Below are 72089 nucleotides of genomic sequence, written 5' to 3' on the forward strand. Positions count from 1 at the left end.
TCGCTTCGTGAAGTTCCGTTACGCGTAAGGTCCGCGAACCGGGGCGCTGCCTGGTCCGCGCTTACAGATATATATCTTTTTTTAAACGTTAATTTCTCAAAATCCACTGGAGCACATATATTGAGACCTAGAAAAGGCACATCGGGCTACCAGTCCCTACAATTTTGCCAAGTTTCGTGCAAATCCATTCAGCCGTTCGGGCTAAAAGTGAGGCTAACCGCCCTATGGAAAACTCAATGTTAAAAACACGTTTTGGGACCCCCCTTTTTTCTCGGCCCCCCCTGGACCAACTCCCCCCAAATTTCCAGGGGCTGCTCAGAAACAAAATGTTCCATTTTGCTGAAAATTCCAGCCAATTCCGTCCACAAACGCCAAAGTTATTAGACATAGAATTTTCAAAAATCCCATAGGGAAAAAATCCTAACTATATATACCTACTGGCGACCGCCAGTAGGTAATTCACTGAAAAAACCATAGGTTATAGACCATATATAGTTAGGAATTAGCATTTAGAAAACCTTATTTTACTCACACAAAACCATTGAAATTCCATATATAGTTAGTTGCACTAACTATATATCGCGCACCCGCAATCCACTGCTGATGATGTCACATATTACATCATTCATGACATGGTCAGTGACATCACTGATGACATCACTGATGACATCTCAAATGACATCACTGATGACAACATCCAGTGATTATGTGTTTCTGTAAAGTTTAAATATGTTTTACATATTGAAGAATGAGTGGATGTATAAGTGTCTGAATGAAGGTTTTAGTAGGTGCGTGATTGACTGTATGAGTGAGTGATTAAATGCGTCTTACTAAATGCACGGGTTAGTGACTAAACTGTCTGAAAGTGTGCATCAGCATGTCTGTTGTTGTGCAAGCTGCTGCATGTGTTGATCAGTAGCTATATAAGTAGCTATATGGGTTATTGATTGGTTGCACAAGTATTTGTATGGGAGACTGAGTGTGTGTATGGCTGGCTGGGAGGTGTGTGACTCTGTGCAGATCAATGTGTACTTGTATCAGTGATTCTATAAGAGAGTAAGTATGTGTTAGTATATGTTTGAAAATGTAAGGTACTCTATGTTTAACTGTGTAGATTAGAAAATGGAACTGTGATTGATTCTTTACAGGACTGACTAGGTGTGTGAGTAACTCCATGGATGAGTGGCAGAGTGTGAGTGTCTGTATAGGTGTATGAGTGCATATGATAGTGTTGTAAAGATGAGTGATTGTATGTATGAATGATTGTATGGGTGAATGAGTGAATGTGTGTGTAGACGTAGGAATCAGTGAGTGCGTATGTAGTAACTAGTATTGGTGTGTCAATGGTTTCAAAAATTATACTCTGTATTTAACACTGGGTGTAACAGAGGTTATATTAAAGTGTGAGGAGATGCATTGTATTGTCACATTAATGATATCATCATTGATGTGACCATTGATGTCAAATGAGATATCATCAGTGATGTCATTTGAGATGTCATCAGTGATGTCATCAGTGATGTCACTGACCATGTCATGAATGATGTAATATGTGACATCATCAGCAGTGGATTGCGGGTGCGCGATATATAGTTAGTGCAACTAACTATATATGGAATTTCAATGGTTTTGTGTGAGTAAAATAAGGTTTTCTAAATGCTAATTCCTAACTATATATGGTCTATAACCTATGGTTTTTTCAGTGAATTTTCAAGGTTTTGTAAATGCTAATTCCTAACTATATATGGTCTATAACCTATGGTTTTTTCTGTGAATTTCATTGGTTTTTTAACAGCTAATATCTGTAGCTGTAAAATGTATTCTTCTTTAAATCCAAAAATATATTTTATATGTTTATGAATAATTTTTTTTTAATATTTTTTTTTCTACGTTCCCGCTTCGCGAATCGGGAAGCTTCCCGTTAGCTGACCTTGATGCCGCGAAATAGACCGCGAGCCGGTAAACGTTTCTTTACCGCAAGTGCCGCGTTAGAAAACAACATCGTGACGCCTCCCGTCCGCATGACGTTCCACGTTGTCGCGTGATACGTCATATGACGTGCTACGTTAGCGAACTGGTACGTGAAGCGAGTCGCAAAGCGCAGGTTTCTGGAAGCAAACCGTGAGGCCCTGCAAAGCGCTTAACGTAAACACAGCAAGTCATGTGACTTGGTAATAACACTTTTCATTGGTTCATTTCACTTTTGGTTTCCTAATGATGTAAGACTAGGTCATATAATCTAAAATGAACACTTTTGATTGGTTGAGAACTCTTGTTTTTCCCAAATGATGAAAATCCCTCCTTCTTTCCTCACTCTGACTTTCATCATTGTGAGAGAAAGACCCTTTGTGATCACTGAGCAATGGCTTCTTTAGTAGCTTCAGCTGGTGCTTCCCCACCACCTCCACCACATCCAAGGAAGAGTGGACCACCTGCTCAAGTTATAATTCAACAAGAAGAGGAAGAAGAGGAACAGGACGACGAGCACGAAGAGAGGCAGTTTTTGCCTGAGCAGCCCAAGACGTCTCACCGGAAAGAAAACTTCATTTGGCAATTTTTTAAAATTCCCAAAGGTCAGAAAAAAGTAAATGCAAGATACGTAACTTGCCTTATATGTCAAGATAGACTGTCCAGAGGAACCGAGAAAAAATACAGTTTCGGAAACTACACAATGCATCGCCATATGACTAGGTGGCATCCTAACAACTACAGTGCTGCACAGTTTTGGAACGACCTTGATAATCTCCCTATTATGGCCAGAAGATCTGTTGTACCGGAAGTAACGGGACCAGAGGGCAGGGAGATGGTGCCAAATATACAAATGAAATTTGGTGAAGTAAAACACACCTGCGTATTTTGCGATGGATTCATTTCCTACGGAGAAAAAAGCATCACTCTGATCAACAGAGCTATTGACTATCATATGCAAGTTTGTACGAAACGCCCAAAATAATAAATACTTCTTTTTTTGTTTTGTTGCTCCTGTTGAGCCCTTTACAATGAATCGTTTTCATTGCCCCCTCCAAGAAAAACCCCAAAAAATATAAAACCTCAGAAAATTTCAAAAAAAGTAAAAAAATGTTCCGAAAAAAAAAAAAAAAAAAATAAAACAACAAAAACAATTAAAAAAAAAGTTCTTTTCAGAACTATCTCCCCGTTATTAAAAAATTGGTACAATATTTGGAACTGTGCCAACCTCTATTTCTCTTAGTTCGCTTCCCAGTTCGCTCGCCGGTACGCGAACTAGAAGCGAACCAAAAACAGTAAGTATAAGGGAAGGAAACAGACACTTATGTTAAAAGAAAGACAGCTATAGGGGAGTAAACTAGAGATACTATTACCCGTAATCCACTGCTGATGATGTCACATATTACATCATTCATGACATGCTCAGTGACATCATCAGCAGAGGATTGCGGGTTTTTTGGCAACGTGCCTTATCCACGGTTTAATAAGCTGCCTTTTGCTTTATATAAGTTTTCAAATTGTATGAAATATATACCAATAGGTCGTTATGAACCTTTAGGTAGTGCTTTTCTTCATGAGGTCTGGTCGCTTCCATACACATACAGATGTTTCAAAGATGATCAAGAAGTTTATCTGAATGGAGAGGAATGCACTGAGACGCCAGATCATTCACTAATGTGTAGGCACATACAGTTACACGGTTCATGCAACAAACACCGACCAAATATGGCTTGCGTGTTGCAAGGCACGCCAGTTCCTGCTATCATCCCCACGTTCAAGTTTTTGGAAAATGGTAGTTATTTGATGCTCAATAATGAAGATTGTTCTGAGTTAATTGAAAAGGGTCTGCACCTCTGTACGGGTGTTCGCTATGTGAAGCACGAAAGTTTCATGGGCCGAACTCAAGGCCACCTCTCTCTGAGACAAAAGAGCTCTTATTCTTGCCATGCCGTTGAAATCTGTCCCAAGGTTGGTATTTGTGGCCAGATTGAAAACTCCCTATGTTCATGTGTGGGAGGAAATAGAACATTTCTGCAGCAAATAACCCGTTCACTTACTGTTACGATAAAAGGAATACTTTTAATTCAGATTTGCCTTTCAATTTCAGCAAGATGGTTCCGACTATCTTTAACGCATCCTCCACAAAGACCCTGGCGCACTTTTTTAAAGTTGTTACCAGTGGTCTCGTGACTTCATTTGAGAAAATCTTTGGAGTCATCCCTGCTTCCTTTCATTCTATTTTCTCCACTCTGGTTCGTGGATTGGCATTTTTACTTGCATTACCAGCGGACGCTCTTGTGCTTTTTTACATTTTTAAATATGGATGTCCCTCCTATGCAACCTCCCACCCTGCAGCTGCTGACACTGTTCCGCAATCGCATGCTAGAATATTATGGCACAATGCCGTTGGCGATATTAAGCACGGCATATGGATTATCTTTTCGATTCTCCTACTTCACCTGTGTCCAGCCTGTATTTCACTGCCTGACCTGTGATTTCGATTGGGCCATTGATTTGTGTCTCTGCGGACCGGTTTCTCCTGACGTCGACTTTAATCAGCTGATGACTCCTATCATTACTCACGAGTTGGTTTGTCCTGGCGAAAGGATTATGGCTGTGGCATTGATGCATGGACTACTTGGTCCCTGGAATTTACTGGCGGCAGCACAGTCTTTCTTGGAACAGAGCTTTCTTGAAAACCCACCGAGCTGTCCTCTGATGGTGATAGAGGATCCGGTGCTGGGAGAGCACGTATGTTCTTTTCCGCTTTTAAATTGGATGGCTGAACTGTTTTCGGATGAAGACGGTGACTTCCTATTGGAGGCTGTTGCAGCTTATTTTGCATACACAGTTATGTCATAGACCTTTTTCATGTTTGATATGCTGAGTACTAGCATTTCATTGACAATTCATTGACTTATTTGTCAAGTTTTTATTATTTACCTTGCCTATTGGCTTAAGACTCGATAAAGTACTTGGCTGTTTTATTTTTCTTTAGCATTACATTTTCCTAGTTTTTAATGCTTTACCTTGCGGACCGTCCACATATAAACTTGCAATCTACTCTCATGAGATGGCACTTCTATTATCTTATTCAGTTCGTTTCCGGATCATGGGGAGGTGTCATCTAGGTCCTGGATATCTTTACACCGTGTTAAGTTAGCATGGGCTCATTACCGGTTTAAACGGCATTTTTCCTTTTTTGCAACTTCTGCACACGACACTTAGTTGTTGCTTTAGCTTTCCACCTAGTAGTTCATCGTGGTTTACATGAGAATAATATGTTATTGCTCTACTATCTGCTTTGCTTGTTAAACTATATCTGTACAGCGAGTGCTAAAGTTTCAAGAACAACACGATACAGAATTGTTATGAGGTCTGATCTCCACGACTTCATACTCATAACATAAGTGCAACTTCTGCCAATTCTGGGCATGAGGCGGGTTTTATATTGCTTTGCCGAACACACATACACAACAGTTGATGCGGTTCACATGAAGAGAGAGCTGGTGTATGCTGATGTGATTCCTTCAAATCTAAGACACTAAAGTATGGGCACGCCCTAAACCAACACAAAGAGACCTTCTTAGCAAATAATATAATATGTGTATTAGGGAGGGTGAGATATAAGCAGCCGCGGGCCGTGGAGGGAGTTACGGTGAGGCAGGGAGGCGGGGAGGGGGAGAAGCAGGGTGGAGCCCTCTCTACCTTGCCCCTCCCCCTCCCCGCCTCCCTGCCCCACCGTAACTCCCTCCACGGCCCGCGGCTGCTTATAAGTGTTGCTAACTCTTATTCATTTACAGCATGTTAACATACTGTCACCATTCGCTTTTTATGTACTAGTAACTATGCTGGTAATTTTGCTACTGATAATATGTGTACTTGTATTCTCCACCCTGCTTCTCCCCCTCCCCGCCTCCCTGCCTCACCGTAACTCCCTCCACGGCCCGCGGCTGCTTATAAGTGTTGCTAACTCTTATTCATTTACAGCATGTTAACATACTGTCACCATTCGCTTTTTATGTACTACTGACTATGCTGGTAATTTTGCTACTGATAATATGTGTACTTGTATAATCTAAGATACTACGCCTCAGAAGACGGCATTAGTAAATAAACATTTCAAATACACATGTGTTCTTCTTAACTCCATGTTCTGGTTTCTAAGAAATATATAACGACCGACTGTTCATGAGTTCCACGTATCCTGAGGTACTATAAGTTCATATTCTGGATTGTCTAAACATTGAGAGTTTGTTATATCCAATGTGACACTGTACCTAGCTTGCTAAGGAGTTTTTGATTACTAACGTGAGTTTTGGGACACCCTAATTCGCCGAGGTTCCAATCCTCTGTCCACAGTTCTGTGTGAGAACAGAAACCCTGCGACAGGGGCACCCCCGACCCTTGCTGGAGCTTCATCACACTTGCGATACAACTCCAGCAATGCGCCACCTTTACGGCACAGATACATCACGCATCTGTGCTGTTTTTGCCCCATGATGCGCCGCATTGTAAATGCAGCACACCATAGGTGACGGAACAGCGGCACAGAATGACTAACACATCCCTGGTGATGCGCCAGTCATCATAAATGTATCCCTATGCTTCTTATCTTGTTAGAGATGAACCGCCATATGTATCATCAAAGTTTTTTGCATTTCCTAAATAGCGAACTTTAAGGAATAAATAGCGATTCTTTACCATTCCTAGTTTGTGATTAGCTATTTGCTAATTACAAATTACCCATTCATTTCCTTCATTTCCATAGGGCGGTTGGACTCACTTTTAGCTCGAACGGCTGAATGGATTTGCACGAAACTTGGCAAAATTGTAGGGACTGGTAGCCCGATGTGCCTTTGCTATGTCTCAAGATATATGCTCCAGTGGTTTTTACGAAAATTAACTTTGAAAAATATATATTGGGCTACATTGGCCTATATATATGTTGGAGCCCAAATGTAGCCCAATGTAGCCCAATGAAGCCCAATGTAGCCCAATGTAGCCTAAAGATGGCCGCCAGACACACAAAAAAACAAATGTAGCCCAAATATCAGCCAGATGTAGCCCAACTATAGCCCAGTGACAGAATGACCAATCCGCTTCGCAAACCTCCGTTACGCGAGGCGGAGCGCTGTTACAGATATATATCTTTTTTTGAACGTTAATTTCTCAAAATCCACTGGAGCACATATATTGAGACCTAGCAAAGGCACATCGGGCTACCAGTCCCTACAATTTTGCCAAGTTTCGTGCAAATCCATTCAGCCGTTCGATTATTATTATTATTTTTTTTTTTTGCCCCGCGGGGCCCTTTTAAAACCTCCACATCAAACCTAGGGGGTCAGCGAGGATCTACTATTCCCCCTTATGGTCATTTGCCCCTTCGCTTTGGCCTCCTCTTGTCTCTCGATCCTACCGAGAGACAAGATGGCGGCCGCTACGGACTGTTTGGAATGTTGACAGACGCCAGAGAACCAATCAGCTTCGCTTCACAAAGCTCCGTTGCGCGAAAAGTACGCGTCCTGGGCCGCTGCCCGGTCCGCTGTTACAGATATATATCTTTTTTTAAACGTTAATTTCTCAAAATCCACTGGAGCACATATATTGAGACCTACAAAAGGCACATCGGGCTACCAGTCCCTACAATTTTGCCAAGTTTCGTGCAAATCCATTCAGCCGTTCGGGCTAAAAGTGAGGCCAACCGCCCTATGGAAAACTCAATGTTAAAAACACGTTTTGGGTCCCCCCTTTTTTCTCGGCCCCCACTGGACGAACCCCCCCCAAATTTTCAAGGGCTGCTCAGAAACAAAATGTGCCATTTTCCTGAAAATTTCAGCCAATTCCGTCCACAAACGCCAAAGTTATTAGACATAGAATTTTCAAAAAACCCATAGAGAAAAAATCCTAACTATATATACCTACTGGCGACCGCCAGTAGGTAATATATATATATATTTTAAAATGGACAGTTTAGACCGCAGGACTCTATGGTCCAGTTGAAGGCATTTGCCGAAACGCGTTGACCGTCCTCTTTTGCACTAATGGTGTTGTAAAATAATAAAAATACCTTTACTTTGAAGAATCACGTTTGGATTCCGTTTGTGCAGTGGTGAATTCAAGCTGCTGGACTGTGGACAGGAGCCTGGCTGGTTTGTTCTCTCTTCGACAAATATATATATATTCACTGAAAAAACCATAGGTTATAGACCATATATAGTTAGGAATTAGCATTTAAAAAACCTTATTTTACTCACACAAAACCATTGAAATTCCATATATAGTTAGTTGCACTAACTATATATCGCGCACCCGCAATCCACTGCTGATCATGTCACATATTACATCATTCATGACATGGTCAGTGACATCACTGATGACATCACTGATGACATCTCAAATGACATCACTGATGACATCACTGATGACAACATCCAGTGACTGTATTTTTCTGTAAAGTTAAAATATGTCTTGAGTGGATGTATAAGTGTCTGGATGAAGGATTTAGTAGGTGCATGACTGACTGTATGAGTGAGTGATTAAATGTGTCTCACTGAATGCATGGGTTAGTGACTAAACTGTCTTAATTTGTGCATCATTATGTCTGTTGTTCTGTAAACTGCTGCATGTGTTGATCATTAGCTATACGAGAGGCTATATGTGTTATTAATTGGTTGCCCAAGTATTTCTATGGGAGATTGAGTTTGTGTGGGGGTGGCTGGAAGGTGTGTGACTCTATGCATAGATGTGTGAGCAGTTTATTCACTAGGTGTATGAGTTCAAGAGTGCATGTGGAAACAGCTACATGGGCAGTTGACTGTGTGCATGAGTGTATTGATGAGTGAATGGATATCTCAATGCTACATGTCATAGTAAGTACATATGTAAAACACAGTACATGTGAGAGTTGGCATATATAAATAACTGTGCATGAGAGCCACTGAATGAGTGAGTGGTTGTATCGATCATTGTGAACTTGTATCAGGGATTGTATAAGAGAGTAAATATGTGTTAGTATATGTTTCAATAAGTAAGGTGTGTTTAACTGTATAGTTGAAGAAATGGAGGTGAGATTGTTTCTTTGCATGACTGACTGGGTGTGTGAGTAACTCCATGGATGAGTGGCAGTGTGTGAGTGTCTGTTTACACTGAGTGTATCTAAGGTTATATTAGAGTCTGAAGAGGTTTATCGTATTAGCACAAGAATGATGTCAAATGAGATGTCATCAGTGATGTCATCAGTGATGTCATTTGAGATGTCATCAGTGATGTCATCAGTGATGTCACTGACCATGTCATGAATGATGTAATATGTGACATGATCAGCAGTGGATTGCGGGTGCGCGATATATAGTTAGTGCAACTAACTATATATGGAATTTCAATGGTTTTGTGTGAGTAAAATAAGGTTTTTTAAATGCTAATTCCTAACTATATATGGTCTATAACCTATGGTTTTTTCAGTGAATTTTCAAGGTTTTGTAAATGCTAATTCCTAACTATATATGGTCTATAACCTATGGTTTTTTCAGTGAATTTCAATGGTTTTTTAATAGCAAATATCATAAGCTGTCGAATGTCAAGTACGTGGTAAGTAAAAACATTTTTGTGTTTATGCACACTGATCTGCTTTGAATGCTGCCCCCCACCCCTCATTTCTATTAGGAGTACTCTCTCTTTGCAGATAGTGAAGGGTAGTTAACGCAGCCCTTTGCCCCCTTTGTAATACGTCGTGCCTGCTTCTCTCTCCATTTGATTGATTGTTCTCTTTGGTTCATTCTCTATTTACAAACAAGCACAGAGTCGCAATACTCTGTTTAGTCTTTGCAGATAGCGAAAAATCGTGTAAAAAAACAAAAGGAATCGAGCAAAATCAGTAGGCCACTAATGGGATCTCTTTTTGACCTCGCTAAAATAGAAACATTAGGAACAACCTGTTGAAAATAGCAATGCGTATGTACATAAGCAGCGTTCATTTGTGTTCACAGTACCCCTTGTTGATTTTTTCAATCGAGCATTGAATTGTTCGAAGTTAATTCTCTTAAGGATCTTCTCTACCTGCAAACGAGGAAGAATAGGAATATTCTCTCTCCCTTTGCAGATAGTGAAGGGTAGGTAACGCAAGCCTTTAACACGTCGTACCTATTTCATTCCTCATTGATTGATTGATTGTCCGAACATTGACTGTTTGGGAATTAGTTCTTTTTGGAGGTATTCCCTGTTTGCAAATAAACGTAGGAAAATCTTTGCAAGTAGTGAAAGGGTACGTAATGCGGACCTTTCTCCCCCGTTGTAATCTGTCATGCCTATCTACTCCCCACTGATTGATGCACCTTTTTCACCCGGACCATTTACTAGAGATACGTCATCTGGCCCGACCAGAGAGCACCCCTAGTGAAAAGGACATATGCAATAATAACGAAGTGATCACTGTATCCTGTTAACAGAAACTTTACCATGAAACAACCTGGAAAGAAAAAAATAGGAAAACGAAAATCAGTAGGCCACTGATGAACATGAACTTTTATTAAACAACAAACAAAGAAACGATAACATAACGTAATGATAAAACCTATTAATGTCCTAGAAACAAGAAAACGATAAAGTATGCCAGTGGTGAGAGACCAGAAAAACAGTCCGAGAAACCAAATCACCCCTCGCTGTCCCAACTCATGCACTCTGAAAGTTCAAAGTTTTGAGGAGTGCTTGTAACATTGTCTGAAGCCTATTTGCAATTGCTTCATCTTCACTATTCTTAAAGTAAGTGGGGGCTGTTGTGATGCGGTGCCACCCTGAACCGCTTGACGGAGGCCCCCGAGGGACGGTGTCATGTTGCGGACTCGGAGGGGGCGCTTGGCTCCGGCCCCCTCCCCAAGTCGTGTTGCCCTGGTGTGGCCTGAGATCGCCCCCGACATAGGTGGCCAGCTCCCGGGGTCAAGCGGAACTTTTTTCCTTTTGGTGACTCTTCCATTCTTCACCTTGTCCCACAATCCGTTTCACCTAAAGACACGCTGTAGTGGGGCACCCCTTTTCCGTTTCATTTGCCATTCAGCCCGCTTTTGCTACACTGTGCCTCTTCCGCTATTCAGCTGTTTACCGCCCGCTCTTTCGACTACAGCGTCTCGCTCACCATGTACTTGAGTTGCTCCCGCTCTTGCGGTGCAGCGATAGGCGGCTGCCACAGGACTCTCAAAATGGCGGCCATCTCTTCAGATTTGGGCGTGGTCCACTAAATGGGCCTGCGACACCTTGGAACTCGGACGCTTGTCTGCTAGAGCTTGGGCTCCATTCTCGAAAGCGTCCCCTCATCCTTGAAGATTCTACAAAAGTCTTGGGGGCCCCCGACTCCCGCAGGCTTCTGGTGGGGAGCGCCTAGCATGATTGCTCGTGGAATGGCCACGACGGAGCTACGAAATGGTGGTGCTCTCATGCTAACGCCAGCTTCAGTCTGAAACATCCAGAAACACTGTAGACTACCAATTCGATCAGTTCCGGTAGCGCTCCAACGTGACCCGGTAGAGAAGAACTTGCCCTCCCCTCTTTGACTGATGGTTCTTGTTGCCTGTCCCTTCTGTTGTCATTTAACAGAACTATTTAGCCTGCTGAAAGGGGTTGTGTGCCGTCCGCTGGTTGGTGGAGACATTTTGACTATATTCTGGACCTGCGTTGTCGCGTAATGCGTCATATGACGCGCCGCGTTAGAAAGTTTAATAAATTATGAAACACAATAAACAATCCTTAAAAAATAAAAAAAAATAAAAAATAATCAACAAAAGCAACAGCTAGGTAATACACATATAATTTTATCTCCGCGAAGCGGAGCGCTGTTACAGATATATATCTTGTTTCTGAACGTTAATTTCTCAAAATGCACTGAAGCACATATATTGAGACCTAGCAAAGGCACATCGGGCTACCAGTCCCTACAATTTTTCCAAGTTTCGTGCAAATCCATTCAGCTGTTCGATCCTACCGAGAGACAAGATGGCGGCCGCTACGGACTGTTTGGAATGTTTACAGACACCGGAGAGCCAATCAGCTTCGCTTCGCAAAGCTCCGTAACGCGAAAAGTACGCGAAGCGGTGCGCTGTTACAGATATATACTTTTTTTTTAACGTTAATTTCTCAAAATCCACTGGAGCACATATATTGAGATCTAGCAAAGGCACATCGGGCTACCAGTCCCTACAATTTTGCCAAGTTTCGTGCAAATCCATTCAGCTGTTCGATTATTATTATTTTTATTTTTTTTTGCCCCGCGGGGCCCTTTTAAAACCTCCACATCAAACCTAGGGGGTGAGCGACAATGTACTATGCCCCCTTATGGTCATTTGCCCCTTCGCTTTGGCCTCCTCTTGTCTCTCGATCCTACCGAGAGACAAGATGGCGGCCGCTACGGACTGTTTGGAATGTTGACAGACGCCGGAGAACCAATCAGCTTCGCTTCACAAAGCTCCGTTGCGCGAAAAGTCCGCGAACCAGAGCGCTGCCCGGTCCGCTGTTACAGATATATATCTTTTTTTAAACGTTAATTTCTCAAAATCCACTGGAGCACATATATTGAGACCTACAAAAGGCACATCGGGCTACCAGTCCCTACAATTTTGCCAAGTTTCGTGCAAATCCATTCAGCCGTTCGGGCTAAAAGTGAGGCCAACCGCCCTATGGAAATTAACATGGGAAAAACGCGTTTTGGGACCCCCCTTTTTTCTCGGCCCCCCCCTTGACGAACCCCCCCAAAATTTTCAGGGGCTGCTCAGAAACAAAATGTGCCATTTTCCAGAAAATTTCAGCCAATTCCGTCCACAAACGCCAAAGTTATTAGACATAGAATTTTCAAAAAACCCATAGAGAAAAAATCCTAACTATATATACCTACTGGCGACCGCCAGTAGGTAATATATATATATATACATATATATATATATATATATATATATATATATATATATATATATTCACTGAAAAAACCATAGGTTATAGACCATATATAGTTAGGAATTAGCATTTAAAAAACCTTATTTTACTCACACAAAACCATTGAAATTCCATATATAGTTAGTTGTACTAACTATATATCGCGCACCCGCAATCCACTGCTGATCATGTCACATATTACATCATTCATGACATGGTCAGTGACATCACTGATGACATCACTGATGACATCTCAAATGACATCACTGATGACATCACTGATGACATCTCAAATGACATCACTGATGACATCACTGATGACATCTCAAATGACATCACTGATGACATCACTGATGACAACATCCAGTGACTGTATTTTTCTGTAAAGTTAAAATATGTCTTGAGTGGATGTATAAGTGTCTGGATGAAGGATTTAGTAGGGGCATGACTGACTGTATGAGTGACTGATTAAATGTGTCTCACTGAGTGCATGGGTTAGTGACTAAACTGTCTTAATTTGTGCATAATTATGTCTGTTGTTCTGTAAACTGCTGCATGTGTTGATCAGTAGCTATATGATTAACTATATGGGTTATTGATTGGTTGCCCAAGCATTTGTATGGGAGACTGAGTGTGTGCGTGGGTGGCTGGGAGGTGTATGACTCTCTGCATAGATGTGTGAGCAGTTGATTGACTAGATGTATGGGTTCAAAAGTGCATGTGGAAACAGCTGTATGGGCAGTTGACTGTGTGCATGAGTGTATTGGTGAGTGAATGGATATCTCACTGCTACATGTTAAAGTAAGTACATATGTAAAATACAGTACATGTGAGAGTTGACATATATAAATAACTGTGCATAAGAGCCAGTGAATGTGTGAGTGGCTGTATGGATCATTGTGAACTTGTATCCAGGATTGTATAAGTGAGTAAATATGTTTTAGTATATGTTTGAATAAGTAAGGTGTGTATAACTGTATAGTTGAGGAAATGGAGGTGTGATTGATTCTTTGTATGACTGACTAAGTGTCTGAGTAACTCCATGGATGAGTGACAGTCTATGAGTGTCTGTTTACACTGATTGTATCTAAGGTTATATTAGAGTCTGAAGAGGTTCATCGTATTATCACATGAATGATGTCATCAGTGATGTGATCAGTAATGTCAAATGAGATGTCATCAGTGATGTCATCAGTGATGTCATTTGAGATGTCATCAGTGATGTCATTTGAGATGTCATCAGTGATGTCATCAGTGATGTCATTTGAGATGTCATCAGTGATGTCATCAGTGATGTCATTTGAGATGTCATCAGTGATGTCATCAGTGATGTCACTGACCATGTCATGAATGATGTAATATGTGACATGATCAGCAGTGGATTGCGGGTGCGCGATATATAGTTAGTACAACTAACTATATATGGAATTTCAATGGTTTTGTGTGAGTAAAATAAGGTTTTTTAAATGCTAATTCCTAACTATATATGGTCTATAACCTATGGTTTTTTCAGTGAATTTTCAAGGTTTTGTAAATGCTAATTCCTAACTATATATGGTCTATAACCTATGGTTTTTTCAGTGAATGTCATTGGTTTTTTAAAAGCTAATATCTATAGCTGTAAAATGTATTCTTCTTTAAATCCAAAAATATATTTTATATGTTTATTAATAATTTTTTTTAAATATTATTTTTGTTTTTACTCCCGGTCCGCGAACCGGGAAGCTTCCCGTTAGCTCAATTTAATTCCGCGACCCGGTCCGCGAACCGGTAAGAAATCAACATAGTGACGGTATCGCGTTGCCGCGTAATGCGTCTTATGACGTACTGCGTTAGCGCACCCGGAAGTGCCCCGGGGCACGGACCGAGGCGCGAAACGCAGCTCCCCGGAAGCGATCCGCGGCGCGAAAGCGTGACGTATCGCGTTGCCGCGAAATGCGTCTTGTGACGTATCGCGTTAGCGCACCCGGAAGTGTCCCGGGGCGCGGACCGGGGTGCGAAGCTTAGCGACCCGGAAGCTAACCGGGGAGCGTTCCGCAGCGCGTAACATGAGCGTGAGAGGTCATGTGATTTGTTAATAAAACTTTTCATTGGTTCATTTCACTTTTGGTTTCATAATGATGGAAGGCTAGGTCAGGTGACTTAAAAATAACACTTTTCATTGGTTGAGAAGTATTGTTTTATCCCAAATGATGAAAACCCCTCCTTCTTTCCTCACTCTGACTTTCATCATTGTGAGAGGAAGACCTATTTTGCTTGTTGGAAAATGGCTTCATTGGTAGCTTCAGCTGGTGGACCCCCACCACCACCACCACCTCCTCATGGGAAGAGAGGACCACCTCCCCAGGTCCTGACCAACACTGAGGAGGAAGAGGAAGAAATGGATGAGGAGGGAGAAGAACCACAATTTTTAGAAGAGTTGCCCCGGGTTTCCAGAAAGAAAGCCAGTTTCATCTGGCAGTTTTTTTCAATACCTCGTGGCCAAAAAAAAGTCAACGCGAGGTATGTCACCTGCCTGATATGCAAGGAACAATTGTCCAGAGGGACGGACAAAAAATATAGCTTTGGAAATCATACAATGCACAGGCACATGACGAGGAAACATCCCCTAAATTACAGCCGGGCGGAATTAAGGGATATGCACGACAATCCAAGACCAACTCCTGTGGCCAGACCAACAATACCGGTTTCTTTAACACCAGAAGAGGCACGGGAAACTGTGCCAAATATTCAAGAAAATTTTGGGCACATGATTCACTTATGTATGCACTGTCGTGCATTATTAGCTTGTGGCAACATGAGCATCAATGCACTCAACCTGGCGTATGAACACCATGATTGCCCTAACCGCCCCCAGTAATTTTTTTTGCTCCTGTTGAGCCCTTTTCAACGCCTGTTTTTTGTTGTTTCCCCCCCCAAAAAAAAACCAAAAAATATATAAAATCGTTAAAAAAATAAAAAAAAACAAAAAATAAAAAAAATATATAAAACAACAAAAATATAAAAAAAAAAGTTCTTTTCAGAACTACCTTCCCTTTCCCAAAAAATTGCTAGAATGTTTAGCACTCTGGCAAGCTCTATTTCTTTTGGTTCGCTTCCGGGTTAGCTTCCCGGTACGCGGACCGGGAGCTAACCAAAAAAAAAAAAAAAAGTGTAAGTATAAGGAAAGGAAACAGAGAGTGATGTTAAAAGAAAGACAGCTATAGGGAGTAAAGAAGAGATACTGTTTAATAGATCTATTTACCGAAGAAAAGACAGAAGAGGGTATAATTGTGAAAAACAAAATAGATAACGAAGTGAAAGAAAAAAAAAGAGAGTATAACATTAACAAAGAAGAGTTTCTTGGAGAATGTGAGTGAATGTTCAAAATAAGATTAAAACATGAGGAATAACAGAGAGAAAAAATAGAAAACAGAAAACAAAAAATAACAGAAAAAGATTAATTGAAACAGCAAAGAAATGTAAGTAACATAGAGCCATATCAGCAACATAGGCAATAAAAGTTTTGCAGCTTTTATTTGCAGAAATGTGTCGCTAAAGCTGCTTTTGTGGCAGAAAACTGCCACTAAAACCACTTTTGCACCAGTTTTCTGCCAATAAAAAGAGCAATAATTTTATTGGCTGTGTTCATAATATTCCCCTTAGTGTGCTTCAACTACACAGAGAAAGCATTATGAACAAGTAGTGATAGAGTGATCAGTCAAAGACACTAAGAGTAATAGAGACGCAGTGAGTGAACAAGAGTGAGGAACTATGAGAAGAGAGGGACTGAGAAAAAGAGTGGAAGGAGTTGAGTAAGTAGGTAATAGAGAAAGGAATGAGGGAAGTAGCAAAGGCAGGAAACTGAGGGTTAAAGAAATGAAGCTGTCAAACTACTAGTAGGTGAATGTGATAGAAATGTAACGAAAAGAGTACAAAACATTTACCTTATAATTGTCATTAACTTACTCACTTTTTGTTTTTATACTTTCAATCTGTGAAAGAGAGAACAAACATTTGAAAAATATTAAAACATGTATTTAAAAATTAGAAAAGACAAGGGAAAAGATTGAAGGACAAACAGTTTTTCAACAACTTTGACACTTACAGAAGCTTCTGCTTCTCCAGGCCCCCTACACAGTCCTAAAGATATACATTTTAAACTAACAGTATCTTGATGCAGATGAAGTGAGGCCTATCTTAAAACATGGTGCATCTTTTGCATTGCTGTTGTTTCAGAAAAGTGTCGCAAGACACTAAAATTTTAAATAATTGCTTCAGGATGCCAATAAGATGTCTACTATCCAGAGGTTTGTTTCAGGTGAGGCCTACTCAGGGTTGCAGATGAGATTTACACTTGTTGAAGAGTACAGAGGAGATAATACATGTGAAGGTCTACCAATGAAGTGAGTCATGTCCACTGCACTCTTCAACAAAGTTCAAACCTCCTATGTTTCCCTGGACAGACCTAAACTTGATCTGCACAATGTGATTCGTAATGATAGTAAACACAGGTGATGTAAATGAAATACGTGCAATTTATTTTGCTCATTTCACAATCACATCACTTGTGTTTCCTTTGCTTAGGTATCTCATTGTGCAGATGTAGTCTATCATACGCAGAAGTGCAGCACTGCATGCAACAACTTTGACACTTACAGAAGCCTCAGCTTCTCCATGCCTCCTACACAGTTCTACATATACATCATAAATGCAAACAGTACAGAATTAATTATACATGTTAAATGGTTTATTTTTGCTGTTCTCAGAATGTATCAAAATTCACTAAAAACAGTGACTTGAAGGTATTCATCATATAACAGCGGGGAAAAAAAAACACAATCAAAATGATTGTGTTTAAAAAACCCATACAACATAAGAAATGAAAATTCAGAACTCCTTAAAGTTAACTTACTTTCCATGACGTCCAAGGATGTCCTATGAACAGCTTACACTCTTTTGTGCTGTTATTACTTTCAGCCCGCCACTTTCTGAAAGAAAATCTCTATCGTTTTTAAAAACACGTTACATGCAATAAATGACTTCTTGCTCTCTACCACAAGTTTCCACAAGGCCAAATCTGGTCAGAGCCATTTATAACTCTTGGATTTCTTGTAAGCCAATCCCGTCATTTGGCATTTCCGCAACTTTCAGAATTAAAATGTTGAAGATCATTTTCACAATCCTGGAATAGTAATATCTTCCCCTTCTTGCTCAGTCATGTTCTACATTTCCTATGACACTGATACTGCTTACTATGAAGCAGACTTACAGTACCTCTATGACTACTACAATTATTTAATTCTCTACATCACTTTTAATCACAAAGCAATGTAAAACAGTAGACAGCATTGCAGACTTACATTCCCTCTACTCCATGTTTTGATTGGCTGCTTCAATTAGCTTATAAAAAGAAACAGTTTTTCTGAACTCATTCAAAGTGCACATATTTCTCCATGATGTCCAGTCCTATGGTTAGAAGTTATGTCTCTGAAATACACTTATCCTCAAGGCCAAATTGTGTAGGAGCCATTAGAACTTCTTGAAATTCCACAGAGCACATCCCGAGATTATTTCCCTAAAATTTTGGTTTTAAAAACACCAGGTAAGAGTTTTTAAGGTCATACGGCAATTTTTTTTTGAAAATTAAAACAGAATCATTGCAGAATGACCAGCCATTTCAAGACTTTAAATAAGCTGTGTAATGTCCTGATGTTATTGAAGGGCCATCATGATATATAATTGCTGCAGTTACAAAAGTCCTTCCTGATATTGACAACTGCGAAGCTACAAAATTTTTAATTAAAGTTGTCAATTTTGTTCCATCAGGCCTACATCGTTGGAACATTAAAATGACATACTGGCCATATGTTCGTATAAATAATGTGGACATCATTTCAGATTTACATTGGCTACACTCCATGTTGTGATCAGCTGCTTTTACTAGCTTATTAAAGGAAACTGATTTACTGTCTGGCAAAGTTAAATATATAAATCTTTCTGAGTCTACACTAGTAGTACTTGATACCATACAGTTCTCGCAGTCATGCTGCCATTGATAAGAAAGCCCAAACAGCTGATCTACATCTACACCTTCAGCATGTAATACATCAAGCATATACATTAAAAACTCCTGACAATCTTGCTGAATATTTTGAGAGAATTGTGTTTGGCCTGAACATCTGTCTAACAGATTTCGAATTTCAGACACACTTTCTATGTTTCTTCTATCAGTGGTACATTTCTCTAACACAGAATTTAACAAACTGCAAAATCTTTGATCAGAATTGACCACAATCTCTTTTTTTACATTTTTTAGAGAAAACAAAACATTAACCACTACATTAGCATAGCAGTTGACACCAGAACTGTTTTCAAACTGAAAACCAACAACATCTTCAACAGAATCCTTTTTGTTTCTGCTTGTAATTTTAGGTTCATTGACTTTTTGTCTTTTTGCTACAACCTCCCCAGTATTGTTCTCATTTCTTCGTTTCCGGCCTACCACACGTTTCTCAAACAAAGGATACTGAGGCAAATGTGGCGCATACTCTCTTCTTAACCTATTGTATTCCTTAACACAATTTAGATCCGCACAAATGTTTGTGACATCACACTCAATCAAGTACAATCCCGATAAAGTTCTAACTCGTGACAATGCCACATATGCCATACCCTCCTTGAACACAGAACTGCCAATATTCACCAATGCACTGTCTACACTTAAACCTTGCGATTTATGAATTGTCACCGCATATGCCAAGCAAACAGGAAACTGCTTACGGCGAACATATAAGTCTTTTACAAGCAAAAATCTAGCAGAACAATGAGCAATTAGCTGTACTTCCTCAATGCCATCAAATTTAATTTTTAAAAATTCAATTCCATCTCTATTTCTGTATTTCACAAAATCAACAACATTACCCATTGATCCATTTACCAGACCTCTTTCAACATGTAAATTCCTTCTTAAAATTATACGGCAGTTCAAGCACACATTCAGAGTCTTTTCAAAACCTGCAGTTTTAGATATACTCTTCTCTAATGAATCCAATTTTGTTTTCAGATTCTCAGACAAAATAATTGTTGATCCCATATGCTCTACTCTATCAATAGCTTCCAGTTTCACAATCTCTTGCTTTTCTAAATGCAACATTTTGTTGTTAAATTTGGCACATTCTGCAAGAGTTGGCATCAAACATATTCCAGATTTCTTCTCAGTAATTTTCTGAAAAATATTCTCAGGCACAACATCTTGTTCTGGATATAAATTTGACAGTAATCGTGCATGTAAAGCTTCTTTCCCATGCTCGGTCACTTTTCCAATTCTAACATCTTGTAGAATAGTCTTGTAAACTTCATCCTTCGCCTGACGCATATTTTCATGCAGTTCAGCATAATTGAAGTTTAACCATATATTGACGTTGCCAATGCTGCCTAGGCACTTCCTGGTATCTTCATGCGTGAGCATTTTGAACACAGGTTGCCCTTTCACTGGTGTCAGCTGCAGAAGATCTCCGAAAACAATGATGTGTTTGCCACCAAATAACACATCATACTCTGTTTTGAGAACTTCTTGCATCCTCAAATGCACAAAGGCAAGCATGACATTGGAAACCATGCTTACTTCGTCAATGATAAGAAGTTTCATTTTCCTCAAGATTCTTGAAACTTCAAAACAAGCATCTCCAGATAGCTTGTGATATTGTAATTTGTTGTCATGCTCCACTGGCAGCATCAGTAAACGATGTAAAGTAATCCCTTTAATATTATGTGCTGCCAGTCCAGTTGGAGCAGTGACAACACAAGACAGCGATGACTCTGTCCTTTCCTGCAAATAGCATGAAATTGCTTTAATGAGGAAACTTTTTCCAGTTCCCGCTTCTCCACTCACGTACAGTCGGACAGGCTTCAACGACGTACATGAGCACTCTTTCTTATCATGACTTAATCCATGATCAATTTGCATGGTAACTTCGTCATATATTTTCCTCTGCTCAACGTTGAGTTGTCTTTCCAACTCTTCTAAGTTAACCGCATCCTCTTGAGCATGTGCCATGGCTCTTTCCACTTCATTCATAGCAGTGGCAGCTTCACTTTCAATAACAGGTCCTCCTAGTGGATCCTGACTCAATGAAGCAGAACTCTGACTGTCCTGAGAACTGTCTCTGGCAATCTCGGCTGCAATCGTTGCTTCCTGCTCAATTTCCGCATTCAACATTTCTACATATTTGGGAAAAGCAGGACATTCTATGGTCTCCTTGGCGGCATTGAAAGAGTCTTCGTAACAGAGGAAATCTCCAAGCAGTTCCTCTTCTGCACGCCAAGGCTTGAAAAGTTGCAAAAGTGCTAAATAAAAAACTCCTTTTTTTCAGGAGATTCGCCACTCAATTTTCGATGGTTTACCAAGTGGCATTTTCTTTGCTTGACCAGACATCCCTCACTTCCTATTACAGCATACACTCTTTTCTCAGTATCTTCTTTGATGTTCCTCTTGAATATGTAATTTTGCAGAACCTCATACAGACAAACATTCTCGAGGTGACTGCTTCGATTTGGATAATATGTATCCAACATGTTTGTCTTCAAAATGTCGGTACTGTTTGGCTCCTTTTCCGCCAAATACTCAATTTCCCGCACAGGTTTGAGAACTCGATTACGCGTTTCTGCAAGACCAAGACTCGCCCAAACGATACTCCTGGACTTGGCATAGAGACTTGCTGAAGACAACCGGTCAGAACATTTGTACGCTCCGATTTCTCGATGCAACAACATCTTCAGACTGAAACTGTACAACTTCTTGCTGAGGCTCTTTTCATGGGAAATGTCCTCCCACATATCCTTCAATTCTGTCTTCTCTTTTTTGGTGATGTAAGACGTCACATACCGAGCCACAGCCATACAGTTATCAGCCACAAACTGTATATCCATGTTAGCATTCCACATGGACAAAATCACCGGGTTGTAGTCGTTGATGTACTTGGACTCTTCGTTCCTCTTCAAATTGTAAGTGTTTTTAGGTGATTTCTTCATGACATTGTGTCGCAGCGAAGACATCAAACTGTTTACTCTTCCTTTAGAAATCACCGGTCGTGGGAAGCCGAAACGACATTTAGTGTAGAACTTGTCCTTGTTTCGGAATTTACGACGGCAGTACTTTCCACATCGATGGCTTTGGAAGTGCAGAACTTTTTCTCTTAGGCTTTTCTTCTCCTTTGCGTTTGGAACAGCACACGTAGAATACTGTTGGATGAAACTCATCACTGAGTCTTCTGGATCCGTTCCAAATTTAGGTGCATCCTTGATCCACAGCAACATATGTATATGAGGAGCACCTCTTGCTTGGTACTCCTTTCTCCAGAAGAAATCCAACACTTCTCCAAGAGGTGGATTCTTCTTATTCATGATGAAAGACATCATAGCTTCAAATCTATGATTGAAGTACCTACATACATTGACTGGATCCAAAGAGCACAGTTCTCCGGGTGTCTTGAATTCGATGTTATCTACGTTAGCATTTGCCTCTCGTAGAAATTCAAGTAAGTCTTCCCAGCCATACTCGGCACAGCTCAGAGTGAGGAACCATGTGGGAGTACCTAAGTTCCTCAACATACATTTTAAATCACCATGACGACGGTACCAGTACTCATTAGTACCACGCTGACACGCCATGAGATTAATCAGGTGAGAATCCAAAATACTGTCTTGGACATTGACTTTATCCATAAAGTCACTTGCCGAGATGTTTTGCATGTGTATACCACTTTTCAAGATGTGGTTCACTGCATATGACAGTCCAGACAGATCGCTTTCAAACAGGAGATGAAACAAATAGGGAATGCATTGTCGAAACCTAGCATCTCCTGCATACAATCGCAAAGTCCGGTATTCAGAAGCAGGAATTTGATGAGGTCGCTCATCATATCTTCCTCCCTGACCTGTTGGAAAAAGCTGTGGGAAACACCGAGCTTCCAAACTTTCCTCCCAAACACTAATGGGACTCCCTTTGGCTTGTTTCATTTGAAACAACTCAATAGCATTCCCCATGACTTCCTTGGAATGCAAAGGATGAACACTATAATGTTCATATATTTCTTCACTAGTAGAGGGTTCTACTTTCTCAATTTGACCAGCACACAAATCGCTATCCTCTTCCTCACTTACTTCCTCTTCTGCAACATATACATTCTTATAGTATTTTTTTTTTTTTTCAAATACAATGTTGCCTTTTTAACTTTCCTAACATCTACTAAATCTTGCCATATTTTCTTATTCTTTGTCGGAACCCCATTAACTAAGATAACCAGAGGTTCCTCTTCCACTTTTTCTACTCCAATTGTGTTAATGTTTTTCTTCAAATCTAGAGGCAAATAAACAACTCTTCCCTTTAATCCTCTCTGTAAATCTGATGGAGGCAATTTCCCTGTCTTTGGCTCCATTCTTACAATAGCCTGAAAGGGATGGATACTTTGAATCAAAATAGATTCATAAGTATTTAAATCCTTCAATTCAGAAGGAATCTCAATCAATTCCAGATTATTATGAACTGCTCTAGCAGGCATCTGGTTTTGATTTAATTTGTTACAACAATAAGTACACACACGTTGATCCAATCCCAAATCAAAACAATTTTCTACCATTAAGTATGTTGCGAAATCCTTCCATTCACTATTATTTTCCCTTTCACTTTTTGCATATAAATCCACTAACTTAGTCTGATTCTTATAATAAGTGCGTCGACAACACACACAAGTGAAATTTGGCCTCTCACTTGATTTGACCTGAAACGTCGCAATTTCCCTCTGGAAATTATCTGTACTGGAAACCTGTACACTATCTTCCACATTACCCGCTTCTTCTTGGTCAATTTCAACATTCTCCTCTTTACTTCCAAAGTAACAAAACTCAATTTCTTCACATATATTCTTCACATCTATTTCAGAACCATGCAAAAGAGCAGCGCATAATTGTTTAAGCATAATTGCTGGACTCTTAGCATAATACAACATTCTAACTAATTTCCTCACTTTATTATGATGCACTGCTAGCATCCTGAAATGATGAAAAACACTCTGGCATACTCTCCTGGAAAGACAAGCCAGTGAATGACCATGCAAACCTGTCACTTCTCTCACTCTGCAAGGATCTAATTCTTGCAACAACATCATTTTCTGCTTCAAACTTTTCTTATTAAATGACCGTACAAAATCACAAAGCAAATTGATGGAATCCTGTCGCACACTGCAAATACTACTACACTTCCAGGTGTACACAGGACCCTTAGCACGTCTTCCTAAAACCTCATTACCTAACACCTCTTCTGCCTCTGTTGTCACAAGTTTTTCTTTTTCAACTGGACAACCATCTTTCACTTCATAAGCACGACCACTGGTGTCAACTGCATGCACCAAATCATTATCCTGGAAATAACTCTCCTCATTAAAAAATGCCTCACAGCTTGAACTATGCATCCATTCTCCAGAAAAAACTTCACAAAAATTACTACGATTAACTATTCTCTTCCATCTACTATTTCTTTTGAAATCATAAATTGCCTTGTTTAGCTTCCTAATTCTATTGATTATCAAAATAAATAACTTACGTTTAATTTCAAATGCCTGATCAATAACTTTCTCAACTTTTTTTTTTCTCTTATAAAAAACCAGTTTCTGTTGACCTTTCTTAATATTTTTTAACAAATTGCCAATTATCCTGTTGCGGAACATTCGTTTACGAATCTCCCTAAACTGTTGTTTCCTTCTACTATCATGCACAGAGTTATCTCTTGCTCTAGCAGTAACATTTTTCATTGGCCTTTTCTTTCCATTTGAATTCCTTCTCGTTTTATGGACTGAAACATTTTCTGTAGTAATATTTTTTTTACTACACATATTTCTTATGAAATATTTTGTGCTCTTACCCGGTGCATTCTTCGTGACTTGACAAATCTTTTTGTTAGAGGACTGCTGCTTATTTTGTTTCACCTGCTGTCTTTGACGTTTTGCAGCCTTTCTCTGTCTTTCTATTGTTGGCATGGTGAAATCTTGAAATGATCTGCAGTTGAATCTGTGGTAAAATATAATAAAAAATGTTATTAACCATTATTACCAAACAGTAAAACAATAACAGTGATCAAAAACTTAACACACTACTTGACATTTTAAATAGAAGATTTTTTAGTCCTTGCAAATTTACAATACAGAAATAGCAGAAAAGAAATGACATTTATATTTATGTTACCTGTGCTATTTTATATGTGAATCTGATCTAATTTTATGAGCATATTTTAATATTTTATTGAAGACACTACACATAACCTGCTTTTGAAGGTGTCTTTATTTTTAAATTAAACGGTTTACCTTTTTACTTTTTATTAATTATAAATTTTAAAAATAAATGTTTATATTTCCATAGGCTCAAGCAGGTCAGCTTCCCATCCTATGTCATATAATTCGGACAAATCTGCATCCTCATCACGCTTAAGCATGGGCGGATTTTGCGGATTGGCAATCCGCGAACTTGCGTATTTACGGATTCGCAATCCGCGAAGATCCGCGAACTCTAGCGGATTTGCGGATTTTTCCGTTTTTTGTGTTGGCGCGTGTTCGCGCCGATTTTGGGACAAGTTCGCAATTGCGAACTTACTTTTCGGCTTGCAACGGCCGCGACTATGTTGTTTCTACGTCTGGTTTATCATCACAGGTTCACAGCACCCTCTGTTTCACCACTGCCACCCTCTGGGACACCCATGCCACCCTCTAGTACATCCTCACAGGCACCTATTAGGTTTATTTATTACTGTAGATTATGGTGGTTGAAAAAAGCTAGCACACCTGCCCTTCTTCAACTGCCATCAATTAATTTGTGTTTCATTAATGTGTCAGTAATTTTGAAAGTTCCAGTCTGGCTGGCACCTGCTTCCTTCCTTATCTGTAATTTGCTTTTTGTTGCAGTGAAATTTTTTTTTTACAGGACCTTTATGGTGCTATTCTATGAGCCTGCTGTTTGGGTCATAGCAGGGTCATAGAATTGTTGCAAACTCTGGAGGGGCCCATCAGGAAGCACTACCTTGAATGTTACTAATGTTAAGTTTGAACTTTTGCACCTGCTCATTGCTTTCATTTTAGCTAAAATCGTTTTTTTTGCAATTTCGCGCGTTATTTGGGGCGCGAATCCGTGCGAGATCGATTTCGGAAGCCGCGAATACGTGCGAATACAAAATTGTTTTTGTTGCGACGTGTATGTTCGCGTGATCTTGCGCGTGTTCGCGAGGCGCTTCTAGCTATTCGTTTGCCAAGTTACCCTATCGGTCGTACACGGGCGCGGCCATCTTGTTGGCGTGACGTAATTCCGTTTCCGCCCGCTATGTGTAATCTCGCAAAGTGTGCTGCTCGCGAGTACAATTTCGCGCGTACTCGCAAGGAAAATCTCGCGCGAACTTACCCACGCGGTCGTGAACGGGCGCGGCCATCTTGTTTCTCATTCATTGCTATGGTTCTGGGCATGCTTTCTGTATCCTCTCTCAATCTCTGCCATCCTTTGCTTGTTTGAAGTTTTTTTGATCTAATTTTACTTATTATCTAACCCTCTATTTTTCTAGCTCTATATTTTTGTGTTTTCTGCAGCTTTTATTTACTTTTAAACTACTTTTTTAAACTCTTTTCTTTTCTTCTTCACTATTCTATTTCTTCTTTATCATTTAAGTTTATTTCTGCCCAGACCATGGTAAAGGGAGCCGGGAAGCACCCTGAGAAGGGGAAGGGTCCCGCACCCCGTGCCCGGCTCCCGTGCGGGCGTTTAAGGGGGGAGCAAGTGGTCCCGAGGGAGATCTTCAGCGCGGAGGAAGTGGCGGCACTGATCTTCCATGTCCAGCGCCGCCTCCCCAAGACGATCCTGGGAGGCGGCAAGATCGCGACCGGCTATGGCATCCGGGAGCGCCGCCAGCGGTGGGAGAAGGTGTGCCGGGCCATGTACAAGATCTCTGGGGTCCGGCGCACATATAACCAGGCCACCCACCGCTGGACCGATGTCATGGACCGGGAGCGGGACTTGCTGGACGCGCTCGGCGTAGAGGTCCCCGGGCTTGGTGAGTAGTAGTAGTAGTACATTTACTACTCTGTTTTATCCTGCTCTGTTATTTGCAAATCTTTGTTCTTTACCAAGAGCAATAATGCTGCCGATTACATTGAGGTAAATTATATTTCAAAATCTTCTATGCATTTCATTTTCAGGTGCACTGCTCTCCTTCTCAGTAGCCTTGCTTGCTACTATGCTTCTTTGTTTTGTATGTTGTGTTCAGAAGCATTTCATTGGCCTGAGAAATTATGTATCAGTGTACTGTAAAGAAAAGAACTGCGTAATGCTAGACAGTAAGGGTCATATTTTCAATTACCGGCGCATCCCTGCAAAGTAGCAGGGATGCGGCAGTAATTGTGTGCCATGCCACCACCACCCATTGGCCCAAAACGTCACAGAAGCCTTACGCATCTGTGCCGTAAAGGCAGCGCATTGCTGGAGTTGCGTGCCAACGATGGCGCAGCTCCAGCAATGCTCTGGGGTACCCTATCTCCCCAATGCTGCATCAAGCCGTACGTCGGCTTCAAGCGCGCAGGGTTTGAGTCATGCATCATTGTCCTAAAAATGACTGATTGACATCTTGTAGATTTCCCTCAGCCACTTTTAGGATTCGTTCCTGCGCAGGTACGCCCTCCCTTGCGCCGGAACGCCCCCTGATGGCGCAGGGCTTTACAACGTGATGCATCGCCCATATGCCCATATGTGTTTTTTTTTTTAATATATACGCCGCACCAACACCATGGCGAGTCTTTTGTTCTGCCGCTGCGTCAGAAAAGGCACGCAACAATGGAGGAAAATCAGCCGCAACTTCCGCAAGGGACTTATAAATCAGCCCCAACAGACTGAAGTCCAGTGTCCTTCCTTTAGACAGTCACATGGCTATCAGAAGAAATAGTGGCGGTGGTGGCGGGTGGATTGATAGTTTGAGTATTCACTGATCTGCAAGCAGGATGGACTTTGTCTGTCACGTGTTGCGCACTACTGCCTGCAGTGCCAGGCCTAGGCAAACCTCTTTAGTAGTCTGTTTATTGAGTTACATAGGAACTTTCTAAGTCAACGTTCCGCAAATCAGGCAATACGAATAACGTAGTATACCACATGAGATAGATCCCGTGGAATAGTTGTCTATCTATTTGCTATTTTTCCAAAATATGTTGTTATTGTTCTTTTGAAATGTTTGATTTGGTTGAAAAATCTCATCCATGTTTTATGGTTTTTCTTTCTTTCATGTTGTACATCAGCTCCCCCCAAGGGCAAGAGGACACAGGAGGAGGGTGCTGAGGATGCAGGCCAGGATCGGGCAGGCGAGGGCTCCTTTGCTGGCCCCAGTAAGTTTACATTTTACTAAACAGTACCTATTTTTTCCTAGCGTTCCTCATTCGATTTTTTCTAAATCGTCTTTGATCTTCTTGTAGACTGGATATAAATTCTTATCCTGCCTCGAATATGACTCCCTGTGGTATTACTAGACTATTCTTATTAGTCTGTCTGTGTAGCTAACTAAGATTGGACATTTGGCAATTCCATTGGACTCCCATTATATTCAGCAATACCTCTATGCACTGTCTCCTTACTGACTAGATAGTGTGGCAGAGTCATTCAGCTCCCGAAGTCACCGATTATAGATCCCCAATGATCTCTAGATTATCGTACGCAGGACAAGAGAGTAGTACGGAGTCACAGCACAGTCAAGAAGTGTCAGAGGCACTCATGCTTGCAAAAATTCCAAAACCTTTAGCTCATCCACTCTAGTCTAGAGGAACAAAAACCACAGAGTCTATTTAAGTGTAAAAGCTTTATTAAAAGTAAACACATTTATTAAAATCTACTTTGTCATAAAACTATTTAACTGTAAACGGAAAAGTGGTTAGTGCTGACGATTAATTGGACACATTTCTTGTGGTCGAGCCGAACTCTCACCTACTTTGAACTTGATCCTGGTCGTGTTCTTAGGACTCAGGAGTCAAGCTTCTGTCTGTTAGGAGAAAAAGTGGTGCGTGTTAAAAATCAAAAGCAAGCATTCATCAGTTGTGCATAAAAGTGCAGCAAGACAACAGCCTTCCCTGGAAAATGGGACATTTTTACTATGGAGTAGACAGTCACAAATTATTACATTGTATTCTGTTTTTTTAACATTTCTCCTAGACCAAATATTATATAGTAGTGAGTGGTGTATTCTAACTTTCTTAAATGTACTTTGTAGGTGTAACATCTGGTGACGGGGCCAGCGCGGAGGTGGCTGTGTTGGACTTGGACTCGGAGGCCTCTGGGGAGGATGCGGCGTTAGAAGAGCTGGTGGCCGTTCCTGTGGGGGATCAAACGGTGGTGGCGGAAACAGGTAAGCTATATATTCCTTACTTATTGAGATTGAAGACTGCATAGTGTGCTTTCTGCACGGGTGTATTACAATTACAAATCAACCAGGTAGTAGCCTCCTCGAAATGTACTTCGACTTAGCTGTGAAGTTTTTGGTGAGAAGAATCCCAATAAGTTCTTAGACGAACGTGATGGATGGGATGAACGAAAAGCGAAAGAAGGGTGTAAGTAAGTGGGACGCGAACTTGTATGATGGCTGGCAAAGAAGAACGATATGTGTTTGCTTGGACCCAGAGGTGGCTGGGAAGGAAAGAATATGGTATGGTGCATGGCTGGGTCAATGATGAAGCAAGGATGGGTGGAAGGACAGCAGCCTGGGTGGGTGAAACAGAAACTGTATGTGTGCGTATACTTTGAATGAATGGATGCCTGGAGCATGGTATTCTCTGACTCTTACATAGCAAATGTGTATCTAGAGAGAGTAGATGGTCGCCAGGTGAAGTAAGTGTTACCTTGAAGAGCATGTACCACCGCACCCGCACGTCCGTCCCAGTGCAGGGAAGGCAAGGAAAAGAAATTGTAAATGTGTCCAATACTACCATGAATAGTAGCAGTACTTTGTATTGCGTTTGCATTCACAGCATATATCTGGTTATTACGGTGGACACTCCGTACCTCTCTTAATAACTTTAGTTTACTTGTAGTACGTCATTCATGTGTGGGTGTATCACTGTGTTCACTCAATATTAAGCAAAGCACCTAAAGTCATCTCATCTGTCATTAAATACGTCCCATGTGAAGTGATAGATAATCAAATTAGTTAGCTTCTTCAGTTTCCTTTTCTAGTACTCATTTGCACTGTAGGGTGAAAGGTAAATTAATTAAGCAGTAGCCCTTGTAACAGAGTATTCTCAGTGCCACCCGTAATAGAAAAGTAATAGCTTCACCACCTGCATGTACTGGACCGGTACAGTAACGCAAGTCTGTCTCCATCATCATGGTGTGCAACTTTTTTTCTCGGGTGCAACTTCACTGTGCTGTGTCCATGTCATTCTGCCGGCTTGCATAAGATAACGTACCCATTTCCCTAAACAAGAGAGAAGAAGAAGAATAAGACTGGTGTACTGTCATAGTCGACTGTAATGGAAGTCCATAGTGGTCGTAGAATTAGTTCATTAAACTACCACTACTGTTAGAGCAAGGATGCAGAAGTGGGAGGTTACATAGATACTGTCCTCAATAGTTATGTACTGTGCTTTCAATTTGCTACTTGTACTCTGTGACCCAACTTTCGGCTCAATCACTTTGTGTTATTAATAAGGAGCATTGGTTACAGACTATGTCTTTCTTTCTTCATATAGTTGCTCCTTCCAAATCAACAACAAGGAGGGAGCAGGCTAGATTGGCCCGGCAACGGAGGCTGGAGGCCACAGTCGCCGAGTATCGGCGGCTGGTGGCCCTGGAGGAGGAGGAGGACACGCAGTCGAGCGGGGCAACATCTTCGACTGTGACCACTGCATCCTCCTCCGTGACTAAACCAGCGGGACCGAGCCGGGCTAAGAAAGCCGACCGCCACCGCCAAGCACCCGAAATACCAGCTGCCCCCCACAGGAGCTGCAAGGAACGCCAACGCCGCCTACGAGTCCGCATGTCCAACCTGGAGCAGGAGGTCCTGAGGTATAAGACCTTGGTTAAGGGCCTCCGCTCCGAGCTTGCCACCCTCCGCAAGGAGTATGATGCCCATGCCGCATCATGCACCAGCACCAGCACCCTCCAGTAGTGGAGTGTCCCTTGCCCTTTTTTTATAGACTTTTGGGGGGTGGGATTTGGGAGTTGGGATCGTTTTGGGACGTTTCAGAGACAATCGTTGGGGTTAGGGTGGGTGAGGGAGATTATTTTGTTAGGGATAAATAAATATATTTTTCAACTACTTTATCTGACCATACCTGTTTTTTACTGCTTTTCAGTCTGGTGGGTGGGGGGCGGGGGGCGGGGGTGTAACAGTAACTTTGTTTTCCTGAACAGTCGTAGGACTTTAGTAGTACAACCGTCAATCTCTTGTCTACTCCGAAATAATACTCCATTATACTACCTCCCACCAAACGCTTATCTTACCTGTAATTTGTGTTAGAAATTAGAGCTAGGCCCAGGGCTGGCTCCAGGTGAAATGGGGATTAACGTTGTCATTCCTGGGCGGGTGACATTTCCTCATTGCGGTGTTACTAGTGGTGTGACACAGTGGCAGTTGCATGCCTATGGAAAAAAAGAAAACGAAACCTTGTTTGTACTCCTTACTGTAGCATTACAACGGTTACGGTACGATCGAGAAAATAGCAGGTGACAGTACACTAGAACAGTGCCATAATGTAGCCTAACAAATGGTAAAGTATTGCAAGTATAACTAGTACTTGCGTTGAATTTATTTGACATTGGCTACTACTACTAGAAGATATAGTACTGAAGCTGAGTAAGTCTAGAAGATATCCTCGTATTCCTTCACCAGCCTGTTGCTGCTATCACCTTATCCTCCCCAGCAAGTGTGTGGAATTATTGATGTCATTTTAGTCAGACATCAAGCAAAACAACACAGCCCGGGGGAAGAGGGTTAGGGTTTGTAAAATGGATGGGAATGGGGGTTTCTTTTTGGGTAGGTTTTGTTGAGAGAAGAAAAAAAAAGCAGAGCATGGACAAACAATAATTGAAGATACAGAGTTTACAGACAATCTTTGGTTACAAAGTAAAGGTAAGCACATGCAGTCACACTCATAGAATAAAAGACAACAATGGATACTGTATCTGTATTGCGTATGTTGTTGGAGTTGTCCTGTTGAAATTGGTAAGTAAGTTGCATGCAGCAAACAATTCCTCTTATTGGCGGCACTCCTCCATTCCAGCTGACGCTTCGTCCATCAATGTGGTGGTGACCACTGACAGAAGAGACACCCTGTCCACTGCCTGCCTGTTGACTGAAACCCGGCCTGTAATTATTGAACGGAAAACAGGAAGTGCTATTACAATACCACTGATAAATAAATAAAAGGTATGTACGCTGTGTGGTTCAAAAAGTGACACTTTGATTTCCCTAATAGACAGTACAATATTTTTGAAATTGCGTGCTCTGTCTGAGTCACCTTTTTAAGGATCAATAAGTATGGCCAAAATATTATAGCGGATCTTTCCCCTCAAGGTGGGTGTACTACTGTGTTTTAGAACAAAATTTGACCTTCCCAGCAATGCTCCCACCAAGACCCTTACTAAAGCCAGTCGCAAAAATGTAGAAGAACCCAATCATATCTCCAAAAACGATGCCTAGCAGAAAAATGGTTACAAAACGTACTTTGAAAGTAACAGTAGACCCAAATACAGACCGTGGATTGTATTCAAACCACTTGCCTGCAAGCAAAAGTATCCATAGCCAGCATCGCTCCAACAGTGCTCTACAACAACAGAACCGCGTTGCAATAGAACCCCCCTAAACACATGCAATCCTGCTGCTAGGGCTAACCCTAACGAACCCTAACTTACAAAAAGTGCAAAAACTGGTGTTTCCTTATGGATTTTGTCCAACAAACTTCTAGCCGGTATTAGACCTTCCCAGGAATGCCCCAGGCAAGACCCGCCAACCCACCCGCAAAAAAACACGCGACACAACACCACCAAACAGCGAAAAAGCTAAATCTCATACTTACAATGTCTCTCGGCCTTCGGTCCAAACGCGGCGCTGTGCAGCTAGGTCGTCATCATCATCAATCATCATAACTCCTGTTTTCCACCACGGATTTCCTGAAAAGCAAATGCAATCAAGATTAGACTGTCGCAGCAGTGCTTCGACAGAGACCCCGGCCGCAACCCACCCACGAACAGCAGGAAGCCCCCCAAAACGCTACATTGAGCAAGATGTCTGAAGAAATGGCAAAAAAAAGGCTTTTCCTTAAGGATTTTGTCCAAAACACTTCTATCCGGCATTAGACCTTCCCAGGAATGCCCCAGCCAAGACCCGCCAACCCACCCGCAAAAAAACACGCGACAACACCCCCAAACAGCGAAAAAGCTAAATCTCATACTTACAATATCTCTCGGCCTTCGGTCCAAAGTAACGCGCTGTGCAGCTAGGTCATCATCAATCATCATAACTCCTGTTTTCCACCACGGATTTCCTGAAAAGCAAATGCAATCAAGATTAGACTGTCGCAGCAGTGCTTCGACAGAGACCCCGGCCGCAACCCACCCACGAACAGCAGGAAGCCCCCCAAAACGCTACATTGAGCAAGATGTCTGAAGAAATGGCAAAAAAAAGGCTGTTCCTTATGGATTTTGTCCAAAACACTTGTATCCGGTATTAGACCTTCCCAGGAATGCCCCAGGCAAGACCCGCCGGCGCCAACCCACCCGCAAAAAAACACCGACAACACCCCCAAACAGCGAAAAAGCTAAATCTCATACTTACAATATCTCTCGGCCTTCGTTCCAAATGCCGCGCTGTTCAGCTAGGTCATCATCATCAATCATCATAACTCCTGTTTTCCACCACGGATTTCCTGAAAAGCAAATGCAATCAAGATTAGACTGTCGCAGCAGTGCTTCGACAGACACCAAAAATTACACACAAACCCCCGGAACCCCGCCAAAGAGCACCTCAAAGGCAAGCAAGTCAGCAAAAACGGCAAGAAATTTCCACCTCATATTTGGTCCAAAACACTTTTGTCCATTATTAGAGCTTAACAGCAATGGGCCCAAAACCGTCAACTCACCCGCAAAGAAGTACAACACCCCCACAAGTGCTGAGTCTTTCTTCATTGTGCGTAATCCAGCACTCTGCTTGGAGGGAAATCGCAGTCTGGAGGAGGAGGATAGAGGAGCATGTTCTTCAGAACTTGTGAACCTGAGGAATGTAGACTGCGGCACCTTCAAATCAATAAGCAAACAAGTGAAGACAGTTCTGATGATGGTCTTGTTTTTGGGATTAGGTGATTAAAGTTTGAATTAAATTAACTGTGCAAAACAAAGAAAGAGAGACACAAAGCACACAGGAATAAAAGTGAATAAGGACGAAAAAGAAAGTTCTTGATTGATTGTCTCATTTTCAGGGCTCGGTGTCAGGGAATAAGAACAAGATTTCGTCATCATACTCTGCGAATTCAGGCTGGATGAGGTCAGTGGCACCGAACAGAGAAAAAATCCCCTCATCTACGTTGCTGTCCTCATCGTCTTCATGTGGCGTGCTTTCTCGCACTTTGTAATCTGGTGGTATGAGGTGCTGATTCATCTTGATCATTGTCAGCCGCTCCACATTTTTGGGCGATAGGCGGCTCCGTTTGGCAGTTACAATGCCACCAGCAGCACTGAAAACACGTTCAGAAGACACACTTGCGAGTGGGCAAGACAAATAGTTTATAGCCAGGTTGTAGAGCTGTGGCCACAATTGTTTTTTGCCATGCCAATACTGCAATGGCTCCTCATTAAGAAAGACCACTGTTGAGTCATTCAGATAGTCCTGCACCATCGACTCAAGGTCATCAACTGTTCCTCCACTTTGCTTACTTTTTGCTGTGCCTGTGACATTTTTTCGAGAACCATACCCCATCAAACTTAGCCAATCCTCCTCCCCAGCCACTGTTAGTGTTGTCATTGTGTGTGGTGCAGATGATCCAGTTGCCGGTGTCTTTAACGGCTGAGAGGTCACTTGTGCCCCAGCCACAGGTGCAGAAGTGGATTCTTGTGACTGCGGATGGCCTGCTGATGCTGATGCTGATGTACTGGCTTCTCCTTCAATAACCTGCCGTTCTTTTTCAAACCTCTTGGCTGACCAGGCTAACCAATGTTTGTACTTTTGAACATCTGCATCAGCGAAAGGAAAGAATGCGTTGTCTGCCAGCGCCTTTTTGTAGCGTGGATCCAGAATAGTAGCACAAATGTAATGCTGATCTGAGTTGATGTTTTTAAGACGTTCATCACCACGTAGGCGATGTAATAATTTCTCAGACAAAATGAAATGTTTTTTTTTTTTTTCATCTTTTTCAAACTCAGAAGAAACCGCCATCAGTTGGTGCTCCAGTATGCACAACAATGGGATAGCTTTTCCCAAATTACAGTCCTCCTGGCTGACTGCACGCGTGAAGAACTCAAAAGGACGAAGCATGTCTGTCAGGCTTTTAACTATGGCCCATTGCGCCTTACTCATCCGCAGGTCCTCCTTCTGAGATGTAGCCTCTGTCAAGAAATAGTGATCGAGTACCGTATACTGCTCATGCAGACGCTCAAGCATGTAGAAGGTTGAGTTCCAACGTGTTGCCACCTCCTTGATGAGTGCTTTCACTGGCATTCCACGTTGAAGTAGCAGTCTCCGCAGATGCTTCCGGGCCTTAAAAGAATGGCTGAAATGGTTGCACATTTTGCGGCAGGTGGCCATTACCTCGAACGCTGGACTCTCTTTATCACTCAAGAATTTTTGAACTACCAGGTTGATACAGTGCGCCAAACACGGCACTCTAACATGGTGACCCTGTAACATGGCCTTAACTACATTGGCGCCATTATCCGTGGAAACATAACCAATCTTGCGTTTTAGGGGGGATAGCATTGACAACACCTTTTTGTCAAACTCTTCCAAAAGGTTTTCTGCTGTGTGACTTTTCTCCAAGGCAAACATGGCTAGTGTTGCATGTTTCCGAGCAGCTTTGAAAACTTGGTCCGGGTCAACACCTGCGTTTAGCTTTGCTATAACACCTGAAAAAGAGACCCAGTGTGCAGTGATGCACATGTAATCATCGCCTGGGCCACTGGTCCACATGTCTGTTGTCAGATGTATTGTGTGAACAGCACTCTTCTGCAAAGCTGCCCCAATCGCCTGCAGCACATCTTCATGTAGTGCTGGAACCGCAACTCTGGCAAAATAGAACCGGCTCGGAACCTTCCATTTAGGGCAGAGCGTTGCAACTAATTCAAGAAAACCTACCGCTTCTACAAAAGAAAAAGGTAGAAGGTCCACAGCTAGCATTTTAGCCAGCTTAGTGTTATACAGACGCGTCAGTGGGTGGTTGCGTTCATATGGCACCTCTGAAGTAAGCATTGTTCTAATGTTGCCCTGGACCAAGCATTTACGGGCTGATAATGACTTCGTTGACCCAATTTTGCTCGCTGGTGAACTTTTGTGCGTTGGTGTCTCACTCGCTCCAACACTCTTAGTGTGCCTCACATTGGGTGTGCTGCTGAGAGGGGTACTGGGTGTAAGGGAAGTGTTTGACACGTCTTCTTCCTGCTCGTCAACATCAGATGAAACATCAACGTTTCCTTGATTTTGGCCTTTCTTGATCGCAGCTAGGTGCGCAAACCATTGGACAGCGTGCTTTCTGTCAAGATGACCACTCTGGCCGCCGGTACCATAGTTGCTACCTGGCTTACCACGACTAACTGCAAGCTTACAAAGGGTACAAATGGCAAACCTTGGATTTTTGGGACAAACAGTAAAGAAGTCCCAAACTGGGGACTTGAAGTGTCTGTGGGACCTGGAGGAGGCGGCGATACTGGTGGTGGTGGTGGTCATGAAGCTAATGCCAGATGAAGTGGAGGATCTGGATTGGCCAACTTTTGTACGTTTTCCACTTTCACCGCCACTAATTAAGGTCGAGGTTGACGCAGGTCTCTTCTTGCCAGAAAGAAATATGGAAGCGGGACGAGTTGGTGTACTACTTAACTCCAATGATTGTGGTGTTTCCACTGCCTCCTCATCGACAACATCATCATCATCATCATCACGCGCAGCAGCTCTTCGGGCTAGGGTCAAAATGTCTGTTTGCTGCATGCCCGCTGGGGCTGCAGTGACCTTTATGATGACTGGGTCGTCGTTGGCAGAGTCTTCATCAGCAGCAGTATCCGCCACTTCTTGTTGAGCCTCATCACACTCCATAAGTCTGAGACTTTGGACGAGCTTCCTTTTACGCTTAAGTACCTTTGTTGGATCATGGTGTGCCTCACTCTCAGACGGCTGTGGTGCTGGTTCCCAAGTTTGATCCGTATCATCAGAAGGAGGTGTGCTTGAAGAGGATGTAGACACCACCCTTGATCTCTTCCTTGCTAGGGTTGTGGAAGACAATGAAGGATCATCAGGAGGAGTGGCTTCCTCAAATGATACCTCGCCTTGATTGTCGATTTCCTGATGTGCCCCTACTTCGGGAGGAACAACTATTGTGGGCACTTGTTGTGACCCTCCATGCACCTCTGCATGCGCATCTCCTTGCGCTGCCTCTCCTTCCACATGTACTTGGGCTTGTACTTGCACATGTGATTGTTGTTGCCGCTGTGGTTGTTCAACACTCGTCAGATGAGCTACAACAACCTGTGTTGATTGAGGGACATTGCTGCTGCTTTCTTGCGATGAGCCAACATCACTGGTCGATGGTGATTGAAGAAGTATACTGGCTGCCTCTGCAGCACTCAAGGGCTTGGACTTAAGTTGGCGTGGTGGTGGTGGTGGCACTGAGCCCAATGGAGCGGGGGTGCTGCTGCCAGCTTGGTCCCCAGCAGATCCCGCTGCAGCTGCTGCAGGCATACTTTTTTTTTTACTCACAAAAAAAGGGGCGGGCGGCACACCAGTGTCCTTGGTAACTTGCTTCTTCTGCTCCTTACTGGCACCTTTCTTGCTAGAGGAGCTACGGGTTACTTTTTTTGGGGCCATCTTCTTCAGAGCAGGTCAGCAGGCAGCAGTTGCACGAGTTGCAGAGGGTTCTGTGTCCAGACGTGACGTCGCGTGACGTTATGCTGCACACACCGCTGCAGGACTTCTTCCTGGCACTGGTGGTTCTATTGAGTCTTCTTGTGCACCTAAAAGCAATGGAAGACAGAGGAACATCAGTTCAGTTATACACCCCAAAAAATCGACAAAACACAGAAAAATGAGCACAATCCCATGCCATCCATGATGTTTACATTGAAGACACCCCACAGAAAGACTAGGGACATGCAAGTATGCAACACTCACTACCCCTGGGCATAAGGGATGAAAAGTAGGCAAAATAAGTGCAGGCCTCAGACACTGCCTCTCCTCAAAATGGCCCCCTTACACCCCAAGCACATGTTGCCTGTACCAGCCAGCACTCAAGATGGCCACCACCACCACCCACATGGCCAGTCCACATCAACAGTACACCCCCAAAAAACAGAAAAACTGCCAGAAATCACCACAATCCAATGCCATCCATGATGTTTACATCAAAGAGAGTGAGACAACACCACAGGCACACTCAGTCCATGCACCACCACCACCCCTGGGCAAGCAAAAGGCCACACCAGCAGCCCCCCAAAAACGACAAAAAACAATAAAATAAGCACAATCCCAGCCCATCCATGGCCTCAATTATGTTTAAATTCAAGAAGACACCCCACAGAAAGACTAGGCCCATGCAACACTCACCACCCCTGGGCAAAGGGCCACACCAGCAGGCCCAAAAAAACGACAAAAAACAATAAAATCTGCACAATCCCAGCCCATCCATGGCCTCAATGGTGTTTAAATTCAAGAAGACACCCCACAGAAAGACTAGGCCCATGCAACACTCACCACCCCTGGGCAAAGGGCCACACCAGCAGGCCCAAAAAAACGACAAAAAACAATAAAATCTGCACAATCCCAGTCCATCCATGGCCTCAATGGTGTTTAAATTCAAGAAGACACCCCTCAGAAACACTAGGCCCATGCAACACTCACTACCCCTGGGCATAAGGGATGAAAAGTAGGCAAAATAAGTGCAGGCCTCAGACACTGCCTCTCCTCAAAATGGTCCCCTTACACCCCAAGCACATGTTGCCTGTACCAGCCAGCACTCAAGATGGCCACCACCACCACCCACATGGCCAGTCCACATCAACAGTACACCCCCAAAAAACAGAAAAACAGCCAGAAATCACCACAATCCAATGCCATCCATGATGTTTACATCAAAGAGAGTGAGACAACACCACAGGCACACTCAGTCCATGCACCACCACCACCCCTGGGCAAGCAAAAGGCCACACCAGCAGCCCCCCAAAAACGACAAAAAACAATAAAATAAGCACAACCCCAGCCCATCCATGGCCTCAATTATGTTTAAATTCAAGAAGACACCCCACAGAAAGACTAGGCCCATGCAACACTCACCACCCCTGGGCAAAGGGCCACACCAGCAGGCCCACAAAAACGACAAAAAACAATAAAATCTGCACAATCCCAGCCCATCCATGGCCTCAATGGTGTTTAAATTCAAGAAGACACCCCACAGAAAGACTAGGCCCATGCAACACTCACCACCCCTGGGCAAAGGGCCACACCAGCAGGCCCAAAAAAACGACAAAAAACAATAAAATCTGCACAATCCCAGTCCATCCATGGCCTCAATGGTGTTTAAATTCAAGAAGACACCCCTCAGAAACACTAGGCCCATGCAACACTCACTACCCCTGGGCATAAGGGATGAAAAGTAGGCAAAATAAGTGCAGGCCTCAGACACTGCCTCTCCTCAAAATGGCCCCCTTACACCCCAAGCACATGTTGCCTGTACCAGCCAGCACTCAAGATGGCCACCACCACCACCCACATGGCCAGTCCACATCAACAGTACACCCCCAAAAAACAGAAAAACTGCCAGAAATCACCACAATCCAATGCCATCCATGATGTTTACATCAAAGAGAGTGAGACAACACCACAGGCACACTCAGTCCATGCACCACCACCACCCCTGGGCAAGCAAAAGGCCACACCAGCAGCCCCCCAAAAACGACAAAAAACAATAAAATAAGCACAATCCCAGCCCATCCATGGCCTCAATTATGTTTAAATTCAAGAAGACACCCCACAGAAAGACTAGGCCCATGCAACACTCACCACCCCTGGGCAAAGGGCCACACCAGCAGGCCCAAAAAAACGACCAAAAACAATAAAATCTGCACAATCCCAGCCCATCCATGGCCTCAATGGTGTTTAAATTCAAGAAGACACCCCACAGAAAGACTAGGCCCATGCAACACTCACCACCCCTGGGCAAAGGGCCACACCAGCAGGCCCAAAAAAACGACAAAAAACAATAAAATCTGCACAATCCCAGTCCATCCATGGCCTCAATGGTGTTTAAATTCAAGAAGACACCCCTCAGAAACACTAGGCCCATGCAACACTCACTACCCCTGGGCATAAGGGATGAAAAGTAGGCAAAATAAGTGCAGGCCTCAGACACTGCCTCTCCTCAAAATGGCCCCCTTACACCCCAAGCACATGTTGCCTGTACCAGCCAGCACTCAAGATGGCCACCACCACCACCCACATGGCCAGTCCACATCAACAGTACACCCCCAAAAAACAGAAAAACAGCCAGAAATCACCACAATCCAATGCCATCCATGATGTTTACATCAAAGAGAGTGAGACAACACCACAGGCACACTCAGTCCATGCACCACCACCACCCCTGGGCAAGCAAAAGGCCACACCAGCAGCCCCCCAAAAACGACAAAAAACAATAAAATAAGCACAATCCCAGCCCATCCATGGCCTCAATTATGTTTAAATTCAAGAAGACACCCCACAGAAAGACTAGGCCCATGCAACACTCACCACCCCTGGGCAAAGGGCCACACCAGCAGGCCCAAAAAAACGACAAAAACCAATAAAATCTGCACAATCCCAGCCCATCCATGGCCTCAATGGTGTTTAAATTCAAGAAGACACCCCACAGAAAGACTAGGCCCATGCAACACTCACCACCCCTGGGCAAAGGGCCACACCAGCAGGCCCAAAAAAACGACAAAAAACAATAAAATCTGCACAATCCCAGCCCATCCATGGCCTCAATGGTGTTTAAATTCAAGAAGACACCCCTCAGAAACACTAGGCCCATGCAACACTCACTACCCCTGGGCATAAGGGATGAAAAGTAGGCAAAATAAGTGCAGGCCTCAGACACTGCCTCTCCTCAAAATGGCCCCCTTACACCCCAAGCACATGTTGCCTGTACCAGCCAGCACTCAAGATGGCCACCACCACCACCCACATGGCCAGACCACATCAACAGTACACCCCCAAAAAACAGAAAAACAGCCAGAAATCACCACAATCCAATGCCATCCATGATGTTTACATCAAAGAGAGTGAGACAACACCACAGGCACACTCAGTCCATGCACCACCACCACCCCTGGGCAAGCAAAAGGCCACACCAGCAGCCCCCCAAAAACGACAAAAAACAATAAAATAAGCACAATCCCAGCCCATCCATGGCCTCAATTATGTTTAAATTCAAGAAGACACCCCACAGAAAGACTAGGCCCATGCAACACTCACCACCCCTGGGCAAAGGGCCACACCAGCAGGCCCAAAAAAACAACAAAAAACAATAAAATCTGCACAATCCCAGCCCATCCATGGCCTCAATGGTGTTTAAATTCAACAAAACAGTTGTATCATGCACCCATAACCAACCCTGGTCCTACTGGATACTGTGGCTACCCACAATATAATTTATTTAATTTTCTGAAAAAGTTCCAAAATTGTACTTGCAGCAACTGTAATGCCCCAAACAAACTTACTTGTGAAAGTTGATTTCTAATCCAAAAGTGATCCAAAGACAGTCAAAAAGGCCTCAAATCCAAATATCCAGCAGCACCCACAAAAAGTAATCCTTCCAGCTCCAGATCCAAATGAAAGTGACCAGGAGATGGACAAAGCACTGGGAGGAGCCTGCTGGACAGGAACAGGAAGTTGGAGACTGTGGGGCACTTCCTTCCTCCCCCCCCCCAAAATGGACTCCTTGCAAAAAAAAAGGCCATGCAAATGTCAACCTGAGGAGTGATTCTGATAAAAATCATAATTTTCTGAAGGTTTATCCTGTTTGCTGGTGATTTTCTTGTGCGAAATTGCAAAATCTCTATTTCGCAAGTGCGAGATTGTTCCTTTCCGCCGCAACTACATGTTCGCAATTGCGAACTCTCGCGAGGTGTGCTGTGCAAGGTGGCAAGCCGCGAGTACGTATTCGCGGGCGACAAACTCCCGCGGGAACACGCAGCAAGATCTAAAATGGCGCGTCACTCGCAAAGAAAAACAACTCGGCAAACGCTAAAATGACGGAAAGTGAACGCCGTGCACCACGCCGCGCGCCGCAACCAAGCAAAAAATCCGCCGCGAGCGGATTCACGGATTTTCGACAAATTCGCGAGCGTTCGCGGATTGCGGATTTGCCGAAAATCCGAAAAATCCGCGAGCGGAGCGGATTTTACGCCCATGCTTAATCACGCTCTTCTTCATCCTCAGGATTTAAATCATCCAAGGGATCAACATCCACTGATGTTTCAATTACAAGTTCAATGATGAGGTCAAAATCAACTGATTGCAGATTGTCGCTCATGTTGAGGTTGTCTTTATCTTTAAAGAAAGATAACAACAATGAGATGTTGCAGAGTAAGAGACAAATCTCAGAGATTATAATAGTAAAATTGTTTAACAAGAGTAATATTTTGCAGCTATTATTTAGCCATGTCCAGCAATGCTGAGCAGGTGAAGACTATGTCTAAATTTTCAGTGAACAGGACTCATCTCTTCTTAACCTTGGATAAGCCTCACCGACTCTGTGTGTCCTGCACATACTTAAATGTAAAGGGGCAGATTTATGTTAAATGGCACATCCCCAGGCATGCACCAGTTAACGTGCACCACTACTCTGCCACCCATGGTGTGCCGTATTTACAATCAGATAGGAGAAAGCTTCGTCAAAACCCTTCGCCTGCCTTAAGCAGGCATAGGTCTTGACGCAACATTGTGGAGATGGGGCACCCCTGAGCCTTGCTTGAGCTGCATCGCACTTGCGATACAACTCCAGCAATCACTACCTTTACAGCACAGATACGTCACGCATCTGTGCCATTTTTGCCCCATGATGCCCCGCATTCTAAATGCAGCACACCATGGGTGGCGGAACAGCGGCGCAGGATGACTGACACATCCCTGGTGATGCACCAGTCATCATAAATCTATCCCTAAGCTTCTTATCTTGTTACAGATGAACCGCCATATGTAGCATGAAACTATTTTGCATTTCCTAAATAGCGAATTTTAAGGAATAAATAGCAATTCTTTACCATTCCTAATTTGCAATGAGCAAATTGCTAATTGCAAATTAGCACCGCCGCTGCATCATAAAAGTGACGCACAGTGGCACAAAAGAGGCATACACCTATCATAAATCTGTCCCTAGCATTTTAAATGATTAATCCAGGATGACAATAAGGTGTGGCCTATCCAAAGGTTTGTTTAAGGTGAGGCCTACTCAGGATTGCAGATTAAAGTTACGCTTGATGAAGAATACAGAGGAGATAATACATGTAAAGGCCTACCAATGAAGTAAGTAATGTGCACTTTATTGCGCCAGTCATCATAAATGTATCCCTAAGCTTCTTATCTTGTTACAGATGAACCACCATATGTACCATCAAACTATTTTGCATTTCCTAAATAGCGAATTTTAAGGAATAAATAGCAATTCTTTACCATTCCTAATTTGCAATGAGCAAATTGCTAATTGCAAGTTACCCATTCACTTCCATGGGCTAGGAGGCTCATAGGAATGAAGGTTGCAATTTGCGATTAGCAATTAGCTCATCACAAAATAGGAATTTTTTCAAGCGTGCAGGGGTATCTCAAGAACACCCTGCTACACCCCTGAAAAAGAAATTTGGGGGCATATGGCACACATACATGCCCTAAGAACATGTATAGGCGTCATATGGCACCTTTTGTTTTTTGGAAAAAAAATGCTTTTTGAAAAGAATTCGCAAATTACCACAAACTAGAAGTTGGTGGTAGTTTCCAAATCCTTAATATCATTTTTTACATATTTTTTGTTTGATACATTGCATTTAAGGAATCGCAAAATTTGCAAATCCTTCAGTGCAATCGCAAAATAAGGAATAGCAAATTTAAGAATTAAGGACATTTTAAGTAATTTCCACATGTGCAGTGTTTTCAAATTATGATTTGAAAATCGTTTTTGGGGAAAAGTAATGGTTTGCAAATTTATGACAAGGACATAATGGTGTATGCTTCTCTATAAGGCATTTCAGTGTCTCTGATGTCATTTTTCCCATATTACATTATAAGACCTTTCCCCATAGAGCACATTCCTTGTAAATATGCTCCCACCTGTGCATGGTGAATTTAGATTTTGACTGTTTGAGTCACATAGCCATGTTAAAAGTCACCCCAAAAAATTGCAAACGCTTTAAAAAAACACATTCATGTGTCTTAAGGACATTTTAAGTCATTTCCCCGTGGACAGTGTTTTGTAAGTGGCGCAAAAGAGGCATACACCTATCATACATCTGTCCCTAGCATTTTAAATGATTAATTCAGGATGACGATAAGGTGTGGCCTATCCAGAGGTTTGTTTAAGGTGAGGCCTACTCAGGATTGCAGATTAAAGTTACGCTTGATGAAGAATACAGAGGACATAATACATGTAAAGCTCTACCAATGAAGTAAGTGATGTCCACTTCATTGCGCCAGTCATCATAAATGTATCCCTAAGCTTCTTATCTTGTTAGACATCAACCGCCATATGTATCATATAACTATTTTGCATTTCCAAAATAGCGAATTTTAAGGAATAAATAGCGATTCTTTACCATTCCTAATTTGCGATGAGCAAATTGCTAATTGCAAATTACCCATTCATTTCCATGGAGCAGGAGGCCCATAGGAATGAAGGTGCAATTTGCGATTAGCAATTAGCTCATCGCAAATTAGGAATTTTTCCAAAGGTGCAGGGGTGTCTCAAGAACACCCTGCTGCACCCCTGAAAACGAAATTTGTGGGCATATGGCGCACATAAATTTTAACAACATTCCTTTACCTCAAAAACGATTTTCAATTCATAATTTGAAAACACTGCCCACAGGGAAATTACTTAAAATGTCCTTAAGACACATGAAAGTGTTTTTTTATTGCCTTTCCAGCATGGTTGGGTCACTTTTAACATGGCTATGTAACACAAACATTTAAAATCTAAATTTCCCATGCACAGGTCGGAGCATATTTACAAGCAACTTGCGCCACAGAGAAAGGTCTTACATTAAAATGGGAAAAATAACATCAGGGACAGTCAATTGCCGTATAAAGAAGCATACACCATTATGTCCTTGTCATAAATTTAAAAACAATTCCTTTTCCCCAAAAACGATTTTCAAATCATAATTTCAAAACACTGCACATGGGAAAATTACTTAAAATGTCCTTAAGACACATAAAAGCGTTTTTTGATTGCCTTTGCAGCATGTTTGTATCACTTTTAACATGGCTATGTAACACAAACATTCAAAATCTAAATTTTCCATGCACATGTGGGATCATATTTACAAGCAATTTGCGCCACATAATTCATAATTTTCTCCTTAAAGCACACTATTCTCTATCTAAATTAAAGAAATATTTTCTCACCTTAGCAAATACTTTGAGTTTGAAAACAGTCTCAGAAACACACCAATTTGTCTTCAGCAGAGCAAAAGGTATGCACTCCAGAGTCTGCAGCTATCAAAAGCACAGAAATGCTGTAAATCTTCACACATATCTCTCATGTCACCCAATCAAAACTCTTCCCTCACTTTTTTTCAAATGAAAACCCTTCCCCCCTCTGCCATTTCATGCCTTTTCTGCATGGCAACCACCTCATTGGAAGACTTCTGGTGTTTGCAAGTTCACACAACTTTGTTGCAATTGAACTCTGAACTCTCAGTGCACCTGCATATCCAGTGCATTCTTTCATTTAATGATTTTTTATTGACCATTCAAAATACATCTTTCAAAGAACACATCCGTGCACCCTAACTTTCTGTTTTCAGCAATCAAAATCCACCAATCACTGTTACTGCTTCATGAACACAGAAACTCCACAGTTTTTTTCATTTTAAACTCTCATTTTTTCAACTGCCATTTCATTGCCACACTTCATCTGACTGCAGGAGAACCTTCTCTCACCATGTTTTCTGTCTGGATTGTTGGACATAGTTATATTCACTGGGCTCAAAGGTACGTTGAAAACAGGAATTTACCTAACCTCAATTTACAAGATGTGGAAATTAAGTGGTTTGGCCACAGAGGATTAAAATGTCACCAATTGATACCATTGGTGAAAACCTTTATGCATTTGCCCAAACCTGACCTGTTAATTGTGCACTGTGGAGGTAATGACTTGGGCACTTTGACTGGGGTAGGTCTGGAAATGCTTTTAAAGGACACCTTTGAGCAATTGATGGCACTTTTTCCTCAGACTGCCTTGGTATATTCAAATATATGCCAAAGACAGAAATGGAGGTGGTCAAACCAATTTTGTCCACAAATTGAGAAGTCGAGGAAGCATGTAAACAAATCTGTTTCAGCTTACATGAGAGACCATGGAATGGGCTCCCTGTACAACAATAACTTGCGTTACTACATGCAAGATATCTACAGAGGAGATGGAGTTCACTTCTCAGATGAGGGCAACAGAGTTTTCACTCTGAATTTAAGAATGTGCATTGGTACCTACTTATAAGTACCTAAATGTACCATAAGCCCAAAAGCTCTTCTCAGAGCTACCCTACATCTAATCACTCACAATTATTATTTCACTCTAACATTTTTCACTAATTTTCAACAAAGTACGCTCCCCGGGGCGCTACCCGGTACGCGAACCGGGAGCTAACCTCGCGAAATTTTTTAAAAAAATGGGTTTTTCCGCACATATAAGCCTCCTCAGCCACCCTCACAAAACCTAGGGTGTCAAGATAAGTCTACCGTGCCCCCTTCTACCCATTCTGAACATTATTTGCCCTCCATTTTGTATCTTAATTCGACCGAAACACAAAATGGTGGACTCCTGTAACGCTTAAGGTTCGCGTACCGGGGCGCTCACCGGTTCGCGTACCGGGTCGCTCCCTGGGAAGCGCACCATCAAAAAAGGTGGGAAAGTAGTTCACAGAAACGCCACTGGAGACAATTTCACCAAATATAGATTAGCTCATACTACATACCAATCCCTACCATTTTCACAAATTTGATTGGAATTCCATTTAGTCATTTAGCCTGTAGACCTCTCTAAATACCCTGAGGTAAATTACTTCACAAAACACATCTGAAGTGTTGGAATTGACAACCAATGAAAATGTTACTTTCATTTTCTACTTTTTTTACCTGACATTTCATTGGTTATATACCTGAATATATATAAAGGAAGAGAAGAAAACACAGCCATTTTGACTACTACTTCTTGCTGTACATTTCAATAGTATTTTCACTAATTCCTTCAACTTCTTTCTAAAGGTAAGTTTTTATTTTTAAAACTGAAGTATATTGTGCACTATAAGTTAATATGGTAAACTTTTTCTGATAGATATATACTATCCCTCTGTAGTAGTTATAGATTTAGAGAGACTTCTCTGTTATAGTTATGGATGGAGTTAGGCTTCTCTTGTATAATTATGAATTTACTTACGTTAAATCACATACACTTTTTTAAATTCCTACTTCCACTCTGATACTATACACTGCCCAAAGATAAATTCACTGATAAAAAATGCCTATCTAAAATTATTCCCAACATTGCCCTATCTCTACTAATATATATTTTTTTAATCCAAATTTCAGGCAAAATGGAAGGCGAAAACCAAGTTTCTTTTGAAATGGACCTGCAAGAGAGCAGCCAAGAATTGATTGATACAATTGATCAAATTGACATTGAATTTTTCGATGAAACTTGGGACAATGAACTACTGCAATGTGTACAAGCAGTAGATAACCTCCTTGCAAATGAGGACATTTTACACCCTCAGAGACTACAATGTATATTCCATGATAATTATGAAATTTCTGACAATGAAATGTTAGAAAGTTTAATAAATTATGAAACACAATCACAATAAAAAAAAAAGCTTAAAAAATAAAGAAAATAAAAAATAATCAACAAAACCAACAATCAATTAACATACTGCATTTGAAAAGTCTCTCATTCTTTTTTCATTGTAGTACGCTGCCCAGAACGCTTCCCGGTTCGCGTACTGGGCGCTACCCACGCAAAAAAAAAAAAAAAAAAATTTTTTTTTTTGCCCCGCGGGGCCCTTTTAAAGCCTCCACATTAAACCTAGGGGGTCAGGGAGGATCTACTATGCCCCCTTATGGTCATTTCCCCCTTTGTTTTGGCCTCCTCTTGTCTCTCAATCCTACCGAGAGACAAGATGGCGGCCGCTACGGACTGTTTAGAATGTTGACAGACACCGGAGAGCCAATCAGCTTCGCTACGCGAAGTTCCGGTACGCGCCCCGGTCCGCGAACCGGGGCGCGGACCGGAGCGCGCTTACAGATATATATCTTTTTTTAAACGTTAATTTCTCAAAATCCACTGGAGCACATATATTGAGACCTACAAAAGGCACATCGGGCTACCAGTCCCTACAATTTTGCCAAGTTTCGTGCAAATCCATTCAGCCGTTCGGGCTAAAAGTGAGGCCAACCGCCCTATGGAAAACTCAATGTTAAAAACACGTTTTGGGACCCCCCTTTTTTCTCGGCCCCCCCTTGACGAACCCCCCAAATTTTCAAGGGCTGCTCAGAAACAAAATGTTCCATTTTCCAGAAAATTTCAGCCAATTCCGTCCACAAACACCAAAGTTATTAGACATAGAATTTTCAAAAATCCCATAGAGAAAAAATCCTAACTATATATACCTACTGGCGACCGCCAGTAGGTAATATATATATATTTTTTTTTTCGCACGCAAGTTCCACCAACCGTCGCTCCACTTTGTCCACGGGTGCCTCTTACCGCACGGTGGCGTGCGTGATATATTTCCAATGCCCAGTTCCTCAATCCCCAGGACTGGTTTCCAAAAAAGAGCACTCAGAGCCGCTCCAGCGTGGTTTGCCAAATTTTATTTCGATCTTTGCAGATTTAGCAAGGTTACAAACGCGTTTCGGCGTTGCCGCCTTCGTCAGTGTGAACCAGCATTTTTTCGTATTGTGAATTAAATAAAAAAAGGCACAATTCATGTAATTCAAGCATTACTTGTGGCGGCCATCCACAAGTAATGCTTGAATTACATGAATTGTGCCGTTTTTTATGTTCATTCTATGTTTAAACCACGTGACAGGAAGTCACCATGAATTTTATTTAATTCACAATACGAAAAAATGCTGGTTCACACTGACGAAGGCGGCAACGCCGAAACGCGTTTGTAACCTTGCTAAATCTGCAAAGATCGAAATAAAATTTGGCAAACCACGCTGGAGCGGCTCTGAGTGCTCTTTTTTGGAAACCAGTCCCGGGGATTGAGGAACTGGGCGTTGGAAATATATATATATATATATATATATATATATTATGTTTTTCACTGAAAAAACCATAGGTTTCAGGGGTATTATAGTTAGCTGGACATTTCACTCATACAAAACCATTGAAATTCCTCCATTATAGTTAGTTGTACTAACTGTAACTCTCGCACCCGCATTCCACTGGTGATGATGTCACATATTACATCATTCATGACATGGTCAGTGATATCACTGATGACATCACTGATGACATCTCAAATTACATCATTGATGACATCATCCAGTGAATGTGGTTTGGTTTGTTATTTAAATATGCATTATATATATAAATAGCATTCTGCATTTAAGAATCAGTTGATACATACCTATCTTGATGGAGGATTTAGTAGCAGTGTGATTGACTGTTTACTTGACTAATTTATAGTGTCTCACTAAATATATTGGATAGTGACTAAACTGTGTGAATATCTGTATTACTTTGTCAGTAGTGCGTAAACTGCTGCACTAGTTGGTTACTAGCTACGTTAAAGTCTATTATTTATTGATTAGTTAACTGATTATTTGTATGGGAGAGTAAATGTGTGTGTGGTTCGGTGGGGGGTCAGTGACTGCCCAAAGATATGTGATAGTTAATTCAGTACATATATGATGTTAAGAGTACATGTCATAATAATTGCTTGGGTGAATGAATATCTTTATGGGTGTGGTGATGATCAAAAATATTTCTCAATGTTACATGCCTAACAAAGTAGAAAAAAAAAGGTAGTGTATGTGACAGTTCTTGTATATAAATAAGTATACATAAAACTCATTGAGTGACTGTATAGATAAATGTATACTAGCAAAGTGATTTTATAGCACACTAAGGGGCCGATTAGGATGGCGGACGGACTTGCGTCTGTCCGCCATCCCAGAGGTGGAGGGACCGTCCGCATGGGCTGCGGCGGTCCCTCCGTGCAAATTAGGATGTGACCGCCACCCTGGCAGTCACATCCTGGATATTTAACATTGCGGCGGGTGCTGCTGCAAGCAGCACCCGCCGCAATGTTAAAAGTGCATGTTTTACATTTACATGCACAAAGCGGCAGGCACCGCGCGGTGCCTGCCGCTTTGTGCATGTAAATACTGGGGGGTACCATAGGTACCCCCCATGTGCACCCCCCACCCGCCTACACCATGGGGGCCCGCAACGGGCCCCCAAAATCAAAAGTACACATGCTTTTCCACGGCGGAAAAACCGCCGCGGAAAAGCATGTTTACTAATGCATCCTAATTTGGCTGGCGGTGTCTGATAGACACTGCCAGCCAAATGAGAACTTTTCCGCCACGGTTGTAATCCGACCGCGGCGGAAAAGCAGCGGACAGAAACCAAGACCCACCAGCCATCGTAATGCGGCGGTGGGTCTTTGGTGACTCCGCAGAGGATTTTCCGCCTCCTCCGGGCCGGCGGTGGCTTCCGCCGGCCCGGAGGAGGCGGAAAATCCTCCATCCTAATCGGCCCTAAGTATGAGTTACTATCTATATGAATAAATGAGGTGCTATTTGTATAAGTGGGTAGCTGAGTAAATGTAAATAGGATACATTGTTTGCAAAACTGAGTAGGATGACTGCATAACTGAAGAGGATGTGTGCTGGTGTGTAATGTCAATATAGGTGTATAAGTATATTTGATAGTGTTCTATTGAACATTGACAACATGCATGAGTAAATCTATAGGTAATTGATTAGATGTGTGTGTAGATCTAGGAATCACTGAGTGGGTTTTTAGATACTTGTATTGCTGTGTCAATGGATTCAAATATGGTACTCTGTATTTTGCAGTGAGTGATGAAAGGTCATACTAGTGTATAATGAGGTGTATCTGATTGTCACATGGATGATGTCATCAGTGATGTCATCAGTGATGTCATTTGAGATGTCATCAGTGATGTCATCAGTGATGTCACTGACCATGTCATGAATGATGTAATATGTGAACTCATCACCAGTGGATTGCGGGTGCGAGAGTTACAGTCAGTACAACTAACTATAACAGAGTCATTTCAATGGTTTTGTATGAGTGAAATGTCCAGCTAACTATAACACCCCTGAAACCTATGGTTTTTTCCCTGAATTGCTAAGTTTTTTTTAAATGATAACTCCTAACTATAACCTGCTTGAAACCAATGGTTTTTTTCAGTCAATTTCAAAGGTTTTTTAAATGATAATTCCTAACTATAACCTATCTGAAACCTATGTTTTTTTCATTGAATTTCAAAGGTTTTTTAAATGACAATTCCTAATTATAATGTTGACCACTTCCCCTTATTTTCAACAAGAAACCAAATCTGCAATGCTACCTAAAAAAACAAGCATAGTTTCACTTACCACTAACAAATTAACATCAACATTTAACTAGTGTAAGGGTGTTGACTATGTACTGTGTAAATTACATCAAACTCATACCCATATTTAAAGAGCAATAAGTGATAGAGGTACTAATTATACACTTCCAACACCCAACAAAATCACAATACCCAGCGTCACCACCACTACAACCACCCCTTCTCACCCACCTCCCTCTACTACCGCAGAGGCAGCGCAAAACAGGACAACGGACCTTCCCAAGATAATGTATCCCCTCAATAGCACACTAGCTCAATGTTCAGAGATGTGGTAACCAACTATGTATAATGGAAGGAACTCCCACATGAACAATATTTTACACAATGCCAAGACTACCAGTTAAATGCTATACACAACTCACTATAGAAACTAAAAACGTTTCCATGTGTAGATATACCATTGATACGTATGTACTGCATAGTGGACGCATCCATATTATCTCAGACTCTGGGGAATATCTCGGTCATGTTGCAGTGTTATCTCCCCCCCTTGAAGCAGAAGTGAAGTGGGCTGATCCAACGTACGTAACTCCAACGTAAGAGTATAAATAATTAGCCTACGCCTTGGTCGTAGTTCACTTCTGCAAAGAGAAAAGTCTCTGCCACAGCGAAGGTCCTCATCCTGCCACGTGGCTGCCACCATGACCACGTGCCTCCTCAATACAGGCTGATTTCGAACTCAGCGCAACAGCACCGCAGACTTATGTCTGTATTGACTACTGCCTTCGATCTACACTGTGGACAGCAGGATTCATAACTTGAATTCAGCTTTGGATCTACACTACTCACAGCATTGAAAGTATCCTTCATTTATGTAAGGCAGAGACAATTCTACTCTATGTCCTCAGACTTTGTTAAAATAAGTAATAAAAATGCTTGCTCGGATATCTGTAGTGACTCCTGCCTTCAATCTACAGTGCTGTCAGCAGAGTTCACAACTTGATACCAGTAGCACTTAAGCACTACAGACAACATTGAATTCAGTCTCAATTTATGTAAAAAAAAGACCATTGTACTATGTTATCAGATTTTGTTAAAGTATGAACAGTAGGAAATTCAGCCTTAATTTATTTAATGCAGGGACAATTCTACTATATGTCTTAAGATTTTGTTTAAATAAGTGACAAAAAGCATTCCTCCATGTCTGTGTCAACTACTGCCTTCAATCTACACTGCAGACAGCAGGGTTCACAACTTCAATTCAGCTTTCCATCTACACTACGGACAGCATTCAAGTTAGCCTTCATTTATGTAAGGCAGAGACAATTTTGTTAAATGATGCAACAAAAAAAATTCCTCAATATCTGTACTGAGTACTGATTTCAAATGTACACTGCGATCAAAAGAGTTTACTACTTGATACCAGTTTGTCAGTTCCGTATGCAACAGTCAATGTATGAGTACATTATAGATAATGCAGTGCAGCCTAAGATCTACACTGGGAACAGCAGGGTTCACAACTTCAATTCAGCTTTCCATCTACACCATGGGCAGCATTCGAGTTATCCTTGATTTATGTAAGGCAGAGACAATTTTGTTAAAGGATGCAACAAAAAACATTGCTCAATAGCTATACTAACTACTGCCTTCAAATGTACATTGCGATAAACAGAGTTTACCACTTGATACCTGTGGCGCATCAGCACTACATACAACATTAAATTCATTCTCGATTTATTTAAGGCAGAGACAATTGTAATGTGTCCTCAGATTTTGTTAACTGTGACAAAAAATTATTCATCGATGTTTGTGTCGAGTACTGCCTTCGATCTACACTGCGGACAGCAGGGTTCACAACTTGAATTCAACTTTGCATCTATACTATGGACAGTAGGGAATTCACCCTTGATTTTTTTAATGCAGAGACTATTATACTGTATGTGTCCAGCTTTTGTTAAAATAAGAGACAAAAATCATTTGTCCATATCTGTGCTCAGTACTGCCTTCGATCTACAGTGCGGACAGCAGGGTTCACAACTTCAATTCAGCGTAGAATCTATACTATGGACAGCATTAAATTTAGCCTTGATTTACTTAAGGTAGAGATAATTGTACTTTATATCCTCAGATTTTGTTAAAGGATATGACAAAAAAGATTTCTTAATGTTTGTGATGACTACTACTTTTGATCTACATTGTGAGGGCTCACGATTCAGGTGGAATGGCGATTGCAGATGATGCATTCCAGTAGGCAAGAGACATTGTACCTGTGCGACTCACCCAAACCACGGAACATCTTAGGGTGCGCACATGCTGAGTTCTTCAGGTACCACTAACTCACTGCATCACAAGTCATCTCCCCGTGGCCTTATTAAGACAGAATTCACTAGGCAAAAAACATTGCTCCCAGTTCGACTGGCCCACACCACGCAACATGGCTAGCTGCGTAGACGCTGAGAGCCACACCTACCACTAACTCTATACAGCTCAAGTCAATGCCACATGGCTGTGGGCCCTTCCTAACAACTGCCTCCGGTCTATACTGCGAACAGTAGGGCTCACAATTCAAGATTAGTACCGATGCAAATTGTGTAAGAGACTATAATCGGTTAAGGAAACCAAATACTCCCAATCTGCAACATTGTGCGTGAATTGAAATCGTTTAATTTGTTATGGGGAGCAATCAGTAGACCTAGTTTGCAGAATAATTGATAACCATCAATGTTTTTTTTTCCCTCATAGTACATGCAATCCAGTATGCAACATTCCGTGCTTTGAGTGCAACCCGTTCAGACCATGCATCATCGCAGGGTGAGCACACGCTAAACACCAGACGTACCACTAACTCAGTACACCATAAGTATTCACCCGAGGCTTTATGAAGGGAAAATTCAGTAGTAAAAAAACATTACCCCCAGTGCGGCCTGTCCGGACCACGCATCATCGCAGGTTACGTACACGCTCAGTCCCAAAGGTACTACTAACTCAGTGCACCATAATTCATCGCCACCTTTCCGTATTCAGCCAGAATTCAACTGACTCTTCATTCATTATTTGCAGAGTGCAGTACCAAACTAAATAAAACGTCTATCAAACCCTATACAATATCCCTTTAGTAGCCTTCCTTCAAAAACTTCTTTTACATCAGTTCTCGGTTTAGTTGAAAAACAAAATTCATGCTGCAAATGCAAAGGCACACTTAATGGCAGTCTACACTGCGGACAGCATAGGTCAAAACTTGAACTATAATGGCCCTGAAACATACACATTTTGACAATATATTCCATACATGTTTCATCTTTTATTTCATACGTAATTACAGATTATGCAGTCAACTAGTCAACACGCTGACTACCAGACGTACCACTAACTCAATGCACCATAAATAATCACCACCTGGCCTTATTAAGGTAAAATTCAGTAGCCAAAAGACATTCTTAGCAGTGCGGTCTGCCTGAATCACACATCATTGCAGGTTCCACACACACCGACCCTACCTTAGTGCACCACATTTCATGAACCCCTTTACGATAGAATCTTCTGTTTATTATTTCACATGTAGTGCTCCTACCTTTGTACAGCAAAAGTCATAAACCATTTACGATTAAATATCTATGTATGATATCATGATTACTATTCTACTTGTTACCAAGAGCCACGTAATAAAATGAAGTCGAGCACACGTGCCCGTACACACTTTAACTATCTATTTGTGTCTGTGTATTTATTAGGTATGTAAAATGCTACTCTTGCGCCCTACCACATTATATTGTGATATAAATAGCATATACAACCATCCTACCTCTGACAGTAAGTGTAGGCTATTCCTCATTTTTTTATTCTTAGCATATTTATATAGCGCAAAATAAATTCAAAACTATATCAGCAATTTACATGAGCACTGTATTTACTGTACATTTTCAGGCATGCGTAGATTATTTCAATACTCTACAATAATAGGATGTGGACGCAACTCCGAACCTCAAACACTGATTTCCAGCACCAAGTTCAACAGTATATCTGAATGACCCCATACGTATATATATTATCTGCCTTTCATGTTCCAAAAACTGCAACTTAAACCTTTCACAGCCCTGTATTACTACAGCTACAACACTCCACTGAATGTACAACAAACATTCATAATCGCAGAAATACGTCATGTCCTCCATCTTTTATGTATGCAACTATGAATGAATATAGAGTCAGTGATACCCATACCTTCCATGTTGGCCATGTTGTAGAACTTTATAGATATAATGACACATTTGCGTTTAAGACCTGGACACCCGAATCACTTGATTTCTCATATAGCTCACGACGGAACCACACCCATAGCTCCGGAATCATGGTTCAGAACCTCGAGCAGCACTGGCATACGTCAGGCCAGCCCACTCCGCTTACGCTTCCAGGAAAAAACTAAAATGCAACATTGCCCAGATTTCCATTGTACTGATTTCTTAGTTCCATGTCTAGTTGTCAGAACGGCACACACACACTCCCTCATGCCTGGAATACACCCATACCACACCCAATCAGGAAATGCGTCACTACACATGTGACCCTACCAATAAAAAAGACAGGGCGCACTTCTTGGTGGCAGAGCGGGATTGCATGATGTAGAAGGTGTCCTGTCCATGAAAAGATGAGCAATGAGGCCTGGGTGCGCATCGGTGTGAGTCGTTGGGGTGCAGCAGACTGGATACAAAAAGGCGATGCAGCGATTTAGGCGTATACAGCCCTATATACCGTATCTTATTACATTAATGTTTTTTTTTCAAATAGCAGGAACGTTTTTATAATTGGTCAAATGTCTGACGCTTGTGATGATCGAAACCATGTGTATCACTTTGCACCACTTGCTTTCACAACCGAATAAAAACATTACTAGTACCGTAATTTTTGAAAAATCGAAGCCTTTTAAACAAGTTTGAACTGTACAAGTAGTCGTTTTTAAATGCGGGAGGGAAGGTGTGTGAAAGGGTGATGTAATTCCACTACGCATTAAGATACAATTACCAATCATAACATCTTTCTTTTGCTATCTTTTAGATGTAGAGCTTCAGGGTGCATTATGTCCCGGCACGTGGTGAAAAACACACCGGTGACAGAAAGGTGAGCTGTAAATATTCTTTTCAGTCACTCTCTCACTTCCTCTCTCCTTCGATAAAGATTTGACACACAATGTTAACTTCCTATTTATCTTACAGATTGTGTTTCACAAATTGGCGCTGTCCCCCCCAAACACCTCCAAAACTCAACGTTCCTGCATTCTGCACTGATGCTTGGCCATCGTAACAATGTCTGAGAAGGTTGCTTCGACATGTGGTGCACCCTCTTTGAATCACGCCAATGACACAAGGTGATCAAAGGAGCTTGTTTCCGAAACAACGACAAGTCATCTGTGGACGAAGAGAGTGGGTAGTGTGCAGCAGCTTCACTGCGTAGGAATGTACAATTACCTCCGAGCAGTGAGAATAGATAGGTTACAACAGTCTGAGGGGAAGATTTACAAGCCCCTTGCACTCCGTTTGTGTCACTTTTAACATGGGAAAAGTGGCGCAAGGAGCTTGTAAATCTGCCCCAGAGTGCGCAAGAAAAAGTACTCACCTGGAGACTCTGGGAGTCAATGGGGTGCAACAGTCTGGGTACGCAGTATTGAGAACTCACCGCTATGCAGTGGGAGTGCATGGGATATAGTACTTTGGAAGAAAAACAGCACACAGACACCTCCTTACAGTGGAAGTTGATGCAATACAGTATCCTGTCTTTACAAAGACATAAAGTAAAAATATACTTATGCAGTTGTATATACTCTGCTATTACTAACTCTATACTATTTTTCAGATCACTAAACTAGAGGGTGCACTATGAACTGGCACGTGCTTGGACACACAACGGAGGCAAAAAGGTGAGCTATGAAGATTTTCTCCAGTATTAACTGCTCCACCTATAACTTTCTTTCCCTCACAGTTTTTATGTCGTTTTTTCTCTCTTTCTTTCTCTCACTCGCTCTCACATTGTTTCTCTTTCTCTTTTAAAGTTATGGATGCTGCTGTCCACTCTGCCAATAAAAAAATCAAGGCTGAATGTAATACAGTCTGCAGTGTACAACCAAAGCTGAGTACAAGTTGTGAACTCTGTTCGCCACAGTGTTTACAGAGGTAAGCAGAGCAACCTGGATACACAATACCTCCGATTAAATGTGTTAGAAATAAAGGGGCTTATTTAGAAGCGCCTTGCACCACTTTTGCGCCACTTTTAACATGGGAAATTTAGCCGTTGGGCAGAATGTTAAGCCCCTTTGTAATACTTTCAATTCTTCCTGCGTAAGTGTCCGGTCAGAAAGATTAATGACTGTGTTGTTGTCATTAGCGATTACCATCAACCTCTTCTGCCTCTGCTGTCTGTTACCATCGGTGAAGGTGCAGCTACATCTTGCCCTCTTGCCCCTCTCATTTTGCATTTTTATGTTGGCCTTTGTCTGGTTTTGGGGGTGCGTTCCTTGAGGTGGTCTTTGGCGTGCTTCTTTCATCACTTGATATTCTTGAAAAAAAGGATATTCCTTATTCCTCTCTCCCTCTTCCATGCCTGTAGACTGTTCTCCTTCTGAAGTTTCTGCTTCTGATTCAGAGGTGTCTCTATTGGTGATATTGGAAGAACCTTGTGCCATTCTCTTTCTTGTGGCATCAAATTTGCGGGCAAAGGTTAAAATTCGTCCGGTCCGATAGTCCTGTTCATCTCTTTGAAACTTGGTCTGTTTCCTCTTCTTTATCCCAACTTTGTACTCCTTCAGTCGTGCTTCACAAATCGTCACTGGATTTGGTGTCCTTGTCTTTATTGACCGTGTCCTCTAGTTTCTGAATTTCTGGCAAATATTTCTAATGGTCACTCCAGGTGTATTTTATTAATATTTGCACCATCCCCTTTGCTGATTCCGATGTATACTCTGCCCATTCTTTCAACAGTAGGGGGTCTGGATTTTCATAACATGGCACGGTGAAAATACGCAGGCCTCTGGGAATTCAACTACAATCTACATAACATTGTAGGGAAGTTGATTCCCACCATTTTCTTATTTCTCTCCCTTGTGCCTTTAAATGTTGCTGGAACAGGATTTGCAAATTACTGGTGGTAGCGCTTGACAAGGTGGCTCCCTCCTCCCTATTGGGAATATCCATGACAGATTTAAAAATGTCGGCTGTGGCTAGTTTTCTCTCATCGACACTTGACATTTTTTCATGTATTTTCGTATCACGTGCACACTATTAGGGGTTATCAATGGGATCTGCAAATGGGTAGGTACCAAATACTGGACAGATGTTAAACTACAAACGTCAATACGGGAATTGATAAGTTTGCACTTACCGATCAAAATGCAACAACAAGCTTGCATCCTTCGACGCAGGCTCTGCGTTGGCTCCTGGTCGGGCGGCAGCTCATCTCTCCGCTAATTTTCTTCTGGATGCGATATCCGGCACCCAGTATTGCTATGTTCAGTACTCCTCAGGGCAAATGGCCAAATTCGTTTTCGGACGCAGAATATCACCGCCGACGCACCTCCTAGGTCCCGGGTGCTTGAACCCAGCGGTGGTGAACCATGATAAATCCAACAAACTTCAACGTACCATTCCAGCACGAATAGGAAAGCACACAGGTATCCGATTTCAAAATTGCTTTATTGCAGACTCCCTACCCCACTAACAAACGGGTTTCACCTTACTGCTTCATCAGTGTTACTTACTATGCACACAGAGCGATCATTTCATACCATGAAGCCTCACGGGGTCTGGGATTAACAGTGATGATGGACTACTTTTCTCTTTACAATAATAGCGGCCATCTTATAGCATGTTAATGATCAGACACAATTCATAGAAATGTCGGCTAGAACAAAAGTGCAAGTGCATTTGTGTGATGATAAAAACAATTCATTGGGTAGCAAAAATGCATATCTTATTTTATGGGCATATGGCTTCATTATTTACATTTTTTATGCATCTATATGCATATTTGATGTATTTATTCTTTATATTGCTATATCCATAGCGCAGTTATGTTGTTGAAGGATGTCGCATGCTTTGCATATATCCTATTTAATTAACCTGTTAATACCCAGCAATCTGCGCATATAACTATTTCTACCCAGTTTAAATATCTCGCCCTGTATGGGCTCACTCACATGCCGATGGATCCATAAGATTTGAGTGAATCTCTTCCATATATATTTTTTATATGAAAGTGCGGCATGCAGATGGACTAACACCACTCAACTCTGACATAGGTGTTAACATATTTTTTGTATTTATGTGATTCACATTAATTCTTCGTATCTCACCCTTCTTCAAATGTGTCCACAGCTCTTCATCGTTGTTTAAACCTACAGGGGAACTTGTCTGGAGGTCAATGATGTACTTTGATTCTAGTGTTCTGAGTGTTTTAGTCTGTCCCCTCCTCTTTCCTTTCTGTCTACCTGGTCCAAACAGTAGCAGTTTAAAAGGTCCCTGTTATTTTGATCGTATCTTTCAGAATGCCTCGCTCCTGGGTATGCTTTGTCCTTGTTTGCTATGGCGCGCATATGCTCCAGGACACGTTTTTTGGTGGGGTGGATTGTGCTCCCGATGTAGCGCTTGGAGCATGGACACTCCAAGCGGTACACCGTGAAATCAGAGTTACAGTTAAGAATCTTTGATATCTGTCTTATGGGTCGTGGGTAATATGGTCTGCATTTGTAGCTAAATCTCTTTTTACTGTATTAACAGGCCTTACAGCAAAGACATGGGTAAAAACCCCTTGTGTTTCTCACGATTGGAGTTTTAGAAAGAGTGTTGAAATGGCAGTGCACAAAATGGTCACCTAGTGATTGACAATGTCTGTATGTGATGGAGGGGTGTTCTGGAAGGTGGTCTCTTAGAATGTTATCTGTTTTTAAAATGTTTATATTTTTTTCTTCAACGTTTGCGATACTTTGAGCAAAGACGGACCAGACACAAATGTGGTGGCTTTGATTTCAGTTTATTGTGCCGTCATCTATAACCCGTTTTGCCCACCTCAACGGCCTTGGTCACATGACATGTACGCGTTGTACAAAGCATTTTGCATGTAGCATTTCAAGCAGCATAGAAGCAAGACTTTTCACCTCAGTTTTTTACTCAAAAAAATTGTGATTGATTAATACAGTCTCTAAAATTCATCTAATTCATTATCACAAGACGGGACTCATGTTGGACAATATCCTAAAATGTCATTAATATATGGGAAAATATATACAAAAAAGTTCATGAGTTCCAATTTCATGGGTTTTCCACTGATACATACTACATGTATTATTCAAGTCTTAATGCTGGCAAATATCCTTTAATTATTACTGACAATTCACTATGTCTCGGAGTCCATATTATTTCGATAAATTATTACAACAACCAGTGTCCTTTATGAATATTCCATCTGCCTGGTTTATCTTGTAGTTTTATTAACCCTTACATTATGTCATGATTTTGAATTACATGATACTTGCTTTTTTCCCCCTATTGATTCCTATTATGATAATCACTGTCACTCACAAACATTAATGGGCTAGTACCCTGGTATGGATTTTACTAACACAATTGAGCAAATGTAATTGCTCATTTGATTATGACGTAGGATAAAAAAGAAAAAAATGTTTTAAAGCCAAAATGATACTAAAAAAACTCATTATACCACATAGCACCTTGGGTCTGGAGAGCAGGTAAAAAAGAGCGAAGAAACCTAGCAAGCAGAATGTATGTCAACGGGTTCGGGTATCAACCACCTCAAAGTAGGAGGAGAAAGCTGTGTTGCCCAGAACCCATCATTCACAATATGTGAGTTGTCATCATCTGGGTCTGGCCTCCTCTTGACACGGGTATACAGTCTAGGAATATGACTGAAAGAACCCTCAGCTGTTTGTCAATCAGAGAATGGCTGGCCCGACTGAGCATACCATGAAACCCATAGACTTAGACTCTAGCCACGTGAAGAGGGTTCAACAAACAAGAAATAACAAGTGCAGCGCTAAACCATACGAAAAAGTGTGTTAAAAATAACTAAGGGAACTCCATAACAACTTTATTCTTAGAACGCCTCTTGTTATGGTTAAAAAGCAGACCGCTAACTATTGAATTCAAAAGTTAGACGATGGAGAAGGTCAACATGTTTCTGCCCTCACTCAGATCTACAAGTATCGGGGCATTCTTCAGGACCAATAAGCTAGAAAATATATATAGCTGCTGCTAAAAGTGAGAAAAGAACAGTGCTAAGCATAAAATAAACAGTTCATATACTCTACCGACATTATCCAACTCGACTGTAGTGGACACAATTGTCGGTCAACTGCAAAACAGTATCCATACATTAATACATGCTGGTCATCTCACTCATAATATACCACACTAATAGCCTCTCGAGGAAGAGGCCCCATTTACCGTAGATCAGACACGATCTCAAAACAATCTATATAATTCATATAGTATGTACACTTACCCATAAAAGCTGGGTGTCACCCTCACCTCTACCTGGTGATTACTCAGGGAAGGGAGCCCCGCTCTGTAATAGAAGTGCGTAAGTACCATTAGCAGTGTGCATATGGTAAACTCCTCTATCACAGTAGATCTTTGTGATACCGACAGACACCATCAACGAACACTCTCATAGCTCACTGCCTGGACCAAATAGACTAGTTGACAAGGGAGTGTACCTAGACACTCCCTGTGGAGTTTGAAAGGAGCTATGTTCATTGGTGGCCGTCCTTACTAGGCCAATCAGGGTGGGGACAGTGGGGAGGACACCCTCTCATTCGTGCATTCATGTGCACATTTATTTCAACTAATGTTCTTACAAGTGCATGGATACTGATGTTCCTGCACTGGACACTGTTTGGAAAATAGCACTTAAAATGGCCATATGGTAAATGACGGTAATGTTCAAACAATTCAGAGTTTTCCAGTTCTTCAATATGCTTTTCTTCAGGGCATTGGAATAACTACAGAAGGTATTGACGCAAGTTATTCTCTGTGTGGAAGTGTCTGTTGCTGGTGTAACTCGAGGTTCCAGAAGGGCATCTCTGTGATTGCTGAAGGCTCTCTTCATGGAAGTTTTGACTGTCCTCTTGGGATATTGCCGATCTCGGAGTTGGGAAAACAGTAGATTGGCATGTTTCTTGTAGCCTGTGGTTTCTGAGCAGTCGCGTCGGATTCTGAGAAACTGCCCAAAGGGTAAGTTCTCTCTAAGGGCCTGAGGATGATAACTCTGGAAATGCAATATTTTGCGTCAATACCTTCTGTACTTATTCCAATGCCCTGAAGAAAAGCATATTGAAGAACTGGAAAACTCTGAAGATAGATGGGAAACCACTACTTCCACCACTGTTTGCCTTCAAGCGCAGTAACAACTTAAAGGACCAGTTGTTGCACACTCGTCCTAGAGAGAAGGTATCCATCACTGAAGGGAATCTTTGGGGTCTCCCGCCAGTGAAGGGACATTTCCCGTGTGGCAATTGCTCTGTTTGCTCGTTAACCAGTCATGAGACAGAGGTAGATATTGGCACTCCTATCCCATGGTCATTGAATAAGCACACTAATTGCAACTCTGATCATGTGATTTACCTGATAACATGTCCGTGCCAGAAGAGATACATGGGCATGACTTCACGAAAAATCAAAGTCAGAATTTCTAAACACAGGAGCACCATTCGGTGCAAAAAAAAGTGCGACCAAGCTCACGAATCATTACATCTCAGCAGGACACTCTGACACTGACCTCCACTGGGTTATTTTAGAAAAACCATACATTCCCTCTCACGTAGCAGACATCCAGCAGTTTATATTGCGTAGAGAACAAAGGTGGGTGTTCAGGTTAAAAAGTGACCGCTTTGGTCTAAACGATGAAATACCATGGCTGTCTCTGTAAGAGTAATCCTTATTATTCAGAGCGGTATTTGTTGATCTTCAATCGAGTAGTGGTGTGACCTTGGGGTGGAGGGCTCAATGGTTCCACCGATGAACCCTGAAGGTTTTTTGTTCCATACAGACCATTACATATAAACCAGCCAGCACCAGGTTCCTGGATATAACTGAAATTCCTAATCTAGCCCTTGGCCTTGCTAAATTCAACTGGGCATCGACACTTAATGGTCTACAGCAAGGTGCAGTTACCGATATGAGAACGGTTATTGCTTTTTAGCACGAGTGTTCAACTCTTTCCCAGTGTATACATTTTGTATTCAAATCATGAATTGGGAGCTTTTGATCATGTATGGTAATCACTACTTGTGGTGGCACTACAGCTGACTGTGTTCACTGGCGAGAGGTAGCGTCTCACGTTACTTGGTATCCTGGCGCGCCTGGAATGAACACTATTTCTTTGCCCATGCGCACATCGAGGCAGATCCGACAGCTGGTCCTCGGGCAATAGACTAGACACCTATTCGAAGGACCCGTTGAGATTTCTAAAACACAAAGAATGGCCGCCGTCGGTACCTCCGGTCATTACTCACAGACCGTCCAGGGGTACCGACGGACAGGTAAGGCCAGTGTTTTCGTCTTTCGTGTGATATGATCTGGTATGCGTTCGTAACGCGGTTGCGGTTCAAACGTTGTGCCGTTTCCACTTTTGCTAGACACTGTCACTTGTTTGGGGCTATATATATGGGCTCTATATATATGAGACGTAGTCGTGAATCATTTTAATTAGTCCGCACAGACCACTGGGTGAGACAGAGAAATGCTACATCCCAGGAAGCTGAGGTATGCTGAGAATGGTCTTTGACATTCTCGCACAGGGTTCAACGTTCACGAGTCTCATGAGCGCCATCGTTTGCCTGTATGTGCTTACTGCTGACCACTAAATTAACACAGTTGGGGCGCAAGCCTTCTTGTTTGTCGAGTGCCATACTGCATTGTTTGAACATTACCGTCATTTACCATATGGCCATTTTAAGTGCTATTTTCCAAACAGTGTCCAGTGCAGGAACATCGGTATCCATGCACTTGTAAGAACATTAGTTGAAATAAATGTGCACATGAATCCACGAATGAGAGGGTGTCCTCCCCACTGTCCCCACCCTGATTGGACTAGTGAGGACAGCCACCAATGAACATAGCTCCTTTCAAACTCCACAGGGAGTGTCTAGGTACACTCCCTTGTCAACTAGTCTATTTGGTCCAGGAGGTGAGCTATGAGAGTGTTCGTTGATGGTGTCTGTCGGTATCACAAAGATCTACTGTGATAGAGGAGTTTACCATATGCACACTAGAGGAGTTTACCATATGCACACTGCTAATGGTACTTACGCACTTCTATTACAGAGCGGGCCCCCTTCCCTGAGTAATCACCAGGTAGAGGAGAGGGTGACACCCAACTTTTGTGGGTAAGTGTACATACTATATGAATTATATAGATTGTTTTGAGATCGTGTCTGATCTACGGTAAATGGGGCCTCTTCCTCGAGAGGCTATTAGTGTGGTATATTATGAGTGAGATGACCAGCATGTATTTATGTATGGATACTGTTTTGCAGGTGACCGACAATTGTGTCCACTACAGTCGAGTTGGATAATGTCGGTAGAGTATATGAACTGTTTATTTTATGCTTAGCACTCTTCTTTTCTCACTTTTAGCAGCAGCTATATCTATTTTCTAGCTTATTGGTCCTGAAGAATGCCCCGATACTTGTAGATCTGAGTGAGGGCAGAAACATGTTGACCTTCTCCATCGTCTAACTTTTGAATTCAATAGTTAGCGGTCTGCTTTTTAACCATAACAAGAGGCGTTCTAAGAATAAAGTTGTTATGGAGTTCCCTTAGTTATTTTTAACACACTTTTTCGTATGGTTTAGCGCTGCACTTGTTATTTCTTGTTTGTTGAACCCTCTTCACGTGGCTAGAGTCTAAGTCTATGGGTTTCATGGTATGCTCAGTCGGGCCAGCCATTCTCTGATTGACAAACAGCTGAGGGTTCTTTCAGTCATATTCCTAGACTGTATACCCGTGTCAAGAGGAGGCCAGACCCAGATGATGACAACTCACATATTGTGAATGATGGGTTCTGGGCAACACAGCTTTCTCCTCCTACTTTGAGGTGGTTGATACCCGGGCAGAAACATGTTGACCTTCTCCATCGTCTAACTTTTTAATTCAATAGTTAGCGGTCTGCTTTGTAACCATAACAAGAGGCGCTCTAAGAATAAAGTTGTTATGGAGTTTCCTTAGTTATTTTTAACACACTTTTTTGTATGGTTTAGCGCTGCACTTGTTATTTCTTGTTTGTTGAACCCTCTTCACGTGGCTAGAGTCTATGCCTATGGGTTTCATGGTATGCTCAGTCGGGCCAGCCATCCTCTGATTGACAAACAGCTGAGGGTTCTTTCAGTCATATTCCTCGACTGTATACCCGTGTCAAGAGGGGGCCAGACCCAGATGTTGACAACTCACATATTGTGAATGATGGGTTCTGGGCAACACAGCTTTCCCCTCTTACTTTGAGGTGGTTGATACCCGAACCCGTTGACATACATTCTGCTTGCTAGGTTTCTTCGCTCTTTTTTACCTGCTCTCCAGACCCAAGGTGCTATGTGGTATAATGGTTGTTATTTAGGGGTAATACACCTTGCTGGTCTTTAAACTTACCCTGAGACCCTCCTCAATGTGTTGTGTTCCACTAAAAAAACTCACCCAAAACATGGGGGATCCTCTCAAGGGATATGATTGCAGCCCAGAGAAATCTCATATTCACAAACAGGAATTGAACTCCTCATCATAAATTAGCCCCTTGGGTATTGTGCAATCCAAACATGATTATATATCTTGTTTCCAATTCTCTTAGCAATCTTGCGCTGTCACCTCCTTGTTTATTTGAGGGTACTGCATCAATTACAAAATTCTTTATATGCTCAGGGTCTTTTTGATGAAATACTTCACAGTGGTGTGCCACTGGGTAAGTACAATCCCCATTGTGATCACCCTTATGTGTTGAAAAATTTGTCTGTGGTCTGGCAATGTATGCTGCCTAGATATCCTGGATTACGTGTGCAAATTAGCACCTGCACAGCAAAATCCGTTTTGCAAATGTATACCCCCTTAATTTTCACCTCTCTTCTACCAAATGGAGTGTGGTATGTCATGGTATTTTGGCCTATGCTGCATGTCCTGCAGCGTTTACACTTCCTAAAGTCTTGTGGTGGTTGTAACCAGCTGTGTACATGATTTGTCCCTGGGCAGCTGCAGACGACTGCATCTTTTAATGATGGAGCCCTCCTATATGTGATTAGAGGGTGCTTGGGTAGAAAATCGTCTTTGACTGGATCAGCTTTTATTACATGCCAGTTCTTCCTCAACAATCTTCTGAGCACTTTGTCCTGATCACTATATGAGATTAAAAATCATATTGGTGCCTGCTCTTCCCTTTCCTTAGTTTTTGCTTTGGAAAATAATATAGTTTCTCTCCTCTCTTTGTTCGCTCCTTTCCGAGCTACCTCTACTACTGTAATGTTGTAACCCCTCTCTAGGAATCTGCTAGCAATTTCATCCTGACATCTTTTAAAATCTTCCTCAGTACTACAGTTCCTCTTTGTACGCAGCGTTTCACCGTAGGGAATGCTCATTTTTGTACGACATGGGTGAAATCTTGAGGCATGGAGAGTTGTGTTTCCTGCTCTGTTATTTCTGTGGAGTCTGGCTTCTAATTTGCCTTCATGAAAATACACTTCGATATCAAGAAATGTTACCTTTAATGTACCTATTTAATGCATGAATTTTAGATTTAACTAATTATTGTTCAAGAGCTTCACAAATTGTTCTGCCAAATTTACCGTGCCCTTCCATATCATAAAAAGATCATCAATAAACATGGCCCAGATTACTATATGATCTTCCCATGCTTTTGCATGTTCCTTGCGGAGCACCTGTTCCTCCCACCAGCCAACATGCAAGCATGCGTAACTGGGAGTGAAACAGGTGCCCATTACAGTCCGACACAATTGTTGATACAACTCACCCCCAAACAGGAAAAAAAAATGTTTCCAAACATCTCCTAGCCATAGTCATCCAAATCTGGGTGTCATTGTACAGGCTTACAGATCTGCTCTGTAGGAAGTGTTGCATGGCTCTCAAGCCATCCTCATGGGGAATGCTTGAGTATAACACTGATATGTCCATAGCAATCAATACATAATCTTTTCTGATGGGTATGCCATAAATCACTTTTAAGATATCTCCACTATTTCTTACATATGGGGTAAATCTTTTACATGTTGTTGCAGAAAAGAATCTCTATACTTTGATGTTTTCTCCATCATGCTGCCATTTGTGGAAATAATGGGATGCCATGGGGACAGTTGGCATTATAATGAATATTTGGGATCAAGTATAGAACCAGTGTTCTTGGATTTTCATTTTTTAAATACACATATTCATCATGTAATAATAGGCCATCATTCAGCCATTTCTCCAATTCTTGTTTCTAAAGGGAATGAGCCTTGATTTGTGCTGTTTGATTGCATTTCTTATAGCAATCTTTCTGTCCCAATTGGGAATGAGCTTTTTGCAAATACATGGCCATTGGCCACAGTACGATGTTACCTCCTTTGTCAGAGTTTCTAACCGCCACATTCTAATTTTTCCTCTATTTGACCACCAGATTATTATATTTCCATTCTTTGGCCATTCGTTTTATGCATCCTTGATTGGCCTCTCTATGCAGCTTTTTCAGACCTTCTGTTAGCAAATCATGGTAGTTGTCAATTGAGTCCTTTGCTGTGGCTGGCATTGTCCGCGAGCATGGCCAAAATGGTATGGTTGCTGCGTCTCCCACCTCTATACCGTGTTCTTGTATGATGTCCAAATTTGTTAACTCTTTGTTTGGTTCCTCATTTTCAGTTTCCAGTTGCCTCAAGGTTCATAGCATGTATAAGTCTGTGATGGTTGTGCCTTCATTCGATACTTCCAGCATATCCATTTCCACTCTGGGTCTATTGGTGGATTGTTTGTTCAGTGTGCGTGCTTTTAGAAGCTTCACTTTTCTTCTATACTTAAAAGTATTGATTTTTGATTGAGGATAATTCAGGGGTCTCTTAGAGCAATAGGGTAATCCCAATAATAAAAAGTCCTATTCTGCTTTAGTTAAAATCAGATTTGTTAAGTTCACAATAGACCCTCCTTTGCTATTTTTAACTCCTTTTGTGCTCATGACAGCACCCGGCCGTCATGAGTCACAGTAGACGTGTGCTCATGACGGCCGGGAGCCGTCAGATTGTTGCCGCTCCGCCCACATGCGGTTAATTCCCCACCTGTGTGGGAGAACTAATCAGTAGGCAGAGTTCTGATGGCTACTGGCCGTCATGAGCACACGCCCACCGTGATTTATGACGGCCGGGAGCCATCATGAGTACCTGGGTGCCACGCCCAACCCTGCCCCCCCTTCACACTGCAGCGAAATTTGCACCGCGGCAAAGGGGTTAATATCCCTTATTTCTGCTTCAATTGTCTTTTGGTCTTTCTGTTTTGTGTGCCTGATTATTTTCTGTTGTTGGCTCTGCCTGTATCTTCTTCTGTACACGCTTGAAGCCTTGGATTTCTGGACCTTAACGTCTTCCAGCGATCTAAGTGTAAAAATCGAGCTCATATGAAATTGACATCACTTTGGCTGGTATGACTTCACTCGAGCCATTGACTCGCGTGGTTCCTCATTGTCGGTCTTTAATTCCGAGCTCATTTCTGGCAATGTATGCTGCCTAGATATCCTAGATTATGTGTGCAAATTAGCACCTGCACAGCAAAATCCGTTTTGCAAATGTATACCCCCTTAATTTTCACCTCTCTTCTACCAAATGGAGTGTGGTATGTCATGGTATTTTGGCCTAAGCTGCATGTCCTTCAGCGTGTACACTTCCTAAAGTCTTGTGGTGGTTGTAACCAGCTTTGTACATGATTTGTCCCTGGGCAGCTGCAAACGACTGCTTCTTTTAATGATGGAGCCCTCCTATATGTGATTAGAGGGTGCTTGGGTAGAAAATCGTCTTTGAATGGATCAGCTTTTATTACATGCCAGTTCTTCCTCATCAATCTTCTGAGCACTTTGTCCTGATCACTATATGAGATTAAAAATCATATTGGTGCCTGCACTTCCCTTTCCTTAGTTTTTGCTTTGGAAAATAAAATAGTTTCAATCCTCTCTTTGTTCGCTCCTTTCCGAGCTACCTCTACTACTGTAATGTTGTACCCCCTCTCTAGGAATCTGCTAGCAATTTCATCCTGACATCTTTTAAAATCTTCCTCAGTACTACAGTTCCTCTTTGTACGCAGCGTTTCACCATAGGGAATGCTCATTTGGGCGCAACATGGGTGAAATCTTGAGGCATGGAGAGTTGTGTTTCCTGCTCTGTTATTTCTGTGGAGTCTGGCTTCTAATTTGCCTTCATGAAAATACACTTCGATATCAAGAAACGTTACCTTTACTGTACCTATTTAATGCATGAATTTTAGATTTAACTAATTATTGTTCAAGAGCTTCACAAATTGTTCTGCCAAATTTACCGTGCCCTTCCATATCATAAAAAGATCATCAATAAACATGGCCAAGATTACTATATGATCTTTCAATGCTTTTGCATGTTCCCTGTGGAGCACCTGTTCCTCCCACCAGCCAACATGCAAGCATGCGTAACTGGGAGTGAAACAGGTGCCCATTACAGTCCGACACAATTGTTGATACAACTCACCCCCACACAGGAAAAAAAATTGTTTCCAATTATCTCCTAGCCATAGTCATCAAAATCTGGGTGTCATTGTACAGGCTTACAGATCTGCTCTGTAGGAAGTGTTGCATGGCTCTCAAGCCATCCTCATGGGGAATGCTTGACTATAACACTGATATGTCCATAGCAATCAATACATAATCTTTTCTGATGGGTATGCCATAAATCACTTTTAAGATATCTCCACTGTTTCTTACATATGGGGTAAATCTTTTACATGTTGTTGCAGAAAATAATCTCTATACTTTGATGTTTTCTCCATCATGCTGCCATTTGTGGAAATAATGGGACGCCATGGGGACAGTTGGCATTATAATGAATCTTTGGGATCAAGTATAGAACTAGTGTTCTTGGATTTTCATTTTTTAAATACACATATTCATCATGTAATAATAGGCCATCATTCAGCCATTTCTCCAATTCTTGTTTCTAAAGGGAATGAGCCTTGATTTGTGCTGTTTGATTGCATTTCTTATAGCAATCTTTCTGTCCAAATTGGGAATGAGCTTTCTGCAAATACATGGCCATTGGCCACAGTACGATGTTACCTCCTTTGTCAGAGATTCTAACCGCCACATTCAAATTTTTCCTCTATTTGACCACCAGATTATTATATTTCCATTCTTTGGCCATTCGTTTTATGCATCCTTGATTGGCCTCTCTATGCAGCTTTTTCAGACCTTCTGTTAGCAAATCATGGTAGGTGTCAATTGAGTCCTTTGCTGTGGCTGGCATTGTCCGCGAGCATGGCCAAAATGGTGTGGTTGCTGCGTCTCCCACCTCTATACCGTTTTCTTGTATGATGTCCAAATTTGTTAACTCTTTGTTTGGTTCCTCATTTTCAGTTTCCAGTTGCCTCAAGGTTCATAGCATGGATAGGTCTGTGATGGTTGTTCCTTCATTCGATACTTCCAGCATATCCATTTCCACTCTGGGTCTATTGGTGGATTGTTTGTTCAGTGTGTATGCTTTTAGAAGCTTCACTTTTCCTCTATACTTGAAAGTATTGATTTTTGATTGAGGATAATTCAGGGGTCTCTTAGAGCAATAGGGTAATCCCAATATTAAAAAGTCCTATTCTGCTTTAGTTAAAATCAGATTCGTTAAGTTCACAATAGACCCTCCTTTGCTATTTTTAACTCCTTCGGTGCTCATGACAGCACCCGGCCGTCATGAGTCACAGTAGACGTGTGCTCATGACGGCCGGGAGCCATCAGATTGTTGCCGCTCCGCCCACATGCGGTTAATTCCCCACCTGTGTGGGAGAACTAATCAGTAGGCGGAGTTCTGATGGCTCCTGGCCGTCATGAGCACACGCCCACCGTGATTTATGACGGCCGGGAGCCATCATGAGTACCTGGGTGCCACGCCCAACCCTGCCCCCCCCCCTTCACACTGCAGCGAAATTTGCACCGCGGCA

Source organism: Lissotriton helveticus, chromosome 6, assembly GCF_964261635.1.
Source record: "Lissotriton helveticus chromosome 6, aLisHel1.1, whole genome shotgun sequence".
In the NCBI taxonomy this organism is placed as follows: Eukaryota; Metazoa; Chordata; class Amphibia; order Caudata; family Salamandridae; genus Lissotriton; species Lissotriton helveticus.